General features: G+C 34.8%; 2 protein-coding genes and 1 long non-coding RNA gene across 9 annotated transcripts; all 3 read right to left on the bottom strand.

Moving 5' to 3' along the window:
• Window positions 1-1,639: 1,639 nt before the first annotated feature.
• On the bottom strand, window positions 1,640-3,427 carry LOC110007508 (uncharacterized). The gene is made up of 2 exons (XR_002281388.2): window positions 3,084-3,427; window positions 1,640-2,976 (listed from the first exon to the last, which is right to left on the bottom strand). It is a non-coding gene; the product is annotated as an uncharacterized LOC110007508 (long non-coding RNA).
• A 2,099-nt stretch (window positions 3,428-5,526) lies between these two features.
• Window positions 5,527-19,581, bottom strand: LOC18436877 (uncharacterized). 2 transcript variants are annotated; one of them, XM_020668940.2, is made up of 11 exons: window positions 19,331-19,581; window positions 15,241-15,318; window positions 12,149-12,229; window positions 11,731-11,993; window positions 8,427-8,544; window positions 8,259-8,333; window positions 8,047-8,170; window positions 7,413-7,939; window positions 6,790-6,923; window positions 6,577-6,666; window positions 5,527-5,876 (listed from the first exon to the last, which is right to left on the bottom strand). In XM_020668940.2, the coding sequence occupies exons 3-11, from the start codon at window positions 12,167-12,169 to the stop codon at window positions 5,762-5,764; spliced, it is 1,467 nt and encodes a 488-aa protein (XP_020524599.1). In that variant the 5' UTR covers window positions 12,170-12,229; window positions 15,241-15,318; window positions 19,331-19,581; the 3' UTR covers window positions 5,527-5,761. The 2 variants fall into 2 exon arrangements, with proteins under 2 accessions (XP_020524599.1, XP_006847162.1); XM_006847099.4 differs by lacking the exon at window positions 15,241-15,318.
• A 6,803-nt stretch (window positions 19,582-26,384) lies between these two features.
• LOC18436880 (Glutathione S-transferase family protein) lies at window positions 26,385-36,984 on the bottom strand. 6 transcript variants are annotated; one of them, XM_006847102.4, is made up of 3 exons: window positions 36,833-36,984; window positions 27,477-27,699; window positions 26,385-27,188 (listed from the first exon to the last, which is right to left on the bottom strand). In XM_006847102.4, exons 2-3 carry the CDS (start codon window positions 27,683-27,685, stop codon window positions 26,597-26,599), a joined length of 801 nt encoding a protein of 266 aa, XP_006847165.1. In that variant the 5' UTR covers window positions 27,686-27,699; window positions 36,833-36,984; the 3' UTR covers window positions 26,385-26,596. The 6 variants fall into 6 exon arrangements, with proteins under 6 accessions (XP_006847165.1, XP_020524540.1, XP_088707602.1 ...); XM_020668881.2 differs by having other exon boundaries at window positions 27,477-27,713; XM_088851476.1 differs by having other exon boundaries at window positions 27,477-27,719.
• Between the last annotated feature and the right edge of the window lie 35,105 nt (window positions 36,985-72,089).

A 72,089-nucleotide genomic window follows, 5' to 3' on the forward strand; every position in this document is an offset into this window, starting at 1 on the left:
TTCTGACTTGAAGAGGATCAGCATCACATAAAATTAGAGTATCTTCTGCATAATGCAAATGAAAGATTACAATGTAAGAGTCCGCAAGTTTGAATCCCTCAAACTGACACACTCTCTCCACCTTGCTTAACATCAAAATGATACATTCAGCATAAATAGTAAATAAGAAAGGAGAAAGCGGGTTCCCTTGTTGAAGACCTCTAGAGGCTTTGAAAAACCCAATTGGGCTGCCCTTAAAAAGCATCGAGAAATGAGTAGATGAAGGGCAACTTTAGATCCAACTCCTCCATCGCTCTCCGAAACCAATAACTTTCATAATTTCTAACAAAATCCCTCATTCAACTCGATCATATGCCTTTTCTATATTTAGCTTCAACAAAATGCCCTGCTTCTTACTCAAGACTTTAGAATGGATGCATTCTTGTGCTACAAGTACACTGTTTGTAATTGGCGATCCTGGATAAAAGCAAATTGGGTACTAAAAATAAAGAGGGCCAGGACAATCTTCAATATTTCGATCAAAACTTTCGCAATAAATTTTTAGAGACTTGTGAGTAAACTTATCGGTCTACTGACAGACAAATTAAAAATCACATATTTCTTGGGAATTAGGGCCAAAAATGTAGAATTCACCCATTTAAAAATATCCCCCCAAGAAGTTTACCTTTCACCAAATTTCAATAGTTATGGAAGAATGTTAAAGGGAAACCATCAAGCCCTGGTGCTTTATCTCCAGAAAGTGCAAACACTGTCTTATACACCTCCTCCATAAAAACCTCTTTCTCCAACGTATTCATCATCTCCATAGGCAGAACTTTAAATGGGACTCTGACAAAATACGGTGAAAACTTAACCTCTTTGGGAAAAGCCTTCTTAAAATGACTAATAACTGCCTCTTCAATAGTAGAATCATCATCTGAGTCAATCCCAGGGATAGACAATCTAGAAAGATCATTCTGCCTCCTTCTAGCATTAGCAATCGCATGGAATTAAAATTTAACATCTCAATTTCAGATAGGACTTCATCAAGTTTGGCTTTAATATCAAACTTATTATCTCTCTTCCAAGCAATTAGTTTGTGTTTGATATTTAAAAGCTTTCTATGTAATTAGAAGTCCAAAGTACTCTCCACAACAATATTTACCCAGGCTCCTCTAATCAATTCAACGGCATCTTTTTCCTCCAATCATCCCATATCTAGTCTAAAAGGTTTCAGACCACCTTTTAGGTGACCAGTGTTCAACAAAATAGGACAATGATCGGAAGAAATTCTGGGCAGAACCTTGACAGAAGCTAAGGGGGATTTCCTCATCCACTCCATTGATATAAAAAATTTATCAAGTTTGGACATTGATAGGTTAATAATACTATTATTAGACCACGTAAACTTATAACCAATAATAGGAGAATCCAAGAAGGAATTAGTCTCAATAACCTATTAAACATTCTCATCAAAGTACTAATAGGTGTACCAGCTAAACATTCATCCGGCCACCATATAAGGTTAAAGTCCCCTCCAACCACCACAAGATAAGAACAGGACTGAATTAATTAGTTAAGAAAACCTTATTTAAGAGCAAAAATAGTGGTTCCATAGATATTCAAAAAAACCCAAGAAAACCCACCTTTGGACCATTGAAACCCAAAAGCAAAAAACAATCCCTTTTAATAACTTCAAAGTTTAGCATAACCAACGGGTCCCATAGGACCCATAACCCCACCCCCGATGCACAATTAGCATCAATACCACAAAAACTAACAACAATAGTTCCCCAAATTTCTCGAGCCCCAGACACATTGGGACTGGAGAGCTTTGTTTCTTGTAAAATCAAATCAACTGGCATATACTTAGAGAGACCAGCAATATAACATCATTTTTCCTACTAGGATGGCCTATGCCCCGAACATTTCATGATAAGAAATTCATTAAAAAATAGGAAGAGAGGGGTTAGAGGAGGAATCTGGTCCATCAGGACCATAACCGAAGTACATCTCCTCTAGCATAAGTGCCTCATCGAGCTCATCATCTCCGGAGGAAGAAATCGAGGAAGGGTCCACATCCACCATTGTCGGGTCGAAGAAGGCAATTGCAGTCACTAACGAACCACCTTTAGGAATACCACGAGCTTGTAGTCGTACTGAAGAGCGAACTCCCTTCATAACAGTCTTGCTCTTTTTGAACGAACTCCCTTCATAAGGGTCTTGCTCTTTTTGCCAGCGGCAAGCCCTTTAGCAGGAGTCTTGTCAAGTGAACCTGACTCCACTAAAGAGACCTTCCTAGTTTTCTTCCCTCTTACCTTATCCTATTCAACAACCAGTCTAGTCCTCCTACGCTCCCTGATTTCCAACATCACCATACTCCGAAGAACATCATCCATACCCATATCATCCATCATTTTGCCTACTAATGATGGCTCATTCAAGGCATCTCCTCAATCACCGGTCCAGAAATACGTGAAGGGATAATCTCTTCCTGCAGTAGGACATCTAGGAGAACCTCCGCAAAGGACTCCGATAGGATCAAATCTAAGGCAGGATCAACTTCGGCAGCATCAACAACAGATTCATTAGCAAGGAGTAGAGGAATTTGAGGACCATCATCATCTTCAACAACCATAATAGCTAGAGGGATGATCAAGAGAGGATCGAATGATTTCTTTGTTGAAGCCTTAGTAGCAGCAAGATGAAAGGGAAGAGGATACATCTTAGATTTTCCATGCGAAAAACAGTAGCAGGCTTGACAGCCTTTGATGGAAGCACAACACGGACAGCTTGTTCTTAGCCCGAAGAAGAAGCAAAAAGAGAAGAACCAGCAAGGTTGAGAGAGTTTTCCTTTTCAACTCCACTTCCTTCCAAAGAGAGGAAGGAGGAAAACAATATTTTAATCCAAGAGAGTAGGCCTCCCACGAAGTTACTGCCCGACATCGCTATCGATAATCTTGGAAGCAAGCGTGGTCTTTTTGGGAATCGGCTTCGCTGCCAAAGCAAGATTTTTAGATCCAAACTTTTGAGCGAGGGCAGGTGTACCTGCAAACCTTTTCATAGCCAATTTCATGAAAAAGAAAATTCTACAACAAAATTACCTCTTTTTGGAGAACATTTTGAGGTCTGCTTTGATTGTTTAAGGTTGACAGGTTGTGCAATCCCCACCCATATATAAAACATCCCTTCTCCAATTCTACGTGCTATCCTGCCAAGCGTCAATCCATATAGGATTAGATTAAAAATTATTGCTATAAAATCGACTAAAAGCATATTGGTTAAAGAATAAAATAAAAATATAGCTTTTATGTGTTTGAAACCCTGATTCTATCTCTTTGGTACTAATGAATTTACAAAAATAATCATAGTCCATTATCCAATATAATGAACGGTGGAGATCTTGGAGCATAGTTTGGAATTAAAATTGGAAAACTTGAAGCCCCCATTCCTCTTTCCTATATTCTTCCTTTATTGATATATAAAATATACATTGTTTTATATAATTTATAAATATAATATTTAATATTACTGCAGGATGTTATATGTTATAGAGTTTTATAATACATTTATTTGGGTGAGATCAGTTCAACCTAGACCCGGACCCCGACTGTGGAATTGCTTGGATCCACGCTTGTGGACTCGGCCCAATGTTGGAGGTGCAAAAGTTGGACTCAAACCCAAGCTGAGGTCAATGCAATCCAACCCAACCAAAACCTTCTCTCGAAAGAGAATCACGATTATCTCCACATGGTGCACTCAAGGAGATTGTAACCATGCATTGCCTCCATCCGACAAGTTGCAAATCTGCAAGGGACTGCTAGGTCCAACCAATCATATCATTGTTGCTTTGACGGTCTAAAACACAAATCAAATTTAATAAAAAAAACTAATCAAAATCATTATTTAACTAATTTGGACTGGTTAGACCTACCCAATTCTATGTGTCGTGTGTCAGAGCGTCTAGACATGTGTTCAACACCCTAACCATATGTATCGAGTTGTTTCAGAGGAAATTAGTATGTATCGACATCTTTTGTATAAGCAAGGTTTTAAAAAATGGATCGGCCACCTTAAAGATCATTTCAGATCAGTCGATCGGCGATCCGGACTGAAGAATCGATTGGATTGGCTGGCCTTGGCCTCAAAATTTTTTAAAAAATCACTATAATTTCTCAAAAATGTAGTTCTTTGGGTTTCTAAAAACAATAGTGGCAATTGCAAATGGCTTTTCATTTTTGTGTCACGAATATGTAAATCCTATGTTCTGGGTGTTTATTATCTATTAAATTCATTTGATAGTCAAAATGAATTCTAAAATGCAATTCATGGCAATAAATGGATCTCTATTAACTCATTTTCTTTTTGTAATATTTTGTATTAACTTAAAAGTTTAGACTTTTTAAATAAAATATATAAAACAGATATTAGAATACGTTGTTAGGGGGGGAGAGAGAGAGAGATCACACCATATGTAAACGAACGAACCACGTAGTATGTATATTCTTTTTTTTTTCTTCCAAAAAAGTTGGAACGAATTTCGCCAAACTACAAACTTAAAATAAAGGGCAATTAACCCGTAATTTCACCATACATCGAACATAAAACAGAGGCAATCAACCCCATAATTTCACCAAACAATAAACTTAAAATAAAAGGCAGTCAACCCATACAGGTCATTCTTCAATCCTACAATGCACATCCAGACAGAGATTTGTCCCACATCGAAAGTGGAGAGGCACGTCTATAAATTCCACTCTCCCCATTCAAATGTCACGCTTAGCAAATGTGCACGACGAAATAAAATTGTACTTTGTTGGGGATAGGCCCGTGGATACAAGTATTGGAGAGTTTTGAAAATTTCAATTCCGTAAAAGGTGTAGTATTAGGCCCTAAATTCTCTAAATTTTAGAGAATTCAAATAAATAACTAAATAATGTGTTTAAAAAATTAAACAAAAAAATGTTTCCAAAGCACAGTATACTCACTTGGTTAGTGAATTGCCGATCCGGATCACCTTGAAACAGGTTTCGTTGAGAGGATAATCTGGATCCCTCAATATGTTTTCCAGTCAAGATCGGGCAAATCCGGATCGCCTATTTTTTTAACCTTGGTATAAAGCGTCGTCATATGCTTTAACTTGAAAGAATCATGTCCACAGAGTAGACCTTGCTTTCACTTTAAATGGTATATACGGACATATCAGGGGGGGTTTTTCTGCCAAAGTACTAGACACATACTAGACACAACACCTATGTCCTTGTTCGCGTCCGAGTCCATGCAACAATGGGTAACGCATGCCTAGACTGTCTTAGTATTTATATATTCGAACAAGTGAATAAATAAATACAACTGCAATTCCTAATATACATAGTCATGCACTAAAAAAAACAAGGATTAGGTTTCAAAGTTTGGTGGTCAAATCAAGTGTGTACATCACCCGATGATATATGGGGCAATCAAGGAAAGAAGAATGCATAAAGCTAATTTCTCATGAGAAACAGGGAGAGCTCTGTACATATTATCATCATTATTGCTGCATACAAATGGGGATAAACTGAAACCATGTAATTTCAAACTAGAAATATCCACTACAAGAAAGGACTTTCTCAGCTCTTACAGACAGCCCATCCATTTTTCCCGTAGGGAATTCCCACATTGATAGAAAAGCTGACCAAGAATAGGTAATTCTCAATGCGGTGGAGATATGAGAAAAGAAGCCAATGGATAGACAATTAATTGAAACAAAACCAAGAGAAAAAAATTAATATGACACCCCATGTCACCGCTGATTATGCTTTAGTTTGAGCCGCTTCACCTTCCTCTCCCTCTCTCTTCTTTCTTCTTCTTCAATTAGTGCCAGCTCTCTCTCATCTTCCTCTTTAGCAATCTTTGCACTACAGGATCACACAAGATATAAAATCACTTAATGCTCAGCAGCCAAAGAAGTAATGCATTTTCTATAATAAAACTCCAAGTGAAAGAAAACAAATGGAGAAATAAAACTAGAGTAATAACTATAGTTTTATTTCTACAAGTCCACAAAGAAATGAGTCCCTTCTTAAAAATATATTTTGAGATGGAGTTTTTAACCCAATTTTTAAGGATATATAATCTCTAACATGGAGATCATGAATATGAAAAAATAACTAAAGTTTAAAAATTAAAAATAATGATTTTATGAAAAAAACATTCGGAACATTAGTTTCAACTGTTTTTAGATGGACCACTCATTTGCAATCCATCATTAAGATGGATGCTTTATAACTCGGGAGACGCAAATGTAGAAATGCATACCCCGACTCATGGAACAATTTTCCATAACTATAATATATTATATTGGAAGCACTAGTAGACATGATTGCTAATTTTCATCACGAAATTATATGCTTTAAATAAGTTCCATAAATTTTTGAATTACTTTTAAGCCGTTGAATTGCTCATCTGAAATAATCTATCATAATAGATCTCATAATTTATCCTAGTTTATGTCAATTATCCATCACATGTGGAAGTAATAAAGCAGCTGTGAATTCCTTTGGTGCCTCAGAGAACTTCAAAATCATCCCATACTTATTTCTCGTGAAAAGGACTTACCTCCTCCGCTCTTCTGCCTGGATACGGTTAAAGTCAACCTCCATGTCACTGTCATCATCATCGATACCTTTATATTTACTAGGATCATACCTGCAAACATGAAATTTTCATAAATAAACCAATTACATTGAACACAAATGACCACAAGGCATTATGAGCATGTAAAGTATGAGTACTTGAAGTATTGGTATTACTAAGGAAAGGAAAGCATACCGAAACATCTGTCTAATGAGACGAAGAGCATCCTCACCATCACCTTCATCTTCATCTGAATAACTATCTAGAGGCCTCTTCTTAGGGCGCGCTTGATGCGTAGGATGTGATGAAATGTTATTTACAGACTTTGCCTGTAAAAATAAAAGATATCAACAATATATTGTAGGAAAATGTTTACAAAAAATATCTTCGAAAGATGTTTGCGTAGGTACAGACATCCCAAAGAAATTTCATAAATATTAGAGTTACCAACGTGGAAATGATGTTCCAGATATCACTAATAAGTAACAACAAGAAATCAAATGAGTAACAAAAAGAACACACAAGATTTCATAAAAAAAATTAGGTGAAATTTGGACATAAATGAGGTTCTTCAATGTAAATCCCCATCAAGTTGCCCTATTAGGTTATCTCACTGTACATTTCAGTTTCTTATAGTTTAGCCAAAAACAAAATTTTACTTCTTGCTCGTGAATCACCAAAATCATTAATCAAAAGATGAAAAAAACTTCAACAAATCCAAGCTAGAGACAAGGCATCAATCACCACCTTATGCTGTAAATCACCAAAAGGTACTCAATGGAAGAAAAAACAAATCCAAACCAAGTATCAAGCATCACCTTATGTTGAGATGACATCGATGATGGCTTTGGTACCACCTTAGCAGAAGGCTTGTCCAGTCCGTGAGGAGACTTCTTAACAAGCTTTTCGACAGATGAGAGCTTCTTCAATAAGGGGGCCTTTTGTATGGCTCCACTGTTGCTGGGGCCCATAGAAGACTTCTTCTTCTCGGCTGCTGGAGCTGAAGGAGCCTTTGTTACCACCAGAGCTTTTGTTGCCACCGGAGCCTTAGGAGGCAATTTCACACCATTAGGTTGAGGCACCTTCCCACCATTAGAAGAAGGCAACTTTGTACCATTAGGAGGCAACTTTGCACCATTAGGAGGCAACTTGGAAACAAGAGGCCGGCCTGGCCCACTTCCTGCATTCTTACTGGGACGTTTCATTGGGTCAGAAGAGGAAGACTTCAAACCAGGATCCACTTTTGGAGGCCGAGCCTTAGCCTGCCTTTGTTGGTTCACAGAGACCATCTTCTTCTTCCTGTTGTCAGGGTTGCTCCTTGGAGGTGATTGTTTCGATTGAGCATCTTTCAAATTAGCATAGACCTTTATAAGCCTTCTCCCCATAAAAAAAAAAACAATAAAGGGATGCAATCAAGAAAGAGAGAAACTTGAGATAAATGCAAGGACATACCAGAAGAAGGCACTCGAACATTTCGGGGCTCATGCTCTTTTGGAGGGGAAGGAAGCTCTGCATCTCCTGACATTAGAAATGAGTAGTCTCTTGCGTCCTTTAGCTTCTGCACTTTAAGTTTCATCTAGAAAATCCAACCAAGAAAGTATTAGATTGTTATCAATGATCAATGGTCCCACAATAAAGGAAAGTGACAAAAGAAAAAGACATACCTCATTAACAACCTTCGGACGCCGATCACGCTCAGATTTTCTCTCTGATGTGGCAGAGGAAAGAGACTTTTTATTCTAATCAGAAGTAGGTGATAATCAGAACATCTTAAAAGGTGAACAATAGTAAAGAAACCAACAGTCAAGTAATTAATTATGATGGCTCATTACCACTGAAGAGGCTTTTGGAAGCTTAGCTGCCATTTGTTCTGCCTCAAGCTTTGCACGGTTTTCTTCAATTACTCTACGAGCAATAACTGGCTTAGATGGCCCAAAGAAGGATCCAAAACTGCACAAAAAAGATTTCTTATTAGAAGGTTGAATAATCTCACTTCTTGGAATTATGAAGATGGAAGGCACGCAAAGATGCAGACATGCATTAAAAATTTGCACCAGTGGATTTGCTTTCTTGTGCATATATACATAGAGAGAAGATTCACTAACAAGCAAGGTACTTGTCCATTGGCCAAGGCGAGTACGAGTAACTCGCCTAAGTCCAGCCCGAGTTAAAAAATAAAAAGAAAACAAAAACGATAAGTTATATACATATAACATACTTTAAGAAATAAGAGTCAAATGGTGCACCGGCTAGGTGGCGTGGGTCCTCAACAAGAGGTTGAGGGATCAAATCCCACAGATGGATATCATTTTTTAACCCCATAACCCCTCTACTTCAGATGACCGCTTATTTTTTAAATAAAGAACCCGTTATTTTTTAATAAAAATATTCATCAGTGACTCTAGGGATTGGAACCTTGAACTTGAGACCTATAGACTGTACGTACTAGCCAAAAATCCATTTAGGTGCTGTTTGTAATAAAATGGGCATGCTTACTATTTATATATGTGTACACCCTACTAGGCCTCACCCTTAGGGAAAGTCCAGGCAACTCGCCCAAGCCAAGTCGACTCGGGCAAGTCACCGAACACTGCTAACCAAAAACACTCAACGGTCTCTCCAACACCTCCAACACAGTTGAGGGAAATCCAATTAAGATCCACCTAGCATTTTTTAATAATATTAGGGTTTTTCTATGCTTCGTATGGGCCAACAGTCTCTTCTAAAGTTCTCCATGTCAAGTCAAATGGCCAACTAGGTCGGGAAATTGGGGCAGCATCAACAAGTAATTTCCTTCTACAGTAGTCTTCCATTTATATACAGAGCAAGGTAAAAACAAAATTAGAAAAATACCCATCAATTGTACCACAACCCAAAGTTCCTTTTTTTCCATATTTCAGTTCCATTGTTGAAAAAAATGGATTAGGACTGAAAGCATTTTTAAACATGGAATAAAATGAAAAGCAAATTCTGTATATGGCACACATACTTCTCATTAAAGCACAAAATATTTTTAGAAAGGAGGGATGAAAAGTAGGACACGTATAATCATAATACTAGGGAATTAAAAGCAGGACTCATTCATCAGAATTTGATAATAAAGGAAACTTATAGAGAAGTATCATTAAGCCAATAATAGGTAATATTATGTAACATATAAAAAACTTACTAAAGATCACACTAATATATTCATAAAATCACTAAACTTATTTTTTATGACTAGTTGAATTTGATGAAAAATTAAATTGAGTTATAAAGATATAAGACAATCTAGATCTACAACACCAAATAAGAGAAGTGTTCCTAAATGGTCCAAACAGGTCTTGCCATGATTGCCTAGCATTAGATTGGTAAGTAGGGTGATCAACATCATCAACTAAGCAGGCATCAATAAATTGCTCCAATCATTGACAATGCAGATGAACCTGCTCAGCAATACAATCATTGATTAGTACCGCAACCTAATCAATGCCTTACCAAATAATCACCAATTGACAACTCAAGGCTTATATGCCAATTTACCATCCACTGAAGTCAGCATTGAGTGAACGCAATCTATCATAATTCCCATTAAATCGGGAAGCCTTCATTTTACAAAGTACAATAAAGAGAAGCCAAGTGCAGTAGCAGTAATTGTCATTCAAGTAATTTCTACTTATTTAGTGGTTCTCTGACGCCCGACTGGTAGACTTGCAGTGGAAATTGCCCTCATATTGTAAATATTTAAGACATTGGAGGATCTTTTTTTTTTGTTGGGGGGGGTGTGGTTGGGGGCAAAGAATTAACCAAATTGAAAATAAACACGTACACACAAAAAGTATTACATCACAAAATGCATATTTTTATACATTATTGCCACCAGGAACTCCAGGCACCAACCTCACCACACTCAACACCTAGGCAGAGCCAAGAGTTCTGGATGACGTTGGCGAATAACTTTGAGAAACATTATACTCTACAAACATATCTAGCTCCTTTTGTAAAATAGATAAGCCAGTTTTGTGAGGGATGACCATTATATATCAGAGCTCTCTGATTAGGCGTTTGCTACACAAGATCACTGATAGAAGTCCTACCACATTTTAAAAAGTAGACTATCATATAAAGGTAATGGTTTTCCTACTCATGAAAGAGCCTGAATGTTATATCCATTAAACTCCTGGGTATATTTTAGATTACGTGGATAAAAAAATTACATACACTTGAAAACCAAGTCTTTACAAGTAATATTAAACCTGGGTCTTGAGAGAGAAAAAGCTTCTTAAACAGACTTTTCTCTAGAGGACCTGGTTTTTATAAAAACACGTAAAATTTTACCCAGGATCCAAAAAAAGTATAGGATTATGTGGATTTCTTACTCATCATCATTCGAGCCTTATCGCAACTATTTGGTGTAGGCTACATGAGTTTAGTTCTGTCATTTTCCTTTATCAACAGCCCTATCTTTAATAAGACCATAAGTCACCATATGCTTTCTCACTATTTTCATCCATATCTTTTTTGGGTCTTTCCTTGCCCATTTAGAGCCTTCCACTTGAACCAAATTGCACCTCCTAACCAATGCTATATTAGACCGTCCATTTCAAGATTTTCATATATTTATAGATTTTCTTGATTTTAACCATTTTTGGATTTTAAAATTTTATAATGAGATATGAAAATAGATGTTCAAATAATCCTAAGAATATTTTACACCAAAATTACATGTTATAATAAAATTTGGAGGTGCGCCTTAATTGGATAGTTTAAGATTGCAACCTTATAGAAACCACACCCATTATCATATGCCTTAAGTTTAGCCTTTACTAGTTTGTTAGCATTTTTCTACTTCTAAGTTTGATCATTTTTAGTACATTGCCAAGGTTTATAGCATGATTGATGTGGAGTTCTAAATAATTGCAATAAATATGACACTATTAGAATCATTTAAAATACAAAGGCATATATACAATCATAGAAATGCTAATGTGTTCTCTGCCTTTTAGGCTAACCAATTTCCTTCGAACAACTTTTCCTGGAAATTGTACAACCATTTCTTTCCTCTTGATTTGTTATTATATTAATACACAATAAGTTGATCATAACAGGGAGTCAACGAACAAAGTAATTAGAATTAAGTGAAGAGATGAAGCTCACTTGTCTTTAGGGAGGGTGATCTTCTTCTCTTGTGAAAGGCCAAGAGTGGCATTTGTTTCCTTCTTCATTTGTTGCCGAATCATTTCCTTTAACTTTTCCCTCCTCTCAATGTATTCCATTTGTTCCTTGGCTATTTGAGGATCTTCTTCCTCTTCTTCCTGAGCTGCATCCTCATATTCGGTCTGTTCATCCTCTTGGTCCTCCTCATCATCTTCGTATTCATCGAGATCTCTGGAGTAGTTTCCATGGTTCTTGTGTGAATCCTACAAAAGGAATGAATTTAAGATCCAAAACACAAGAATGAAAAAAATAATCAATCAAAGTTAAAAATGCAATCTTGCTGTCAAAAACACAAATAATTCACATTGCAAAAGAAAAACAAAAAGTATATTTGAGTATATTTCTGTAGAATACTTACAATCCGATCGTGTCCCCGCATTGTCAATAAATGTCTTTGAAGCTTGCCAAATTAGATTGTGAAACAAAATAAATGATAGACCTGAAAGTTCCCATGCAAAAAGTCTTTCAAAAGGGATCCAAACCAAAATAAAAAGCAATGGTCCATACTGAACTATGTAAGAATCCAATGAAGTTCATTAACAATGGTCCACACTATCAACAATTGAAGTTCATTAACAAATATTAACAACTCACTTTAAAATAAAGCACACATTACATTGTCATACTTGACAAAGATAAGCTACATGATATTTCTCTTTTCTGGTAAATAATGGTCTAAATTATAAACTAGAAGGCATCAGTCGAAAGGAAGAAAGAACAAATGGGCCTAAAATTCATCGCACTTTCCTGGATAAAATTCCACATTCAGATAACAAATATAAAAATAAACTCTATTACTTGCCTACATTGATAAGAAGTTTTATTATATGAATATCTACCCTATCAACATGAACCTTGTTTCTTTTGTTCCAACTAAAACTCAATGAATAATTCACAAATGATATCATATACATCTCAATTTCCAGACAATAAATCAAAACAATAGTGGTTTGAGAAAAAAACTAGAGTAGAAACTTCATCAGTATTTAACATCAAAACGAAAGATGCTTAAATATTCCAACAGAGGCAAACCATATGGCTAAGAAGAATTAAATACAAAATGCAAGCTTCGGGTAAAGAGTAACTCAATATCATGATTAATCCAGATAAAATTTATTAGTCATGCTACTACTCAAAAACACAAATAGAAACTAATAACTGATGATGTTTTAAAATAGTTTATCATGCCTTAGATAATGTAGAATATCCCTATCATCTATTTGAATTCGAAACACAAATTTAGAACCAGCAACTGGATATTAGTTCATAAAATTAATTCAACCCATTGAGAAGGATTAAACCCTATATATTTTCAAGAATCATTGTCACAGTTCGGCTACACCCAACATATATCGAAGACCCAAAATTCAACAGTTATTTGCATCAAATTGCATAGGAAAGAATCACTACTTTCACAGTCAGTAGGAAAATAAAATTCAAAACAATAAAAAATAAACAAAAAGGAGATTAGATGGAATTTATTTAAAGATAAAACTGAAGAGGAAAATAGAAAAATCCTACTTCAAAAAAAAAAGACGAGGAAAATAGAAAAATCCCTAATTTTAATTCAAATAAAGGAAAGCCTGAGTCTTTCTCTTGAATGCACACCCTAACTAAAACAATTCTCTCTAATTTTCATTCAAATAAAGGAAACCCTAATTCGTCATCTTGAATGTGCAAAACCCTACCTAGAAATAAATCAACACCAAGCTTCGTCAGAACAATACTCATCAAATCATGATCCAACCAACAAATAATAATCAAATAAGAAATATGAGAAAGCAAAAGAACATTGACAAATTCACCCTACACATAAACATGCATCCAACTCCCAAACTTATCAGAGCACACAAAAGTTCTGAATTTTCCGACCAATTTTTCTCCTCCTACATTCACATCAAATTGGAAATAACAGGACAGCAGACAAAACTTAGTTAAAAAAAAAAAAACTCAAAAAGGCATTAAGGTTCAAGAGAAAATCTAAAAGAAGTGAATACCTTCACTCCTCGAAGGGGTATAACTTTGGTCAAAGGCAAGACAACGGTAATCAGATAGCATAGATCGAATCTTAGTGGCAAAGGAAACAAGGAATTGATAAGAGACAATAGCCGCTAGACAATGAAGGGTTCCAAAAAGCTTGGTCAAGGAGGAAAATTGGAGCTTTTATATTCATACAATTACTAAAATGCCCTCCAAAGTTCCTCTAACAGTGTAAAAGAAGAAGTGCCTCTAACAACTAGTGTCCCAGGAGTTGACGCAGCATGTACAGGAGGAACGCACCAAAAGCTTTTGGCTAGAGGGTAGCATCCTCTATGCCAAAGGCAGACGCATGTGTGTCTCGATGGGGAGAACTTAGAAAGGAGCTGATGAGGGAATGCCATGACACAGAGGGCCACCCTATTCAGGATAGGACCCTAGCCCTCTTATCCAACACCTTCTACTGGCCTCAGATGGAGGAGGATGTCAAGCACTATGTCCAAACTTGCTTGGTGTGTCAGCAAGATAAGACAAATCGACAGAAGCAAGCCAGACTACGAGAACCCCTTCCTATCACTAATGGCTTATAGTTTAGCCTCTCGATGAACTTCATCGATGGCTTACCTAAGGTGGATGGAATGACTCAAATCATAGTTGTGGTTGATCGCTTCTCCAAGTATAAAACCTTCATTGCAGCTCTTGATCATTGCACTACAGAGGTAGCAGCGAAGATCGAATCTTGGCAGCAAAGAAACAAGGAATTGATAAGAGAGAATAGCAGCCTAAAGAAATACAGGAGTTGGGTGATAGAGTAGGGTTTCAGAAAGTCTGGTTTAATAGGAAAATTTGACCTTTAGTATACGTACAATTACTAAAATGCCTTCCAAAAACTAAAGAAGAAGTGCATGTAATAGTATAATGCATAGTTATTGAAGGCGGGAGCGGGATTGGTTCAGGGAATGCCCAACCGCCATAAGGTGGAAGCTCCCTGGGGTTAGGATCGACTTTCATACTTTCAACAAGTCAATGAGCTAGCAGTGTTTTAAAATGCGGGATGCGGCTCTGATGTGGTGGGGGGCCAATGCGGCCCTGATGTGGTGGGGGGCCGATGCGGCTCGATGCGGCCCTGATGTGGGTGCATCGCGATGATGCAGTCAATAAACGTTAAAAAATTCTAAAAAGCCTAAAAAAATAAGTTGATGCATAGAAAAAAATATGAAGGTGATATATGTGATAGTAGTAGGTATTTTAGTTTAATGATTAACTTCAAAACTATTAGCTGTCGGAGATTCTATATCCAGTTATCCACCTAGTATTTCCATAGAGCAAGCATATCACAACATTTCTATCTTTGGGATTTTTTAGTTTAGCATATTTTCAAGCCGGATCGTTATTACTAGAAGATTGAGAAGAAGACATTGCCCCAAAAATATGTATAATAGTAATATTGTACAAGAAGGAAAAAAAATTTACCAACTCTGTGAAGCACTGATCGAGCCAAGTCAGAGAACACTGTTATTACCAATGCCATAGGAATGGTACTCCAATTTACTACAAAAATACAATTTACAATATCGTAAATAAGCTTACTATGATATTAAATTGTAGTTTTTTAATATCATATTTCTAGCATACCATGATGTGATATGCATCATAGTTTAACATATTCTAAAGAAACAAATCTATAATACAAAGGAGCAATAGTTTAGTTAATAGTATAGCTCCTCTCCTTGGAGAGTACAAGAATATAGATCGAGATCCCATTTTATAGGGAGCAAGATCCCTACTTGTCTAAACCTAGCTCCCTCTAAGATCTCTTAAAAGAACCGTAGGGTCGAGTTCCCAAGGTGGGACTGTGGCCATTCCCAAGGTCCCCGCAACTATGCTCTAACGGCTCTAAATCTCTTTCTATTATATGTAAAATTACTAGAATACCCTTGAAGAACCCAAAACTGGACCTTTTAGTTATGGAAAAGTGCATTGGGGGACGCAGTTCGAGAGCTGCCTCAGCAAATTTCCATCTTAAAGACACATGGGGTAAAATTGTGGCTCCATCAAAATCCAAAATAGATGGTGTAAGAAATATGCCCAAAAAGAAATATGCCCAAAAAATACTTTCTTTATTTTTAATATGGAGATATATGAAATGACACTATTTATTTTTGATATCGGGAGATCAGAATCATTATTGACTTTTAAATATAAAATTGAGTGGCTGGGGATGCTTCATTGACTAGGCACGAAGTCCAAAATATAACTTCTTGAATATTATAACACATTTCAATCCCTTAAATTTCACATCCAATAGGTACGAATGATTGTGACTCCTTATACAATCCCTTTTAATATTTATTTTCGTTTTTATTATTCATGTTAGCTATGGCAGACATTATGGACACCAAAAATTTTTTTATCCAAAATCCATCTCTCAAATGGATTTTAGAGGGAGGACTCATCTAAATAGATGAGTAAGCAAACTCCCCATAACCTTATCCTTTAATAAACATTTAGAGAGAGAGAGAGAGAGATTACAGGGTCTCAGAGATTAGGGGTTTCACAGGGATTTGCAGAGATTGGGAAGCCAAGGAAATTGGGGTTTTTGCAGGGATTTGCATAGAGAGAAAGACAGAGAGAAGTGGAACTAGGAGAGAGGAAAAAATTTGTTAGTAGTGAGGCTAAAATTGATGCTCTGAAGATCAAGCAATTGAAAGTATTCAACCAGTTGTTAGAAACTTCGATAAGTTGAAACACAACAGACAACATTGGTCAAGAAATTATCAATTAGAACACAACAAACCCAAGTTTTCCATGAATCCAGAGCTTTTAACAAATTAAGACTACAAGATCGTAACCCACAACCTAGAAAGGGCGAAAACTAATAAGTTCTACAGATCATAACACCGCAACAATAGAAAATGTGTAAATCACCTTCCTCTAACACCTAGCTTGTATGCCATTTCAAATGGTTAGCATATATATATATATATATATATATATGAGCAATGATTTCATGCAACGGTTGTATAGTAGTATAATGCAACAACCTTCAAAAACCATGTTATGGCCATTTGTTTGATCCAAATTTTGAAATATACACTCTTTTCATTCTAATGAACAATCACAAAAAAGAAAACACAACCTAGAAAGTATTTTTTCATCCCAATTAACATAGGCCATTCATTTTAGTGAGATGCTTAGATCTAGGCCTTAGAAGGATTTTTCATTTCCAATTTTTTTGGATGGCTTATTATCATTAGATGAATAATGTTAAAAAAGAAAAAAATGATTTTAAGTTTATAAAGGCTAAGATCTTGAAATTCACCAAATGAATGGTCTAGATACGTTTTTGGAAGGGACTCATCTTGACTATATCTAGGGTTCAAATTGAACTTCTTTTTTTTTTGAGATTGATTATTGAGATGAAAAGAGTGTGTCTGCAAAATTTTGGGTCATACATACCACAAACATGGTTTTCTAGAAGTGTCGTTGCATTATACTATGATACAACCGTTGCATTGCATCATTGCTTTATATATATATATATATATATATATATATATATATATATATATATATATATATATATATATATATATATATATATATATATATATATATATATTAGTGATATAATCTGACATATCAGTTTATACACCATACATACACTGATATTCAATGTATATATTAGCAAGAAATTAATCATACACTGATATCTTGGTAATATATGTTGATAATTCTGTGGGTGCACCATATAGACAAACATATCAGTGATATAAATTGGTATATCAATTTCCACACCATATATTTACCATGACAAAAGGTGTCCATTGCCAAGGACAACCAACTATACCTGAAATATTGAGCAATGTAATTGTACAAAGTGAGATCTAACAATGCAATTCTACGTGTTGAGTTCCTATCAAGGATGCTAGAAAGACCTTAAATCTCTCACAAAAATGTGCCCCCTCATTCTTATCTTCACCATAACACATGATAAGGTGATAAAACCTCTTCACCAACCTTGGATCTCTTCCATGATATTAAGTATCTAGACTCCATAGGAATTCTATTTGTTGCATTTGCATGTTTAACATGTGAAGCCTATAATTGCAACAGGATGCTCATAAACAGTGCAAAAGCATAACATATGTAAAAACTAATAGTATTACCTGTTGGCACATTTACATACAAATAAACATTCCATAAAAAGAAAAACATTTGTTTAGTATTTCCAACATGATCTACATCAGGAATTAAAATTTTGGTACAAGCCCATTCTTCAACTGAACTACAAATAAGTATGTGCTCCCGTTTTGAACAAGTAATGTACATACCTGAAGAAAATAGAGGTCAAAACATGAAAACCCCAAATCAAAGAATCTTGGTGGTTTTTATGTATTGAAGGTACAGCAGAGTATTGTAAGAAATTGTCGCTAAAAGAACAATGGCCATTGAAAAAATAATACTTATCATCTTTGTCCATTTTGGTCTATAATTTTGTCATAAGTTTTATTAGATATTTATTTATTGATTGACAAAAAAGTACCTGAAAAAATCTGTTTCATTCACATTGTTTTATTTGTTTTGCAGAGTTATTGTTTTAGCAACAAATCAATCAAGAAAAAAATTATTATTATTAAGAAATAATATTGAAGTTCCAAAGGAGGACCACCCAGAGCACCCAGCCTAGGTACTTGGGTTGGGTTCTTTTACAAAAATAAAAGAGGAAAATAGTAAGTTTTAGGTTCATTTCAATCCCCTTCGAGTAAAACATCAAGAAACTAGATTTTTGTGAATTCCATGTGATTTCCCTGGATTCCTTGGATTTTAGGTTATTTTACTGGGCTGCCTAGGTTATGGGCGCCTGCCCACCTAGGAGCTGGGCTGCTGTGACACCCGGCATTTTTTGGAATGCTAATATTCTATATATGATTCACGAAATGATACAATCACAAAATTAATAGATGATCTCTCTTGAAAAATTAGTATTACCATTAGATCACATACTTATCTTTCACTGTGATTTACTGAAATCACCAATTTTCTCCGAAACCACAGAATATTTTTTGACGCACATATATATTTTTTCTTAGCCTTTACTGTGGTTTTCACTTTTTACTAACCATTTTTGGATTTAATGAGGCATTGTTGGGTAATTTAAAACAAAGATACTGTTTTCTAGGCACCGATTTGATGCCTGGCACTGTAAACCATGGGGTTTTATTCACAAATTTCGATTTGCAGTCTATTCACAAATTTGATTTAACCATCAAAGAAGAACGTACAATTTAATGTTGGAGTTTATTAACCATTCATGAGTTGGGTTTTAGCCAACTCATGAATCGTTAATAAATTCACAAATAAATATATGGTTAGGGTTGAAGCAATATTGTGATTTACTGAATGTAAATTAGCCAAATACGGTTGAATTTTTCTGTTAAAGAACTGAATTCAGCAGGATTATTTTTTGTTTTGCTCAGAGAATAAAGTTTCCAATTCGAATTTAGGGTTTTTCTGGTGATCTACAGACTATAAATTAAAAACAAAAGATTTTGTTACTCACCAATTTCGTCGCCCTATCGCTGAAAAATGAGTCCTCTGGGTTTCTCTCACACTGAAATTTAGTGGTTGCGAGAGGCCGAGCGATGGCAACCACAGGCAGCAGGCAGCAGGCAGCAGGCAGAAGGAGTGAATGGAGAGGGATTCTTCGCAGAAAAGTGAGGGATTGATATGGAAAGGGAGAGAGATGAACAAGGCTCCTGGGAAAAGGAAGGGGTCGAGAGAGAAAGAGGGAAAGAGGAGACAGGTAGGGAGCGTCTCTGAAAATTTAACAAGAAAAGAGAATAAATGCGACGAGAGAGAGAGGATAAAGACGGGTAGCGAGAGGGAGTTTAGAGGGAAAGAGAACGTCTGAAAATCTCTCCCTTTCATTTTTTTTTTTTTTTATTTTTCCTTGTTAATAATGAAAACCCTTTATCTATGCCGTCCATCTCGTCCAAATTAAATGGACGGCCTATGCAATTACCGTACAATTTCGTTAGTCGGCGTCGCAAAGGTTCCTATACATACAGAGGGAAGTATCATGCAGTAGTTTTATGGCCTGCAATAGCTTTATCGCAACACAACCGAGCAAACCTTAAAAAAAAAAAAACCAAGACTACCATTTCCATGTGAATACACTTTCTATGCAAATATCCGTAACTAATAAAATTAAAACAAATTCCTAAATTATTCTCTTTTACTTTTACCTTATTCATGCCTATTTTTTATGTGTAAGTGCATTTCGATACGGTGTAAATGCGCTCCAGCAATGCAACAATCTAGAGTCACAGCGCTCCAGCACTGTTTATGTGTGTTTCGACAGTGAATCATACGCTCTGATACTGTGTAAATGTGTTTCGACAGCGGCACTATGTGTGTGCTCTAGCAGTAGATGTGCACTCCGACACTGTGTAAGTGCTCTCCAACAGCACAACACTATGGAGTCACAGCACTCTGGCACTCTCTATGTGTGCTCCGGCAGTGGATCATGCACTCTGGCACTGTGCAAGTGCGCTATGACAGTGGAATTTGGAGTCAACGCCTCGACACTGTGTATGTGCGCTCCGATAGTAAATGATGCGCTCCTACACTGTATAAGTGCGCTCCAGCAGTGCAATACTATGGAGTCACAGCACTCCAACACTGTCTATGTACGCTTCGACAGTGGATCATATGCTGCGGCACTATGTAAATACGCTTCGGCAATATAACACTCTGGAGTCGCAACATTCCAATACTGTGCATGTGTGCTCTAGCAATGGACCATGCGCTTTGACACTGCAGTGGTTCGCTTTTGCAATGAACGCTGAAAGTCAAGGTCAAATATGGCCAAATTGATTTATATGGACAAGAAGGATACTTTTGCTTAAAAAATTTCTCTTGGAGGGTATTTGTATAGAAAGTGACTTTTTGAAAAAAAAGTGAGAGAAAAACTTAAGTTGGAACCAAGTTGTATAGAGAGAATGATCTCGGAGGTTTTTTGTGATTTTCCCTTAAAAACTATGTTTATGTCATTTGGATCCCAAATTTTAAATATTTATTTTGTTATTTTAATAAATAATTATATTTATACTAAAAAATGTAGACAAAGAACTCGATCCTCGATTTGATTTTTTAAACCCTATTATGACCGATTCCAGATCCTAATCGCCGATTCGAATCGGTTTTTTGGGAGCCCGATCCGAGTCTCCTGTCCGTTTTTTAAACCATTGCCTTCGAGCCTATTGGCTGGCATCACCTACACTTGATTGAGAATCCAAAAATGCCTCGACAAATGGCAACAATATTTGCCCTGCAACTAACCAAATTCAGGAACACTATTTGCCCTGCAAGCTGTGAATATGTCCACGAACCAGGGGGATTTCTAGGGCGAGAGGGTTTTCTAGGCTGGAGTATGGAGTATCCGTTAAAGCAACAGTCACAGGGAGAAGACCATGGCTTATCTGCCGCTATCCTTCATTAATTCCCATAAACTTAGCTACTCAAGTAAAGGCCCCTAAACCAACAAAACCCATCTCCAAAAGGTCTTACATCAAAACTCCCCAAAAGAAGAGCTTACCCTTACAATCCCTCTAGGACTCAGATGATGGATCCCTCCTAAACTTCTTCGTGGAATACAAGGCCCGAGCAAAGAGCTCCGCGACATGTTGTTGAGACACAAGAACCATCTCTACATGGGTCCATGGATCAGGAGGTTTTCTAGGGCGAAGAGAGAGAGGGCTCCGGCTCTGCGTCTCCTTCGGGTAACGAGGAGGAGGAGGTGGGAGCCGCGAGAGCCATGGGTAGAGAGAGAAGACAGAGAGAAGGGTTGGTTCGAGAGAGAAGACGGAGACTAGGGTTGGGTAGAGAGAGAAAGCCATGGGCAGAGAGAAGGTTTGGTTAGAGAGAGAAGATGTAGGGTTGGGTAGATAGAGAAAGAGGGAGGCGAGCTTTCGTTTTTATTAGAAATTAGCCGCTGAAGGCGTGATAGATTTTTTAGCCCTCCCGGTGTGTAATGGTTTTATGACTCTTATCACTTTTATGGGATTTTGGAAAATCTCGAAAATTTTATTTTTATTTTTTTATTATTAAAATGTACCTATAAATTTTATATTTTTTGTAATTTGTTTTTATGTAATAGATTTACATGTATTCAAACGCCCCTCTGATATGTTCTCATTTAATAGATTTATAGGTGCCCAAACGTCTCCTAAATAAAGATTTACACCTACCCAAAGGGCCCCTAGATTTACACCTACACAAACGGCCCCTAAGTAAACAATAAATGAGATTTAAAGAAAGCTAGTGTACCGAAAAGCTGATGAATACCATTAATCAAACCCAAATTGGGAGGGTTTCAATGAAGGGTTTTAAGATGGAATGAAACTAAAAGATGTAATAAATGAAACTTAAAGAGAGCTCATAAAATGTGTTTTGACAGTGTAATAGTTTGGGTTAAAAGTTCAGTTTTGGGTTGGGTGGAGTTTAGATAAGGTCTACGTTCGATCGGATAGAGCTTGCACACTTAAATGTCCAAATAAATGGTCTAGATTTATTATTAGAAGGGATTCTTTTTCACTATATTTGAAGTGCAAATTGAATTTTAGTTTTTTGGGATTCATTATCAGGATGAATAAAGTGTGTGCAATATTTGAGATCCATCAAATACCATCAACATGGTTTTTTTGAAGTGGTTTTGTTATAGGACAGTTTATAGGAGTCCATGTAGAAATGACCTCCCTCTTAAAAATTTATTTTTGAAATGGATTTTTTGACTAATTTTTAATGACATATTATATCTAACATGAAGATTGTGAATACGAAAAAATAAATAGATTTTATAAATGAAAATAGTAATTTTATAAATAAAAATTGGGCTGTGAGGTTCAACTATTTTAAAATTAAAATAGTAATTTTATAAATAAAAAAATTATACCATGAGTTTCAACTATTTTTAGATGGACCGCCTATTTGCATCCACCAAAATACCAAATAGTTTCTGTTATTACTGGAATGTCCGTTATTTTCACTTCATAGCAAATTTTTTTAAAAAAAGTCTGCTTTACCCATTTTTGGTTTTTGAATGATCGAATTTGTTGGATTTTTGGTTGTTCAAAAACAGAAAATTTTAAATTTTTGGCTTTTGAAGAGCCAAAAATTTAGAATTCTAGATTTTTGAATAACCGATAATTTCCTCGCGAAAACACTAAAGATATGAGCATAAAAGAGCTTTTTTATATATATATTAGGGTTATAAAAAAATTGTGTCCCCCATTATAGTATCCTACACACTTTTCTGTCCCCCAATACAGTATCTCACAAAGTCAAAGAGATTGGCTCTCGTTTGGTTGTGATTGGTACCTCTCTTACTGTTGCCTTATACTATTGATTAATTTTATTACAATTAATGCAATATTATATTTGTGTATTACTATTTGTTGTGTATTGTTGATTAATAAATAATATTTGAAAAATATTGTTGAATTTGTTTATTTGTATAATGTTTTGTTATTCACATTAATATTTGTTGTTTGTATTAATATTTGTTGTTTGTATTAATATTTGTTGTTTGTATTAATATTTGTTGTTTGTATTAATAATGATGTATTAATATATATAGTACTACACTATATTGTATTTGTTGTTTTGGCTAAATATTGTTCAACTTGTTTGTTTGTGTTAATATTTATTGTTTATTTTGTGTTTATTTTAATATTTATTGCTTTTTGTTGTTTATTGATTAATTGACTTTTTTAGTAGTACACTATGAAACAATGCTAAGTCACACAGATTAAACCTCCAAATAAGTTATCACAAGTTTACATATCGAATGAGCTCTCAAATAAATCTAATCACGAATTATTCTATCCAAAACATTGAAGCATGTATGCATAAAGCTATTTATTTCCTATGTACTCCTAAAACCACAAGCATTTGCAAAATGTTAAACGTAAATCTGTACTTGAATCATAAATCACGTACAAACTTTCATTTTTAAGCTACTCAATCTATCAGCAAGATAAATCAACCCTTTCCTAAGATATCACTAAATCTATCACAAATTTGTACTTAAAATTATCTAAGAGTATCAAAGTTAACACAATACAATATAATGTAAAATCTGCCAAGCATTCAATACAAAGCAACACATCAAATTTAGAGTTCTAAAAACAAAGCATTCAATCACAGTTCTGTGAATGTTCTCACAGTCACTAAAAAAAAGTAATCACCTCAATACAACCTCTTGTAAAATTTTCGCGTTCTAGAAAACCTCCCAAATTTGTAGTTCTCAAAAACCCCAAAATTTTAAATTCTTATACAAAAAAAAAAAAAAAACTTAACTCAATAACTAATGTATAAATTTCAAAGTTCTAAAAATAACCCCAAATTTACTGTTCTTAAAAACCCCCAAAATTTACACATCTTAAAAACCCCAAATGTCACTCAAACAAATTGATGTACTTATGGAATTGTGAAATCCATCAAATAAACCCTAAATCGACCTCTTCTACTCAAGTATGAAACCCTAAATCATAATCTTATACAATGTAAACTTATAAAATCAAAAAACAAATCATTTTATGCATACCTTCACTACAGATTTGAAATCCATCAAATGAAGTTATAATCCATCGAAAATCTTGTAACCAAATCTAAGGAATAGGTTTTCTTGTGAGAGAGGTAAGAGAGAGAGAGAGAGAAATTCACAGAGAAGAGAAGGTGGACCAGTGGATCACCAAAAGATGAAACCTGAAGTTTAAACAAGCCCTGCCTATTTTCGATTGTTCAAAAATTGAAATTAGCTTCTTTATCGGTTTTTGAACAACCAAATAACTAGGGTGGAAGTTAGTGAAAACGCTCTCTCTATTTAACCCATCTCTCTCTAATCCAACTCTTTCTCTCTCTATCGCCTCTCTCTCTCTCTCATGTGAAAATTTTGAACATTTCAGTTTTTGAAAAATAAAAAATAGGCAATTCAATTTTTTTAAAAGGTGAGAGAAAATATATATATATTTGAATTTTTAAAATCCAAAAATTATTAATTTTCAGTTTTTGAAAAACTAAAATTTTGAACACGTCGGTTTTTTAAAGTGTGATGATGTTGAAAAAACACCGCTATAGATGCATAACAAAAACTTTGAGGTAATCCCATAATAACGATAAATATAACAGATATACATTATTTTTTCAATTTAAATAACCAAATTACTCCTAAAATGAAAATTTTAAATGGAAAAAAGTTTATATACAATCAAGTTAGAGCCCACCTAAAAAATTTCAATAGAAGAGGTTGTTTTGATGCCCAAATATCCTCAAATTGATTATCTCAGCATCAAGATGGTTGGACATGAGAAAAAAAATGGATTTCAAGTTTTGGAAATAGTGTTTCTTGTAACACATTTTTTTACCGTCAATTTTCAAGATTTACAAATTTTCATAGATTTGCTCGATCTACACTATTTTTGAAACATTAAATTTTATAATTCAAGATGAAAATAGATTTTAAAGCTATCACAATGATTTCTAATATTGAAACCACATTTCTCGATACTATTTAAATGTGCGCTTTCCTTTGATTGTTTAGAGCTTCGGCTCAACACAAACCGCACCCTTTTAAATAATGGGGAAATTTTTTTATATGATGCGCAATAATATTAAATATAGAGTAATAATCCTATAAGACCCTCCCCTATCTACGTGTGTAGGACTTCAAAATATCACCATTAAAGTTGACACACATCTTTAGAAAAGTTATCATATAGATGTGAGACTTGATTTTTTTTAAAATATGTACCAACTTTAACGATGATCCTTCAAAAATCCTACATACATGGGTGGCAGAGGGTCCTATAGAATCATTTCTCTTAAATATATACAACTAAAATTTGAACTTAAAACAATTTGTAGAAAAAAGACTATCGTCCATTATAGCTTCGACAGTTAGAAAGAACCTCTATTATTGTCCATTACAGCTTTATCCTTGTATCAAACTTAGAGGTCTTATCGTACGGGCCCTTTGTATAAAGCTGAGGCTCCAGACAATCAAAAAGTAGAGGTCTTACGGTAGAGCACACTTTGTATAAGGCCGAGGCTCTAAACTATCAAAGTAAAGCACACCTTCATTGAGAAATGTGATTTTTATACTTGAAATCTTTGTGAGATAGCCTGAAGATATAGCACTTTCAACAAAGGAAATGCAATGATGGCTCTAAAATAAATTTTCTGCACCGAAAACAAAATTTGAAACTAAAACAATAATATAGATCTTGAAACTAAAACAATAATATAGATCTTGCGGATCCATAAACACTTATCTTTAGGGCGAAATGGTCAATCTAAAAAATTTATTAAAATATACACTCTTTTTAAAGTTTAAACTCCTACAACCATAATGTTCAAAATATACACTATTTTTTAAAGCTTGAAATCCTACAACCATGATCTTCAAAGCGGCGATGATCGATGTTAAGGTTTTCCAATGCTTGACTTACTTAGACTTACTTAGCTAGGGCTGCAGCCTTATCCATCCATTTTTCATATACATATATAGAGGGAGGGAAAGAGAGAGACAGAGGAACCTACTATTGCCCATCCACTTCAAAACACTGCCTTCCTAGAAAGAATGCATTCAACGTTTATTTAGTTTACAGTCACAATCTCATACTACATTATTACATCGGACATGGGCAGCATCTTCCCACGAGAGCCTCACTGTACACTCTTTTGCACAGCATCTCACTGCTCTCCACATTCAACAACCATTCAAACATTATGCTTGAATACGGATTGCATTCGGGCCGAATCCAAATCAATACCTTTTCAGCACATTCCTTATGAACACAATGCTGAAGGTACTGAACAGGGTTTTATACTTCCTCCACCCTGAGAAGAACTTACCAATTACCACCCTATAACTATGCCTCGACTTGACTACCTTCCAGTACTCCTCAATCCCGGGCCTGCAACTGATATACTTTTCTCCAAGGCCCAAGAGCTCTATGCGTGCAAGCACAGGAACAAACATAGCATCAGCCATCGAGAACGCATCCCCACAAAGAAAATGTGTCTCTCTCAGCTGCCTCTCAACCTCATCGAGAAGATGGTCAAGCTGCTCCTCGCTCCTTCTCACAAGAGCAGCATCCTTGAGCTTCTCCTCAGTCTCGTAAGCCTCACGAAGCTTCATGTGGTAGAGGCTCGCGAGATCAGGAGATTCGGCCATTCGCGCAATTACCACCCTTCGCGTGAACCTTGACACAAATAGCCTGTGTTTGTCAGGGATGTGGGCCAGGGTGAATGTTTTGGCACTCCAAGCTTGTATTTTTTTCATCCATTCCTCAACTTTTTCTTGATTCGAGTCCTCACAGAAGCCTTGAGTGGACTCCACAATCCTCTCGATGTACCTAAGCAAACACAGAACACTCCTGCCTTCAATGACTCTAGCAGGGAAAAGGAAACTATAAGGGAAAAGTACATTCTAACCCATTGGAAAATTAAGGAAACATACTCCATTGGGTATCAGCATCATCAATTCAAAACGATGATGGGTGAATAAGAGTGAGACCCACCAGAATAGGACACGACCATAATGGTGGATCATCCTTTCATCCTCCATCATTTGAATAGACAAGGATGAACAAGTACACTTTTCGTAACTGTAAATTTATAAAAGCAAGGCTGTTGAGATGTACCGGATTATCTCGAGGGTTTCATAGATGACACATTCACCATTCCTGAAAACTGGAAGTTTTGCTGATGGGTTCAAGCGGAAAAATGTGGCATCCATATTTCTGGCTTTGAGAGGATTAACCTGATACGAAGTGTAGTCTATGCCTCTCTCCTCCAATGCCAGCCGCACTTTTTGACTGTCCAGAGAGTAAGGGTGGTGGTAGAGCTGCATTATTTCCTCAACATCTGCATGTGCAAGACTGGGACTTCTGGATGAGAAAGCTCAATGTTTCACAGTGAATAATGAATATCCCAGTCCTCAAACTTCTGGGGCAGTGAAGAAATATTCAACAAAAATAAATAATATCCAATTCCTAAAACGCAACCATGTATATATATTTCAAGAGACATGAATTTGTGTGCGTATACTTTTGTTTTCCTTCCCAGGCAGCGCCATACATTTTACAACACAAAACTTGTGAATGTGTCTGAAATTGCATGAAATGCAAAACCATGATTTAGATATCTTTCCATAATTACCAGTTGAATAACTGGGATCCACATCCGGAGAATAAATTATTATTTACATGATGATGTAATCCAGATGGCTGAATGAAGAGATTCATCTTTGTAAGCACAAAAAGAGATTATGAATTGACATCATGAAATACTCAAAACTGACACATGAACTTACAACACCTGTCTCCTCATCTGGTCGATTAACATTGCTTAACATTTGCTAGTTCTCTAACATAATCGTAGAACTCACCAGGCAGCACTAGTGTTCCATCCCTCTCAAAGAACATAGCAAACATCAGCAACGAATTCGAAGTCTCTTGATGCAAGGTGGGAGAAAAAAAAAATAATCAGAAAAAGAAAGAAGGGTGAGAGAATATGCCCTCTCTCAAGGCCTCAAAGGTAGTCTAAACCCTCCCCCAAGAAAAAGGTCCCTTGATGAGACTAAAATTACTCAACTTCTTCTCCCCTTTTGCACTGTGAAAAACCTCATATTTATGAAAAACCGAAGACAAGCCTCTAATCCCAACCATCGGCCCCCATCTCATGTTATACCCAAAAAGACTACAAACTTTTCCCAAAAAGACTACAAACTTTACCTCTTTCCATCGAAAGAAAATAACTAATAGAGTAAAGGATAGGCACTGCATCCTACTTTCTAACCAACCTAATCCTAGCAGATAAGTATATAGATCCTGCAAAAAAGAATATCATTTGCATGGTGTCGTCTGTCCCACACCCACTAGTGCTCTAACCTGATGATAGAGCTCAAAATTTCAGAGATTCATACATCCTTTGGAGACCTTTAAAATTTTCATGGGTTTTCTCGAGGCAGTTCAAACCAGCTCTTATTTCACAAAAGAAATGAGGGCTCATTTCATCCTTCCAACAAAGACACCACATAAGAAGTCAAACATCAAGGGGCCCTCTGAAAAGGTTCGTACTGCAACCCTAACACTTTTAATTCATGCTTAGTTGGAGTGAGACTTGGTCTAGCTGGAGTGAATAATTTTTACCTTCAAAAAGAAGAAAATCATGCAGTTTCATTTTAAAGGGAGTTATGTGAAGCAATTTAAGAATCGGAAGTGAGGAAACATGAGAACCTAGACGATTGCTACGGGAGGAAGCGTCGTTCGTACAATGCATATCTCAAAAGCCAATAGCCAACTCTTTGAGGATCAAGATCCCAACCTTTTGGGAATCGTGCCCCCAATCATTTGGGTCTGTGCTAGAAATTACTGAGGAACAGGTTTCTTATGACAAGGTTCTATAATATCCTTAACCAAGAATCCCTTAAGACTGGAATCAATGTATTGGGTGCCCTTAACTAGGGTCCCTACTTTTAGAATCGAGGCCCTCAAGTGCCCTAAACAAGGGCTCTCCAAGTCAGTATTCCCTTAGCATTGGAATCAAGGCCTTGTCTGCCCTAAACAAGGGTTCCCCTAGCATTGAAATCTATGTATTGAGTGCCCTTTATCAAGGCTCCCCACTAGTATTTGAATCAAGGTCCTCGTGTGCCCATAACAGGCCTAAGTATTAGAATAAAGAAAGTACAATTACTTTCATTGAATAAAGAAAGTACAATTACTTGATTAAACGATAATAAATTTTTAAAAATAATTTTATTTTGGGTTCTCCAATTAGAATCCAGCTTGCCGATCGATACTTATCTGCAAAAGACAATAGTATGGTACTATGTTAATAACTTAATAACTCTAGACATTTGCATCGGAATATCGATTCCATGTTATAGAAGTTTTGATCTCTATGCTGGTCAAATCATGGTTCGGTGCCTAGGGCTTGACACTATGAAATATGGATTCCAAATAACTTGGGAATCAAGATTCCTAAATACTGGGGACCTAGAATCTTAAATTACAGAAATGACATTTGATGAAGATACCTTGTACAGATCACCAAAGCAAGATTCCAGAGCAGAATCACCACTTGGGGTGGAAGATTCCAGTAATCATGGGGAGTACAACCTATTTCTCTAGCATGCAAACATTCTACGAGTATTTAGGTGATTCGTCAATGGTTAAGGAAACTGTTATAAACCGTATATAAGGTATTGGGCAAATCAATATATTATCTTCCAATCCCTCTTAAACAACTAAAGAAAACTAATCTCCAAATTACACCAATGGAGCTTAATAGCAACAGGTCAGCTAGGGTTTTGGTTCAACTGGTGACAATGCATTAAGTTCACATCTCTCTTGTGCTAACCAAGTTCACCTTCCTTCCCTCAACCCCTTGCCCACCTACCAATACAGAAGAAAAACAAAATAAATAAATAAATAAACAAAGGATCTGAATGCCAACCACTTTTTTGCTTGATCCCAGTTGGTCATGATGTTCTCGAGAAGAAAAATTAAACTAGGTTGTGTAGATGAGAAAATTGCAAAGCAAACAACAAATACAATTCAAGCCCTGAAAATGGGAGATATGCACCCTATGGGCTTATGTTTTGTTTTTTCAGTTTCATCAAGCAATTCAGCTTTATTGTTCCTAAGAAAAGAGAAATTTAAGATACACTTAAATCAATTTTACTCACAGAATAAGAAACATCACAAGGATTTATGGGCTTCCCAATGAAATTGTTCCCACCATAAGCAAAAAGCAACCATTCTCTACAAGAATAATAATATTCAGCCCGCCACCACCAGCACCACTATTAGTGATAATAATAATAATAATTATTTATTATTAGTATTAGTAGTAGTAGTACTACTACTACTACAACTAATCACCACCACCACAACTATCATCATCATCATAATAATAATAATAATAATAATAATAATAATAATAATAATAATAATAATAAGAATAATCATCACAATAATTATAAAGTTAAAAGTTGAACTATTTAAGCGGCTGAATGATCCATTGGAATTGGGGATGGGTGTAGGTCAGTGATGTTTTCTCTCTTTGTAGGAGAGGGTAGCTTGTAGTGGGGCAAAAATTCATTTCCTTTCACTTGAACTTCTATTCCTAGTCTGGTTTGAGACTAATGCGGAGTTCAACTGTCTTGTTTGCTCCAAGTTTCCATCTTTGCGTACTCAACACAATGAGATCAAATAGATTGAATAGTGCCTCAACTCATCTCACACTCCCCTCAAGGATGAATACAACTATTACTAGACATATTTATCAAATCACACCTAAAAGTTGAACTATTAAACATTTGATCACAGGTATGATTTGATAAATTTCAGAACCAATAATGATGTTTCATTTGATGGCTATTTGAAATTTGATCAAAATAATGATAGGCTATTTTTAATTGCAACAAAAAACAAGGATGCGATATTAAATTATTCAACTCCTAGGTGTGATTTGATAAATTTCTATAGTAAAAAAATAGGTTCATCCCTAAGAGGAATGTCAGATGAGTTGAGGCACTGTTCAATCCATTTCATCTCATTGCATCGATATCCAGAGATGAAAGCTCATGGAATAAACAAGACAATGTAACTCCTTATGGGTCTCAAACTAGACTATGGATAGTTCAAGCGAAAGGAAATTAATATTTTTAGCCCCAATACAAACTACACTCTCCTACAAAGGGAAACAACACCACTGGAATACAGCCATTCCCAGTTCCAACGGATCATTTGGTCCCTTGTACAGTCAACGAAGAGATACAAGTGACCATCACAATTGCAGCCAATATCATGAAATTTGCTTGACCTAAATAGACCCACTGGTTTGTGCATGGCTGTGAGAGCACTCAACCAAGCATATCCTCTAGAGCCTATGTGGCATCTGCTTGAGGAAATCCAATTTAAGGTCCAGCTTATAAGAGTTTTCAAGAGCTGCACAAATGTTTGGACGACCATGGAGGAATCTCAACAAATTATTTAGGGACTACAAAGCATGAAAACTAAGCCTTCCAACTTCTCCTTTTATATGCTTTTGGAACGAGGACTGTTAAGCTTGTAAGAATCTGTCTCTAATCTCTCTCTTAGACTCCATATATATTTCACCCTAAATAATCTTGTCAACAACAGTAATTTTTCCTAGCCTTCTGATTAGTTTTCCATCAAATTGCCTTGTCAGTGGTCTGTACCTGTCTTCAGCAGTATAAAGTTCAAACCCCATATGGCAAGTAAGATTTCAAATTCCTCCTTCGCCAACTTTCTTGAACGAGGGAGTTTAGCCTTATTGATGGACTTCTCTTCAGTCTCTAATTCTCCACGGTTTCGTGGTGGTCAGGATACTTTGTGGTGGGGGTAATCAACTTGAAGGGCTGTGCCCACCTTTTCTTTGCTGCGGGAAAGGATCTAATGCCACCAGATACACTGCAGATGCTCGTCTTCTGCATCCATAAGAGCTAAACTTTAATATGATAAGTGGCTAGACAGAGGCCCCACCCAAGACTTAATCGAGGTCTGAAACATTACTCATTTCAGACTTGTGGATATCATATAGCCTCCACCTAAGTTTGTTGCTAAATGCTACTAAAGGTTAAACTGGTAAATGTTAGTCCTACAATGAGGGTGATGAGAAAAATTAGTCACCCTCAAAGCTTAATGATGAATGTCTGATCTGGGAATCAAAAACAAGTAGCACTTTCTCTATGCAATCAGCATGAAGGCAGTGAGAGGTCAGGTAAAATCATGAAGCATAGAAGCTGGTTCCCAAGAAAGACCTATGTTGTTAACTGGTGCCTACTAATGAAGTGCTTTGATACTAGGTAATGAGGATTTGTTTGCAAGTTGTGAACTAGCACTGGATGCATGGACTGGTCATTCTAATTTATTTCACAAATGCTCAATTCACTTTTAACTGAAGTATTATCAAGTTCGAGGAAAGCAATCATGGTATGAAGACTCGATCTTTTTATAAGGCTGACAAAGTTTCTTCATTTATGAACTTTGAACTATGTGCCCATAACCATTCGAGAAACAAGAACTGTGACATCAAAGCCAAATCATTTAATACTGATAGGGAAAAGCTGTCACAATCTAAAAGACCTATGCTACATTTTTTTTTAAGGAATATGTTGACTTATATCATATATAGGCTAAAGAATTGCATAAAAGACCTATGTTACATCATCATCATCATAGCCTTTCCCAATTAATTGGAGTCGGCTACACAAATCTTGGTTCGCCATTCTGCTCTATTAAACGTCATACCCTCAGTGAGGCCATAAGTCCCCATATCTTTTCAGACTACTTGCAACCACGTCCTCTTGGGCCTACCCCTTGCCCTTTTTAGTCCTTCTACTTAAAGTAACTCACACCTCCTAATGGGTGATGTACTTGGTCGGTGCCACACATGGCCAGCCCACCTAAATCTACTCTCTCTCATCTTCTTGCCTATTGGTGTCACACCTAAATTCTCTCAAATGGATTCATTTTGAATTTTATTCCTTCTTGTCTTGCCGCTCATCCATCTCAACATCCTCATCTCCTCTACACTCATTCTATGGGTATATTGTTTTTTATCCGCCCAACATTCTGCCCTATAGAGCAAAGCTGGTCTCACAGCTGTCCTATAGAACTTGCCCTTCAACTTCATTGGTATGTCGTGATCACATTAAATTTCAGTTGCAAATCTCCACTTCGCCCACCCAGCTCTAATTCTGTGTGCAACATCTTCCTCAATCTCTCCATTTTCCTCGATTATCAACTCAAGATATTGAAAGTATGGTCTTTTTTATATTTTATACTTCCTAGCCATCAATCTTAACTGCTTCCTTGTCTCTACTCCTTTTATTACTAAACTTGCATCCCATATAGTATGTCTTAGTCCGGCTAATTTTAAAACCTTTGGATTCTAGAGCATCCCTCCAAATTTCTAACTTTGTGTTGACGTCGTTTCCAGTCTCATTGATCAAAACCATGTCAATATGACCTGGATTCTAGACCTATGCTACATATTTACCTTAAATTTGAGTAGCACTCTAGTGTAGTGGCAAATTACTAACAGACAACGATGTCAATATGGCATGCAAGGGAAGGGTCATCGAATTACAGAGATATATTTTCCAAATTTTTATAGTTCCCCTATGAGCACGATTGCTAGCTCGGTGCCTTTGTTGATTATTTTCACATGTGTGAACCGCAGCGCACTAATAGTCTCTTACTCTGTTTATCAGCGTGATTCAGCAATAAAATGGTTTTGTTGGTTTTGCAACTAAGAATAAATATATTATGTTGAAACTATTGGCCTGGTAGTTTACTTTGTGGGATTCAATTGTGATGGGCGATGCAGCATGCCTTTATAAAAGTAAACACAATAAGCTGACTCCTTGATTCAAGTCTCCCACCTTCTTACATCCCAAATCTGTGCAGGAAATTTAACCATATTGTAGAGCCGTTTGGCAAGGGCATTGATCTCTATGTCCCATGGTGATTGGTTTTCTAGGACACCTTTATTGCTCTAGACATGTCATCAACCTGGCTAGCTTATTTGTGTTTTTCATGTCTCATTGGAGGATATATCCTTCACGGGAGTGTAAATTCTCTTTGATTAAATCAAATTTACTTAATGATTGAAAGAAAGGCATCCACTGTAGGATGGAAAGACCAGCATACCACTACCAACTTGCTTTCTTTCGAGTTGATAGGATATTGCCAAAAATGAATGATGCACTTATGACAAGTCAGTTGATGTAAGACCAAGGGGGCTAGGCTACACAAGTGGGAAATGCGAGATGGCACACAAAATATGAAGGCAACTGACTGTTGGGGGTATTAACATTTCCTAATTCGAATAGATTGAGGAATTTACAGTTTAATAGAGTAGGATTGAAGGCAAACTGATATGGAAGAGCTAGGTATGATCAAGGTGAAAATTATGGTCAGGTTTGGACGGCATTAAGGGAATGAGGCAAATTAGGGCTACTTTAGGGGATGAGTTTAGGGGTACAGGTGATAGGTTCGGGCAGGAGGTGGGCATGTTAATAAGGCTTGGCCATGGAGCAGAAATGGGGTGATGAATTTGGTTGAGGATATCATGGGCTTGGCCAGGATTGAGGAGGATGCAGCACCATATAGAAAGTTTATAGTTCGATTGAAAGCTCCCATGATGGACATAAGAAAGCTAAAGTGAGACTCAGCATTCATACCATTAGTGCCTGTAGTGCTTAAAAATATGATTCTAGGCTACACCCACACAAGGTAACATAAGCTCTAATCAAGTTTCTAGTAAATTAAATTTATCTTATGTAGCTAGCTGAAGCCCGAATATTTCAATTTCCACATTTAGATATCAGAAATCCACAATCTGGTGAACAAGCTACTTATGTGACGTAAAACATAGAGCTTCAAAATCTTGTCTGACCATGTCGTAACAATACCTGATTAGGTATCAAGCTGAGCATATAAGATCCTAATGGCTTCTTAATGACTAATGTGTAGTGTTTTCTTGTATTGGAGGAATAATGTGGAAAAGGAGGAAGTTTACATCGAAAAGGATGAGAATATTTTTTTATTGTAACTAGGAATGGAAGGATGATGGATGAAAAGGACTTAAATTCAATCTCAAAGTCAGGTGTTTGAACTATGTATCATACGAAAAATGCCTTGCATATACCATTAACAGAACTAGGGCAACCTCATCAAAGGATGGGATGCATGTCGATTAGGATTCAAAATTTCCAGGCAAAAAGCACAATCCCCATCACACTGCCATTCACCTAGTGAAACAACTATAATGAAAAGAAATGGAAAATAAATGGCGAAATGAGTTAGGAGTAGCTGTTAAACTTCAAATAAGTACATTCCAATTTTTCAAATAATGATAACCATCATAAGTATTTTTTGCAGCAATTTGCTAGTTGTTTCAGAGAATCCAAAATAATATTCTCATAAAAGCAAGATTCGAACTGGTGTTACGGGACTCACCCCAGTCCGAGTGAGTAACTCCGGCTCGCCCTATGAGTTGTGTGTACAACTCAGGGTACATAAAAGAATTTAAAATATCCAAAAAAATTGTAAAAAGTATGGGCATGTTGAATAAATTTTTTGTAGATATAATGGATATTTTTCATATAGATTGGTGAGTAATTTTTTGGAATAATCCCTATAATTTCTTTTTTTGGATTTTTTATTTTTGAAATGTCCCCAACTATAAATCATTTTTTTAAAGCAAATTTTTTTTTTATACTATTTTAAGCATATTTGGACTTTTTAAGGTTGCTTTTGAGTTTATTTTACTTATGATGTCTTTATATTGTTTTTTTATTTTTTATTTTTCTAGGGCTTTTTGGCCTTGTACAGGACTCGGTCAAGTCCACGCAGTAACGTGCCGAGGCGATCTTCTAAACACTGATTACAACAAACAAGCAACTAAAAAGTTAGATGGGCCATCACTTTGATTACATCTTCTTGAGACAACTAATCAGAAAAACAAAATACAAAAAAAAATTACAAGAAATAAACACAAAATACAAAAAATTGAGGATCTGATAAGGCTTGTTACAGTGTTGAGACCCCCTATCCACTATCGGCACCGCTCAACATGCAGAGCCCATGTTCGCAGACACTTTTTTCATATTTCATCTCCACAAAAATCAGTAAAATTAATGTAAAAGATTATCAAAAGATAAAAGGTAAAGGACACGAAGAAAGAATCCATATTCCAAGAAACATGGCTTTCAACCTACAAACACATCTACAATCACGAAGCCACAATGATAACACAGGAACCAGGGTTTCCTTCATCTGTATAAATTTAATTTGCAGAATTATATCTGTTGGCCTTCATGAAGAAACCACCAAAAGGTCATGCATAGACAAAAATTATACATTTCATTCAAGAAATCGGGCCATTATTCAGTAATAACTCGATCAAAAACTACACTTTAAGAGAGTGAGAGAGAGGGGCAATTGGGTGCAGGGGGTCGTACCAGAATTTAGATGGAGAGATTCAAAGGAAGGAGAGGGAAAGCTCTCTCCCTTACTTCGAAAAAAAGGTAGAATTTCAATGGCAGTCTTCTCCTTGCTTCCTTTCTTCTTTCCTGTTCCCTTACTTTGCAGTGAAAGGTGAACGAGAGATTTCAGAGACCTCACGATCGGAAATCTTTCTCTCTCTTCTCCTCACACTCTCTCTCTTCTTCGCTCTCTCCTCACTCTTTCCCTCTCTATCAATCAATCAATCAACTGCACCGGCCTCTCTCTCTCTCCACCGAAAGGTCGCTGTTTGCCAGCCAAAGAGGTGACCTCTACAACGGGCCGCACGTCCTCCACAATGACCATTGCTGTTGCAATAAAATATCGTAAGTACCCTTAGTGATGAGTTAAGAGGATGAGGTTTCTATAAGGCCTAGGCTTTATAAATACAAAATAAAGTTTCACCTCGAATCCTCGTCCAAAAATCACTTTCAAAAAATGAAATATTCATGATGCCTCTAAAATTATTTTCGAGCGCCAGCAGTATAATTTGAAATTAAAAAAATGGTACAGGATGTATGGATATGCTTACTTATTTTTAGGACGAAATGAACGGTCTAGATAATTTGTATAATATACATTATTTTTAGAACTTGAAATCTTAATTTTTTTTCACATCCATAATATTCAAGTCGAGATGATCGATGTAAAGGTTTTCCAATGCTTGAAATTGTAATTTTTTATAAATTATGAGGTGGGGCTTTACTTACTTTGAGAGGGTTGCCGCCCTGTCAAACCATTTCCTAAAAAATCAAGATAATTTTATGTTTGCAATATATGGTCCAAAAATAAATAAAATGTTAAAATAAGGCTGAGGCCCTACGAGAAAAAAGTAAGGCACGTTTCAATCTCACCGGAAATTGTATTTGTGGTGTTGAAAAACCATCGAGTTGACATCGAACATTATGAATGTGAAAAAAGAATTTCAATACCTAAATGCATATTGTAACGTATTATCTAGAGTGTCTATTTTCAAGAGCTCATAAATTCCCAAATTGCAACATTTTTTTATCAGTAATTTCAAAGAAAATAAATTTTAAAGCCATCGTCTCCTCTCCCATGTAGAAAGAGTATTTTAGATAAGGTTTTGAAACAAGGTTTTTTTTTCATAAAGCCTATATCAAAAAAATAAAGGTAAAAGTTTATATAAGGTTGACACCATATACTATAGAATTAAGTTGCATTTCAAAAGTTATTAAGAAAAGGTTATTTTGATGTTGGAAAACCATATAATTGCAACATCGAGATATATGATTATGGAAGCAAAAAAAATAAAAATAAATTCAAGTACCAAAAATAATACATCTTACAACACATTATTTGGACGGTCTATTCTCAAGATTTTCATGCGTGTTTATAGATCTACTTGATTTGACCCTTTTTTTAGTTTAAAATTTTATAATTAGATATGAAAATAGATTCTTAGGCCATTCTAAAACATTTTGACACCAAAATTATATCTTATGACAAAGTTTGGAGGTGTGCCTTACTTTGATTATTTAAAGTGACGCCCAAAAAAAAATACCTAGTTCATAGGGAGAGAGAGTGAATGTGATAGACCTTTTATTTTATGATGGATGCAAAGAATCAATTGATATAATTTGTTAAATTATTTTGTTTATTAACATTTTTTTTAAATAAAAACAAAATTACACAACTTAACTGATTCAACCTATCGAGAGCTAGGTGGACAGGTTTGCAAAATATAGATTTTTGGAAAAGTATAGCAATAGACCTTGCACCTTTTATATAAGGAGATTACAATTAATATTGGTTATTGGATATATTATGCGACACACGTCAAGCTATTAAATTTTACATGTGACAACTATGGGTGATTGTAACTTTTTAATACAAATAGTACATGTTATGTAGCCTAAGATATGCCTAAAAATAGATGAGTCTAGCCAGATTTGTTTTGCATAATGAGTTTACATACCATAGAAAAATGTGTGAGTTCTTCATATTTTTAAAATAGGAAAATGTTTTGATAGGGTTGCATCCCTATCAAAACAAGTCTCATACCAAAACTCAGCAAAAATTGTAGTTTTGACATTGAAAGAACCTTCAAATCAATCATCTCAACCTTGACCATTAAAAACATAGGATTTCAAGGCCTGCAAATAGTATATATTATAACACATTATTTAGACCATCCATTTTGCCCTAGAAATAAGTGCTCACAGATCTGTAAGATCTATACAATTTTTTAGGCTTCATATTTCAATGGTAGTGTTGAAATTTGATTTTAGAGTCATTATAGAGGTTTTCGATACCCAAAATATTTTCCGAACAAGGATTTGAAGTAAGACTTTACTTTAAGCATTATAGATATTGTATCCTTGTACTTGCGATGGGGACCATTTTTCATACACTAGGTGATGTATGGTAGGCATGCACAGTATGGACACCAGAGTAAATGGTACATGTCTTGTGTAAACAGTTTGCAATTTTTAATTATGAAAAATTATTTCATGTGGCTTGGACCGCATTTCTACAATATGCGGTCCAGACGTGTAAAGCATTCGTCTTAAAGATGGATGCAAATAGGTGGTCCATCTAAAAACGAGTATAACTTACCGTCCATATGTTTTTTTAATATAATTATTATTTTAAATTTTATTTTATTTTTCATATTCATGATTTTTATGTTGGATATTATATATTTTTAAAAATTAAAATCAAATTATATTTAAAAAATATATTTATAATCAAACCCGCATTTCTACAATATGCGGGCTGGCCGCATCGAAACTGGATCCTTTGCCATGTGGTCAAAAGGTGAGATGAATTTTTCCTCTTTCCTATTGCCATGTGTTCAAAAAGAGGAAAGTTGAGGTTCCATGTAGTATAGAATCTACGTGCTAAATATATCTAAGAATAAACCCTTTAGAAAAGGCCAAAAAAGATTATATGGGTGCATAGTCCTTGGATAAAAGCCTATCTAATATTAGGCGTTTAAGCGGGCCGGCTTGGCCTATTAAGCTACCAGGCCTGGACTGACTTGCCCAATGAGCGGGCCCGGGACTTAGCCCATGACGAAAAGGTCTAACCCGTTTATTCCATTTTGAATAAAAAATTAAATCCTATAATTAGGGTGGGCTGGACCTTATACTAAGGTCCAAGCCATGCGCTTTAAGCTAGCACACCTTAAACTAAAGCCCAGCAAGGCTTGACGGACCCTATGACGGGGCTTGGACTCGGCTAGGCCCAGCCGAGGTGCACCCTTATCTTGTAGTATATTTAAAAATATTTTTAAAATCCCAAAATTAAGGGATGTAACTTTTTCAACCTAGCAATCAACCTCAAAAACAAAAATGTTGATATGCATTTTATATACGTTTAGAACGGTAGCATCTGAAAATTGAACCGAGGTTTTCTGATTCTTGGATGGTCCGATCTAAATGTTTAGAAACTCACAACCCAATTTTGTTATTCTAAAAATGCTCTTATGGTGATTTTAAATTGCATCCTAAGTATTCTCATGAAGAGACAAAAAAACCTTCAAAATTTTTCCTATTAACAAATATAATTCGGGAAACAATTATGATTTTCACCTACCATGTTATTTGGCTAATGCTCCTCTATACGTTCCTCCATTATTGCACTACTCCATTCTATATGGGATAAGTAGGCAAGTATCATTTACTTTTTAGGACAATAGTCACAATCATTATTAATCATAAGATGTAAAATTAGATAATTGGTGATGTGCTATATTGAGAAGGTACAAAGTCCCAAATAATTCTCTAACTTTGTGACACTCCCAGTGCTGCCAAATTTTTCACCCAATAACTAAGTGCGACCTTGACCTTTCTTTACCAAAACTAAATGCTCTATAGCATTGTGACTTCTTTGTAATAATGGTAAATAGTCTTGTAGGATACAATTCCAATAAGGAAAAATAAACAAAGAAACAATTTGTTTTTAGCACAACGGGTCACAATCACTCTTGTTATTTAAATTCTAAATCAAGTGGTTATAAGCGTGTCCTTGACTAGACTCAATATTTAAAAAAAAAAAAAAAAAAGATCTCAAACTTTGTGACACACCTCAAGCTATCTAATTTTATATCTAATAACTAGAAGTGAATGTGACCTCCTTGTAACAATGATAAATGGTCTCACAGGATACAATCCCTAAAATTACTCACGAAAACATAGAAATCAATCAGCTTTGAGAATATAATGTCACCTCAATTTAAGTATACTTATATCAAATCTTTGTAAATAAGGATGTGGCATGGGTAATTTGAAAGCAAAGACTTCATTGCTAGAAATCCTCTTGAATTTAATTGTACAAGTATAAAATCTTTGTAAAGAAGCATAAGACATTAGTAATTTGAAAGCCAAGACTTCATTGCTAGATATCCTTGTAAAGAAGAGAAATGAGGTCGAAGTAGTAAAAACACTCAAAAACATGTGGTATTTTCACAGTACAATGTTGGCCAACTTTTAGAAAAATAATGGGTGCCAATGAAAAAGATAATCCATTCAAGGGCCCACCATAACCATAGGTGCTTGGATGGAAGTAAAAAGCCTGTACATACAGCCTCTACAATGGAAAAGGTTCCCCCATAAATTATTGGGCTTCAATGTGTAGAATAATAGATTCGCTTGCATAGTTGCTTTACTATCAATTCTGTCTTTTGGTTTGCCTATGGGACCATCCCTTGAAAAGGCATCCTGACAAAATTTATTAGTCTTTTATTTTTTATTTTCTTCTAAGATAAAGGTTCCTCCAATTATCAAGAAATGGTGGTGGTGCTTTGTTTTGGCTTGATGAGAAGTCAAGGACCCGACCCGATTCATTTTACATGGACCTAGACCAGGACCCAGACCCGACCAAGGTCAAAATTTTAAAAATAAAAAATTTAATTATATATTGTATAGAATATATTTTTTATATATTTTATATTGGGTTGGGTTGGGTCAACCGGGAGCAATAACCGACACAACCTAATAGGGTCCATGCGAGACCCAACCCGCCAGGTCCAAACATGGACCCGGACCTAGACCGGGGTCGGGTCAACCTGCCGAGCCCCTAGTCAAGATGGCAATAGTTTTTTTTTGGATAAATAGATGCCAATAGTTCGTTTTGTTTGTTCATGGTGCCTGTCTGCCCTTTGCCGGTGATGTGATTCCTTGTGATTGATAATAGAGTTGTCAATCAGATTGTTACTAGGAATGGGGGTAAATAGGATTGCCAAGATTAGCAACTCATATGAGGTAGATGAGGAAAATATGGATTAAATACTACCCAATATAGAGGAAGGTTGAAGTTTTTTCCATCTTGGGATCTATCTCATGGATCTTTAACTCTTGGATCGGCAGCTATCTGGCTGGCATGCACCATATGCATGCCAACCAGTCGGCCGGCTAGACAGGCCATTGTAAAACCTAGTTTAGGTCCTGATGTAACCCACTTGATGATCATGCTGGCTAGGCATGACCCATCATCAAACCTAGTGTGGTTAAGTCACCGACCAACTAGGCTGCTTTTTGTTGTTTTGGCCTAACCATGCCCCCATATTTGCTTAAGTTCTTTGTTTTGTTTTTTTTTTTTTTTTCTTTTTCGGGTGAATCAGTGGGGATGTTGGGCCCTACCCGTTTTATTAAGAACTAAAAAAATATATGTTGCATGGAAAGCCCTATGTAACATTGAGATGACACTTTGGCCACACCCATCATTAGCTAACATAGTTTCCCAAAAAAACGAGCTAGCCTAGCTATCGCATGTACGTTAGTTGGTAGAACCCAAGACCCAACCATGACTAGGACCAAGGTCTTGTTCATGTACATAGATGGCCCTCAATAGGAGTTCACATGCATGCACATGAAGATTATGTTCTTGAAAACTTCTTGAACTTCCAATTTAAGTTCAAATGGTTGAGGTCCTTTCAAGGCTACCTTACCTAGAGATATCTTTTCCTATGGTTTGTCACACTAGTGCCCCTTGGTTTTTTTTCCGGTAATTTAGTGGGGATGACGAGCCTCTACTCATTTTTTGAAATCATTAGTGGTTTTTTAATGCTTTAGGTGAGAATGGAAGCCTAGACCCCACCTTAGGGCTCCGCAATAATCTACTGCCAATGCCCCGAGCTATTTTCGAAAAAAAAGGGTAAGTCAATGGAGAATTTAAGCCCCTACTCTTTTGGCGAGAATGGAGGTAGAGACTTCATCATAGAACTCGTTGGTAAGCCCCAGCCCATTCTCCTAATGCCTCTTGGCTTGCTTTGTGCATTATACCAACTTTGACTCGGACTTTTAGTGTCTTCTTGATTTTGATTTTCTTTGAGATATTGGACACCATTTTCTTGTCTTTTAGGAAATTTTGAGCGTCTTCGGTTTTGTTTTGGATTTTGTATGCCTCCTTTTCTTTGGGATTGTCTTTCTTGGGGGTGGCGACTGGATTTTGCTTTGTATACTTTGGATGCATTTTTTTTTTCCTTTTTTTCTTTTTTTTTGCTCGGGTTTCTTTTTTCCTTTTTTTTTTTTCTCCACCGCATGAAATGCTTTTAATGGGTGGATGAGACTTGAAACTTGGCAGCTCTTCTTTAAATTTGGAATACTTTCGGGGTTTGGATGGGATCTTCTTTTGACTTGCGTCTTGTTTTGAAGATTGATGGTGCTTATTTATAACACCTTGCCCTAGACCCAGTGAGGAAGTCCTCATATTCCTTTAGGAATGTGATCCTCTTTCACATTCTCCAAACACTCTTCAAATGGCATAGATCACCCTTACTCTTGGATTGGAACCTAAAATCTCTTTGACAATGTTGACAAATATCCCTTGAACTTTCTCTTTTGAACTACTCCACTCGAACTTTGAATTTTTAGATTGAGAATCACTCTCGGTTTTCAAGTCCTTCTATCCTTGCTCAGGTGGCTAGGTTCATTAGGTTTTCCTTTAAAAAGGTTTGAATTGTAGATTAACTTTCTTAATGTGTTTTAAGCATATTTTTGATGGATTAGGGTTTGAACAAAATTTTACATTTAAATTGTCCCAGTGTAGGGGTGTTGGACATGAGGTATGGCATTATAGTTGAGGAGTCAGTAAGGTGGATTTAGGAGAATGTATCATTCACACAAATGATGAGACAAGGTTTAAACATAAGAGCTCTTAAGGACCCAAAGCTGGGGGGCTCCATCTCGAGTTGAGGTTATGCAGTGTTTCTAGCTGGCCCATTTTAATACTACCTTCATCCTTTAGTGCTGCATTTATTAGAATCTATTGTAATCGCATGTGGCTATGTCATGTCATAGGCAGTGATTTCATTTTTTTAGCCCAATTAACATAGGCCGTCCATATTGATAAGATGCTTAGATCTAGGCCTTAGAATGATTTTTTCTTTTCCACTTTTTTAGATGGCTTTATTATCATTAGATGAACAATGTTAAAAAATAAAAAAATGATTTTGAGTTTGTAAAGGCTAAGATCTTGAAATTCACCAAATGAATGATCTAGATTCGTTGTTGGAGGGGGATTCATTTTGACCGTATCTAGGGTTCAAATAAAACCTTTTTTTTTTGGGGATTCATTATTGGAGGGGGATTCATTATACTATGATACAACCGTTGCATGAAATCACTGCCCGTCATTGTATATGTATTCAAGGACATGGTGTATCTATGGTTTTGTTCATTCATTTAACTCTTTTTTAGCTTCTTTGCATATGAATATTAACATCGATTGAAAAATCCAAATAATTTACATGCATTTATAAAACAAAAATCTATATCTACTACATTATTAAGCGAAGGTTTAGAAAAGTTATCTACTTGGCAAATGTCAAAAAAAAAATTAGAAAAGGATATACGGCTCGAGATGTCAAGGACAGCCGACATGGTTATGAATATCACAAAGATACCTTTCCACCAAAAGTATGTCATTTGCTCGATTAATATGTTTTCATATGTATTGAGTACTGGGAGCGATAATTTAGGAAAGAGAAAGAAATATGGGGGACAGATTTTAGGAAAGAGGGAGAGACAATAAATCACTGTAGGGAGGAAGAGAGTAGGAGAGAGAAGAGAGATTGAGGGAGACAATAGAATAGAGATTTTAGGAGCATACTTTTTCAAATTTGAACGTCATATTTTAAAAAGGTGTGTATGTAAATAATAGTCGTCTTCCCATAACTACCGCTAATAATATAAAACATAGTATATAGATATTGTTAACTCTCATTTATTTTCTCTTTTTCCTCATTCTTTATACTACATTATTTTTTACCCCAACGACTCTCTTTTTGTATTATAATTAAAATCTTTATAATATTCTCTCTTGACTCTCACTACATAGCACAATCTCTGAAAAATCATTATACTATATTTTGAATTCAGTAAACTTTATGGTATTCTCTTTTAACTCTCATCACAAAGCACAATCTCTGAAAAATCATTTTTTCACTCGCATTAAAATCGTTTATGGTATTCTCTTTTGATTCTCATTATAGAGCATAATCTCTGAAAAATCATTATACTCTCTTTTCACTCTCATTAAAATCGTCTATTAGGAAAAGCAAGTAAAAAAATGTATGCCTTTACCCTTTTCCTTCTTTGCATAATTTACTAGTGTTTTTTTTAACCCCTTTAGAGAATCTCTGATATTTTATTTTTTAATCTTGTAAAGTTGATATTTCGACAATATTAATATTGGAATTCATCTCTGGAAAATCGTTGAAAGGGAAAAAAATTATCTCTGAAAAGTCGTTGTATAGGAAAAGCAAGTGAAAAAATGTATGCATTTATACCTCTCCTAAAGCTTTATTCTTCAATTCTGTAAAAGTTCATGTTTCTATAGTATGAATCCTAGAAAGTTGTAGTCATCATGAATGCATAATTTTCTATACTCAAAATTTTCTAATTAATGGGATATCTATAGCTTCAACTATTTTGATTACGCTGGTATAAGAGAACATAATAATACTAGACTTTGGTATAAGAGAACATAATAATACTAGACTTACATTTTTATGCCCCAATAAATACTACAAAACTTCTGAATCATCCTCCTTTAGTACTTAGTAGAATAACTCAAATATGGAATTTGTGTTTGGGCTTGATTGCTTATTTAAATATGAAATTCATGCTTGGGCTTGATTGTTTATGAACTTAACAATTGTAGCAGTACATGTAAAATTCGAAACCTACCATTGAAATACACACCAAATAAAACTAAAGTTGAAATACATACTAAATATAAAAAATTAATATTTAAGTAAAACCCAGATTATGAATGTGAATTCGTGCTACATTAAGAAAAACATTAACCTGTAAAAAACAAGTACGAGGATACTCTTATCTGGAAATCCCGAATTAACTATCCACTGATGGAGAATCAATAAGATGACTGAATTTCTCTCTCACTATTTAACATGCAAATTTTTTATTGAATTGATGATTTCCGAACAATAAATTTAAAAATAATTTATTGGAAAACTAAATGCTATTTAAAATTTTGATTTTCTATATTATTCTCTCACATAAAATTGCGTGTTATTTATTTAAATAAAATATTAAAAAATATTTATTCTCTTTTTGCACTGTAAAGTTAAACCTTTGCTTTCACTAATTATTGACAAAAAAATTTAATATAATTCATTGAAATAATTTATAAGAAAAAATAAATGATATTTAAATTTTTTATTTTCTAACATATTTTGAGTTACTTATTTTTCCTTTATTATTCTCTCCCATAAAATTGTGTTGACTTATTTATTTAATTAAAATATTAAAAGATTATATTCTGTTTTTTGAATTGTAAAGTTAAATCTTCGGTTTCACTCTTTATTGTAATGAGCTAAGAAACAAAAAATTACAATAAGAGGTGAATTTTTCAATAAATTGCAGTTCTTTATTTGTTTTCAGTAATTAATAAATATTTGTCAATATTTCATTCATGTAACTTAAAACCCCAGATTTTACCTCTCTTACTGTTTAACTTACATATTTTTTCCTGAATAGATGATTTCGGACATTTTAAAATACTTTATTGAAATAATTTTTTGGAAAAGTAAATACTATTTAAATTTTTGATTTTCAATGTAATAACATATTTTGAGTTCTTATTTTTCTTCTATTTTTCTCTCACATAAAATAAACAAAATTTTTAAAATAGAGATGAATTTCTCAATAAATTGCCATTCTCTATTTATTTTCAATAAATAATTAGTAAAATTTTCAATGTAATCACATATTTTTTTTGTTCTTATTTTTCTTTTATTACTCTCACATAAAATAAACAAAAAAATAAAATAGATTGAATTTCTCAATAAATTACCATTAAATTGAAACCATTGTTTTCTCTCTCTCACTATTTAACTTGCAAAATTTCTACTATATTGATGATTTCAGCCAATAAATTTTAAAATATTTTATTGAAATAATATTTTAGAAAACTAAAAGCTATTTAATTGTATGTTCTCTAATTTCAATACCCTCTTTGCTCATGTTTATCGTACTTTATTGAAATAAGGTTTTAGAAAAGTAAATGCCATTTAAATTTTCGATTTTAATTCTACATTCTCTAATTTCAATACCCTAATAATCTAAATTAAAATTCTTAGATGTCGCTACCCTTAAATTGAGAATAGATAGAGAATGTGATATTTGTTTTTTTTTAATTATTTAAATTTTGATGAATCACTTCAATTTAAAATAGAGAAAATTGCAAAAAAGTCCCCAATAAAAGGAAATGTTGGACCGCATTGTACAACGCCGGACTGCTTGTTTCAAAACGCCGTGACTTTAAAATATCGTATTGCCCTTCAAAATTCGCCACTTCAAAACACCGAACTCTCCCCTTCAAAATGCTGGACGTGTTTTTCAAAATGTTGGAATGCCTATTTATGCAATAGCAAAATGCTCGAACTGCCACAATCAAATGCTGAACCACCCATTCCAGCAAAATAATCGTCGGACCTCTTCTTCCAAACGCCTGACCGCCCTCTCCAGCGAAAATGATTTGTTAGGTAAAGAAAGGGTATTTTTTTCAAAAATAATAAAAATAATAAAAATAAAAATAAAAACAAATAAACTTTTTGTATTGGGGTATTTGCTAAGAAACATGTTTTTTTTGGGAGTTGCTATAACAAATTAGGTGGGATAAATTGATTAGAAATTGCGTTTTGGGGGGTTTTATATAATTTTTCCTTTAAAATATTATAATATTAATTAATATTGTATAAAGTAAAAAAACTACTCAAAAGCAATATACATCTTTAGTCTCTTCCAATGTCATAATATATTTTATCCTCTATTCTAATCACAAGCTTTGTTTGCTAAATAAACTTATTTTCATCTGTTAGTTTTTTAGGGTTAACATCATGAATTATGTGGAAGTTATATAGAAAAATGCTTGAATGGCTTATAAAAAAAAAAAAAGGTGCGGTTTGTATAGAGCCGAGGTTCTAAACAATCAAATTAGAGCCCACCTTTAAATATTGTCGAGAAATATAATTCCAATATTGTAAAGTTTTGTGATAGCCTTCAAATATATTTTCATTTTTAGTTATAAAATTTAAAGCTAGATCAAGCAGATCATGTCCAAGCATTTTGATGTCGAGATGATCAATTTGTTGATATTTGGGCATCAAAACAACCTCTTCTAGTGAAAGCTCTAATTTGATTGTTTAGAGCCTAGGCTCCATATAAACTTTTCCCCAAAAAAAACACTTATCAAAACAAAAGCATATTATTCTAAAACATGTCATATTAAAAGCATGAGATTCCAAATATAGAATCTATGTTTTTTGGAAAATAAGTAATCACACCAAATCACAATTTAATCTCACAAAAAAGTAAAGTATTACCGTTTTTTATTTTTTTTGTCATTTTGCCGAAAACAAATTGAAATAAAGTTTAAAAGTTCAATTGCCCAAATGTATTTCTATTTTTTCTTTTTAAATTTCTATTGTGATATTTTACTTTGGTTCCTTGAAAAATCAAAGAAATATAGCTAATAAAAATTAGAATAATTTAAAAGAAAAAATATTAACAATGATATTTCTATTTTTAAGTTGTTGAATTTTCCAGAATTGATTTTTTTTTTAGCAAATTTTACATGTTTTGAGTTACATGACTAACACTTTAGCATAATTTTATCGAATGTAAAATAGCAAGAGATTTAGAGAAAGATAAGAGGTTTAGCGGGTAGAAATGGGTCTAACCAGTGTTTAAAAAAACGCTGAGTCGAACCGGACTCGCCCGGTTCGACTCGGGGATCGCCATAGACGGCTCGAACCGCTAAAAAAATCGGGAATCGTCTGGTTCTAGAGAGAACCGGACGATTCTGCACAGTGACTCGCCGATTCACTGTGCGGAATCGACGAGTCCCGTAAAAAACACGGGCTGCACAGTGTTCTTCACGGGATTCTTCAAAATTTGTCATTTTTTGATCATTTTTCTTGTTTTTTTTGGCATGTGATATAATTTGCAAGCTTTGAACAGCTTTATTCAGCTTTTACACGGATTAAATGGTTGAGAAATTTTGTGTTTTTGGATCACGAAACTTGCATTTTTAGGGTTTCCGCCTTTCCTTGTATTTCATGCCAAATAGGGCATGAATCTTTCAAAATTTGTAGGCATTTTGATCCTAAAGTTGTTCATCAAAATCTTCTATTACTAATTTGTGATAATCGTTGAGAAAATCAGAATTTTTTGGAGATTGAAGGCTTCGGTTCACAAAACCAGGTAAGAAGTTTGGGTTTTTTTTTTTTCCGCCATATGATGAATTTCATTGCATATTTTAAAGATAATGAGTTCAATTTGTAGGGTTTTTAATCTTTATTGTGTCTATTATGATTTAACATATTCAATTTTATGTAATTTGGTCAATTACAACATGAATTTTTAGATGAACACAGAGATGTCTGTGGAATCAAATTTCTGCTGTTTTTTTTTTTTTTTTCCGCCTTTTGATTTTTTGTTCATGATATATTAGAAATAATGTGTTCAAAATTTAGGGTTTTGATTTCTTATATTGTTGTTTATCAGAAAATGTACTCAATTGGATGTAATTTATTCGCTTAGAGGTGGATTTTTGAGTTAAAATGGCTTATGTAAGATGGCTCTGTGAATAACAGAATTTTTTATTTTTTTTTATTTTTTATTTGTAATCCATGATCGAATTTTTTGTAATATTTGATCGATTTTTTTGTAATCCATGATCGAATTTTTTTTTTTTTTTTTTTGTAATCCATGATCGAATTTTTTGTTTTTTGTTTTTTTTTATAACCCATGATATAATTTTTTGAAATCCATGATCAAATTTTTTGTAATCCATGATCGAAATGTTTTTTTTTTTTTCTTGTAATCCATGATTGAATTTTTTGTTTTTTTTTTGTTTTTTTTTTTGTAACCCATGATAGAAATTTTTGTAATCCATGATCGAAATGTTTGTTTTTTTTTTTGTAATCCATGATCGAAATGTTTTTTTTTTTTTTTTTGTAATCCATGATTGAATTTTTTGTTTTTTGTTTTTTTTGTAACCCATGATAGAGTTTTTTGTAATCCATGATTGATTTTTTTGTAATCCATGATCGAATTGTTTTTTTCTTTTTTTGTAATCCACGATCAAATTTTTTGTTTTTTTTTGTTTTTGTTTTTTTTTGTTTTTTTTTTTGTTTTTTGTAATCCATGATCGAATTTTTTGAAAATTCGTGATTTTTTTTTTTTAATCCATGATCGAATTTTTTTAAAATTTGCTGTACTTTTTTTTTTTTTTTTTCTTTTTATTCATGATCAAATTTTTTGAAAAATGATGATTTTCCGAAAAGATGTGAAAATCGTGATAGGTTTTGATTATCATGATGTATTAAACCCAATTTTTAATTTTTATTGTTTGATTTTGCTGTACTTTTTTTTTTTTTTTTTCCATGATCGAATTTTTTGAAAAATGATGATTTTTCGAAAAGATGTGAAAATCGTGACAAGGTTTTAATTATCATGAGGAATTAAACCATATTTGAAATTTTTATTGTTAAAGTTTTTGTTAAAAAAATTGTATGTTGATAGATTATTTATGCAAAAAAATGCATGTTATTATATTTTTAATGCAAAACTGTAATTTTTTTTATCTGTTGTTAATGCATTTTTTAGTTGGAATGGCTGATGTTAGCTGGCTCTGTGAAGAATTGTTTTTATTATTAATTTTTTAATGCAAAAAATGTATGTCCTTGATAATTGAGTTGTAGCCATATTTGGAACTTGCATTTTGTATTATATTATCCTGAATGTTTGTAATTGATATGTATGAAAATATTATTGTCAATAGAGGTATTTTGCAATAACAAATAACAACAAATATGACTACATAAGCTACCCCAACATATTATCACTACACATGATGATTATTTTTCTTGTTGAACTGTCAGGTTAATTTTATACTTTTTACATCTTAAAAAAGTTGAATCATGTCAAGATCTGCAGAAGACCCTGTATGGCAACATAGGGTCAGACCTCATCCCAACAAAAAAAGACAAAATTATTTGTAATTACTGTCAAAGAGTGATAAGTAGTGGGGTATATAGGTTCAAACAACACTTGGCAGGGGTTAAGGGAGAAGTTTCTGTATCCACTAGTGTCCCTGGTAATGTAAAAAAACAGATGGCGGCAATTCTTAATGCTAACAAAGGTAAAAAAATTGCCAAACATAGGATGAATGAGGAGATAGCTAGTTTATATACGCCATCAAGCATGAATGACACAGAAGAGCAATATAATAATGACCTAGAAGAGCAATATAATAATGAGCTGGACATGACCACAAGATTGAGATTACATGAACAATATCAGAGGGAATGTGGGTTTAGAATGCCCGGTGGGTCTAGCTCAGACATGCATGGTGGGCCTAGCTCAGATATGCATGGCGGGCCCAACTCGAGCATGTATGGCTAGCTCAGCTCAAATATGTATGGAGGGGTTGGTGGCAATATGTATCAAGGAGAATCAGATGTTGAATAAATTGTTTCTAGGTTACCTAGGAGTGCCAGTATTGCAGGTCATGGTCGTAAAGACCCATTTCTCTCAAAGCCTAAGTCACAATAGATGACCTTAAAAGATATGGTTAAAAGTACAAGAAACATGTTGGGGAGATATGTTAGTAAATGGTTCTACGATAAATGGATTTCCTTTTATGCAACCAATAGCCCATATTTTCTACCTATGATCAGTGCAATCCAGAGAGTCGGGCCCGGGGTAAAACCCCCAACGACATATGAGCTCAGTGGACCAATATTAGATGAAGAGGTGGAGGAAGTTAAAACGTGGATTGAATAATATAAATAGAATTGGCCAAGGACAGGCATTACTCGCATGAGTGATGGTTGGTTGAATAAAGTTAGCAAAAAAGAGTTTTTAAACTTCTTGCCTATTCCTAAAAAGGTACAGCTTTTTTGTCTAGCAAAGACGTATCAGGGACAAAGAAGGATGCAAACTTCTACGTACGACTATATGATCAGATAGTGGAGGAGGTGGGAGATAAGCATGTAGTCCAGTTTATTACGGACAATGCGCGTGCATGTGGTTCTGTAGGCAGCAAGTTGATGGATAAGAGGAAGCATCTAGTATGGACCCCATGTACTGCACACAGTATCGATCTGATGTTAGAGGAGATCGGTGAGATCAAAATTGTGAAGGAGACTCTAGAGGAAGCAAGGTTGGTGTCAAGATTTATATACAACCACTCTAAAATTTTATTTCTGTTTAGAGAACACTCTAAGAAAAAAGAGATAATCAGGCCTGCCATAACCAGCTTTGCGACCGATTACTTAGCTGTGGACTCCATTCGAGAATCTGAAGGTGCATTAAAGAAATTGTTTACCTGTGAAGAGTGGTTAAATGACCGCCTCTCGAAGTCCAGTACCGGTATAAAAGTGGACAACATAGTCTCAAATAGGCGGTTATAGTCTCGATGTTCCTGTGTTGTAGAGGCCACTGCCCTTTTGGTCACGATGTTAAGAATGGTAGATGCTGACAAGAAAGCTACCAGGGGTATCCTTTATGAAGGTATTGAGAGGGCGAAATTAGCTATTAGGGATAAGTGTAATTTTGTTAGTAAAGTGATCTAAATTATAGAAAGGAGGTGGAACACCAAATTTGGACGTCCAATTCATTATGCTGGTAAATATATATTAATATCATTACAACGTTTCATTTTAAATTATTTTTTTATGAAATTGTAAATGACATTTTTCTACCTATATATTTTGTAGGTTACTACTTCAACCCAAAATTTTTCTATTTGACACCTGAACATCCCCACAAGATTATGGAAGAGGTCAGATACATTATTGCAAGGTTGAAGAGAAGCCATCGAAACCAAGTAGCAGCAATACAAGAGGTATTATTTAATGTTTGGGTAAGAACTTCATTGAGTTGTTATATTTGTGAGGAATAATGCACTAAAACGTAATATATTTGTTTTAGCTTGCTATGTATAGGGATGCTATAGGATCCTTCGGAACTAAACTTGCCAGGAATTCTTGAACTATGATGGATCCAAGTTATCCCCTCGTTAATATTTTGTTCATTCATATATTTAATCTTATGAATTGTTCTTGCCCTTACAATGCTTTTTGCATTATAATCCAGCTGAATGGTGGGAGATATATGGTACTGATGCACCTCACCTAAAGATGATAGCAATCAAGGTGCTCTCCCAGACATGTTCTGCTACTGGCTGTGAGCGTAACTGGAGTACGTTCCAATGGTTGCACACTACTAGGAGGAATCGACTCGCTTCTGAGAAGCTTTATAAACTAGTCTACGTTCATTATAATTTAAACCTTCGAGAGCGACAAATAAGAAGGAAGCTTGAAGACTATGGGCCGATAAACTTAGACACAATATTTGTCACAGACACAGCAGACCAATGGGTAGTAGAAGAGGAGGAGCCAGTGTTGTACAAGAGAGGTTCCTTGAGGCTATCGGTGATGAAGATCTTGAAGAAAGTGATGAGCAGCATGAAAGAGAAAGCAGTCAGCCAACGTATCCACAATTCGTCGGAGATGTCGGTGATATTACACCTAATGAGGGAGAGTGGGAAGGGGGTCTAAGAGAAAATGAGAGAGATGATGATTTTGAGGCCACCCTATCCCAGCCATATTATTCACATATCGAGTCTCAACAGCAACAGTGTAGGGATGAGCGCGATAGTGCAGGTGAGCATGAAGGATGGACAAGCTTTAGGGATTTTTTATTGGAAACACAACAAAACACTAACACTCAGGGATTTGGGAATAGTCAGACGCTTGCTAATATCGATGATTCGTTTTTAGACCGAATCAATGAATTGTCAAACGAATTCAATCAATGGCACCAGCGTGACCAAGAAGAACAACAACATCGTCTATCATTTTATTTTTAGATCGTATGTTACTAATTTTATGTTTTATTGTAGTCCATGTATGTTGATATACTTGTTCCATGATAATTCTATGTTTATCCTTTTGTGTGATGTAAATTAAATCCTGAATAGTAGTTCATGCAGAGAAAGAACATATCAATATTCGCATATTCATGCAAAAACATGAAAATTCTTAATGGAATACTCTCATTTCTTATTGAATTCCTAAAAAACAATATTTATAATGAATTTTAATAATTTTTTCTGATTTTTTTGAAGCTTTATTCTGACCGATTCACCCGATTGTCGATCCGGATCGTCGATTCGCCGATCCGGATCGGTTTTTCGGGTGCCCGATCCGGGTCACCAATCCACTTTTTAAACCATTGGGTCTAACTAAAAAAAGCATATGAAGCTAGAGATGGGTTTAATTAAAAAAGCATGTATGCTCTATTGCATATTTACGTGATCATTTACTTGATCGATTGCTTTATTTATGTGATCATTTACATAATCGATTGATTTATTTTTACGTGCAACGCACGTAATCCCACTAGTTTATTAGAAAAGGAGACATTGTACTCAGAGACAAGATGTTAGATTTTCGGTGGGAGATAAAATCTCTCATCGATTAGTCATTGTCATAAGCAGCCACCTCTTATGTAATTAGCACTTTAGAAATGTTTTGAAAGGTTCCACATGTTTATAACAAAGAATAAAGAGTGAACGACTTGAAACTGTCTCCACTATGATTTTCACCTAAACAAGATCAACTAAATTCAAAATGGTAAAGATAAGGGCTCCTTCAAATTATGGACCATTGAAAATGGGCCCGTTGGCTTCCTTCTCATAGTCCACTAACCATACTGGCTAGAGATTCACCGATGTTAATGGAACATAGTTTTCCTAAATCACATTTGATTGAAATAAAGTTAAAATAGTGTGCATTATAACAAAACATAAAAAAAATTAACATGAATGGCTTATTTGATTAAGCCAAACTATAGGTCATGCATTGGGAGTTGGGGCCTATATCAAATTTGAGGGGTGGGAATTAGTTGTTCTCCTCAGTCCTTTGAAACAATTTGAATGAGAGAATTCTCTTGGTAGAAATATCCTAAACTTGAGTGGGGTTTAAAGAGGGTCCCTAAGGTGAAACCTAACATTGTTTAGGATTCATGACAAGGAACTAACTTGATTAGCTTTCTTGAGGATTTTGGCTCACTTTTTTAGAAAGCTTTGGTAAGACTTGCTGGAGTTTTAGGGATCCTAAGGTTCAAGTCTCAGGTCATAAGTTTTAGGGTTTCTTAGGATTGAGGGCAAGTAGTCAAATTCTCAAGGATTTAAAAAGTTACAGTTTAAACACTAAAACAAAAGTTTGAAAGGGTATTTATAGTGTGGGGGACCTGTAACTATCATCCGTAAGTGACAACCAAATCAAGGTTGTTTATTGCATAATGTCGTGTTCTACTTCGTTGGATATTTTTTATTTAATTGGCATTAGATGAGACATTTCAAGCTGTTTTCTAGATTTTTATCACCCAACAATGCATATTGTATCATCAATAGCTCGTACCGCAATATAGATGGATCAAAATATAATTTCAAGCTGTCAAATTTGTTTTGGTCAAGACTTTCGAACTATAGTTTGATTTGAGTTATTCTTGGAACATTGAAAAGCTTAAGATGTATACCATAAGCTAGAAGCAACTTGAATCCATTTGGATGAGGTTTAGATGGGTTACGGTGTTTAGACTCTAAAGAATTGGTTTAAGGCTTCCTATGTAGGTTTAACTAATGGGATTGTCTATAAAGATACCATTTATCTTTATTACAAAGAGGTCACAACTATTCTCGATCATTAAATATCAAATTGGATGGTTTTCAATGAGTCACGAAGTTTGCGATTTTTTTTTTTTTTTTTTGAACTTTGCTTCTATTCAATGACATTTTTTTATTTTTTTATTTTTTTATTTTACCAAAATTCAAGTCTTCTATTGATAAACTAAAAAGAAATTACATTGTTTGAAATAGTAAAAGAAGCAAAAGAAACACCACCCCTGGCAAAGGCATCAGCAACGTCGTTAGCTTCACGATCGACATGGGAAAAAGAAACTGATATAGACACAATTGCATCCATAACCTGTAATTATAAAGATCGAAGTTCCCACAGCTCCTTCTTGCACCATCTAATGACATTCAAAGAGTCTCCTTCAATCAGACAGCTAGTACCCAAATTCCGCTAAATGAAAATTTTCACACCCCTAAGCAATGCACTTAATTCCGTGAAATTAGCGGTAGCAATACCAATCGGTCCCGCAAAAGATAAAATAATACTTTCAAAACAATCGCGTATAACACCACCAATATCAACTGGGCCAGGATTCCCTAGAGAACTCTCATCAAAATTTATCTTAAGACAACCCATACGTGAAACAAACCACAACCCCTTAGGCCGACATCTACTCACACCAAGAGAAAATAGGTTACAGAGGTTGATCAAAACATCTACCTTTGAAATCCCCTAACCCTCCTTGGAAACTGATAGGCACGACTAGATAGATAGTTTGATTAAATATGTAACATTGTCAAACGACAGAGTCGTCCCCTCAAAGGTTCTCTTATTTCTCTCCTTCCACACTTCCCAAAGGATCATTCCTTTTGCAATCTTCCAAATCACACATCCAACTTTAGGCAAGAAGGGGAGAGTAAAATGAGAAACAATTCTAACCACACTCTGAGGCAGCACCAAGGAAACTCCTATCATGCTCATCAACCAATGCCAAATTCTTAAAGTAAAAGAGCAATGAATCAAAAGATATGCAACTGATTTCCCATATTGTTTACACAACAAACAAATATTTGGCAAAATCTTGCCCCTTTTCAGAAGATTATCAATAGTCAAGATTTTATCTTGTGCAGCCAGCCAAATAAAAACTTGAACTTTATGGGGAATTGGCCATTTTCAAATTTGCACAATATTAGGGCAGGACCATCTCCACTTATCATGGAAAAACAAGTTTTAATAGGATTTAACAGAGAATATGCCATCACTTTCAATCTCCCATACTAACACATCTTCTGCGTCTTGTGAGATATACACTTTATCCAAGAGTTTCATCAGCGAACACCATTGAAACAACAACAAATTATTTAAACGCCTGTATATGAGAGATATATTCCAAGAAAACAACTGGCCTCTCCTTTCCACAACATCACAAATCAAAAGATTTGGATTAGATACCACACGAAAAATCCACAATCCATTTGTGATGCCAGAACATAACCTGCTTACCACTTCCAACATTCCACCTAAAGTAATCAGTGATCATTGGCTTGCAGTTGGAAATAGCCTGCCACTTATAAGACATCTCCCTACCTCTACCACCACCAAGCCACAAATCATAACTATCCCATATTTAGATACCAAAACTTGATACCAAAGATGATCATTCAAATTGACACTTCGCCACCACCACCATTTGCATATCAAAGCTTGATTAAACTTTCTGACATTCTGGATACCCAAATTACTTTTGCACTTAGGGGTGCCGACTCTATCCCACCTTAACAAATGAAATTTTCTACTCTCACCACACGAACCCCACAGGAAATCTCTAATCATCTTCTCAATTATTTTCCCTATTGAGGCTAGAATTTGGATCACAGACATCTGGTACACAAGAAGATTAGCCAAATACGATCTTAACAGCATCACCCTGCCCCCTAGGGATAAATATTTATGCTTTCATAGATCAAGCTTGACTTGCACCCTCTCAATAACCCTATCCCAAACTGCAATCGATAATTTAGAATTTGAAATAGGTCGACTAAGATAGGTGATGGGGAAAGAACCCACTTTACACCCCATTACAAATGCCAGGTTATTCACCACCGACCCTGCACAATTTATGCCCACCAAGGATGACTTATGAAAATTAACTTTAATCCTCAGAGTCACTTCGCAAATTTCCAAAAATCTAGTGACATTTCTCAATTGTACTGCCTCCGCATCACAAAAAATAAGTGTATAATCAGCATATTGTAAATGAGAGACAGTAATACTAGAATTTGCAATTTTGAAACCCGTAAAAGCTCCCACACTCTCAACCCTAGTCAACATCAAGCTAAAACACTCGGCATAAATGGTACATAAGAAGGGAGAGAGTGGATCACCTTGACGAAGTCCTCTAGAAGCATTGAAAAAACCAATAGGGCTACTTTTGAAAAGTATAGAGAAATGGGCAGAAGAAAGACAACTATAAATCCAACTCCTTCATTTAACTCCAAAACCCATAAACTTCATAATCTCTAACAACACCCCCCTCTCCACTCTATCATATGCCTTTTCCATATCTAATTTCAGCAAAACACCCACCTTCTTACTCAACACACGAGAATGTATACATTCTTGTGCCACCAAAACACTGTCAGTAATTTAGCGGTTCTGAATAAAAGCATACTGTGAGGTGGAGACTAGGAATGGAAGGACATATTTGAGGCGCTCAGCTAAAACTTTAGCAATGATTTTATAAACACTTGTAAGAAAACTGATAGGCTTGATATCAGAAAGCTCACTAATCACTGATTTTTTAGGAATCAATGCAATAAAGGTTGAATTGATGCCTTAAAAATATGATTCCAAAATATGCCTTAAAAAACTCTCTCACCCACATCAACAATTCATCCTTTATAAGATTCCAAAATTTATGGAAGAAAAGTAACGAGAAGCCATTCGGACTTGGCGCTTTATCATTGGGCATTGCAAATACAACATTTTTTAATTCATCGATGGTGATATCCCTCTCCAAAAGACTTTTACGCTCTACATCCAGCATCTTAAAAGGAACATTAGCAAAATTTGGGGTCAAAGTCACCTCTTTAGTAAAGGCAACCTTTAAATGATAAATAACACCCACTTCCATGGCAACACTATCCTCGGAATTAGGCCCAAAATATCATTTTGTCTTCTTCTAGTACTAGCAATTATGTGGAATACTTAGTGTTGAGATCTCCTTCCTTCAACCACTTGTTTCTAGATCTTTGTTTCCAATAAAGTTTCTCAGGTCTCTGTAACTCCTTTAACTTCTTAAGTTTCACACTACGCTCAATCACCGATTACTCAGTTAGAATTCCATTCACTTGAGTGTTAAGATTTAACAACTCAATCTCAGCTAGAATCCTGTCGATCTTAGCCTTTAAGTCAACCTTGTTATCTTTCTTCTATTAACTTATGTTTAACATTCAACAATTTTTTGTGAAGTTGAAAATCCATGGTACCTACAACCTCAGTGTTTAACCAGGTCTTTTTAATAAAGTCGACCACCTCTTTATCCTCCAGTCAGCTCACCTCAAAACTGAAAGGTTTTGGCCCACATCTGAGGCTCCCCGTATTTAGTAAAATAGGTAGGTGATCAGAGGATAATTGCGCTAAAGATTTCACAGAAACAAGAGGGAAATCCTCCACACAGTCCACAACAATCAAAAACCTATTCAATACACTCTTACAACCATCGATTTTGAAATTTAAAGGACAAGAATAATTGTGATCTCCTTGTACAGAAGATAAATGGTCCTTTTGTAGACAATCCCTTAACTAATTAGGATGGTCTTTAGCTTGATTGAGTATGTTTTCCTAAAGCATTAGTATAATTTCGAAGATTTATGCTAGCTAAGTAAGTTTATGGTTGGTAATTTAGGTTTTCCTAGTTATGGGGCATTTATGGCACTTCCAAGTTGTTGCTAATAGTGTATGGAGTATGAGGATATATATGCTACGAACTATTTAGCCTATCTTATTCTCTAGCATAGCGTAGGGTAGGGTTACAAGGCTTAGATGGAATTTAGGTTTATGGCAGCTTGAAGAATATGACTAGATATGTACCATATGGTTGTACCTGGGACTTCCCTTAGGTAGAGTGGGATGTTTACACCACAAATTTCCGTATTTGATGTAGTATGCTTCTTACACAAAATCCGATGCCTATTAATTACAATATGTACAAGGTATTGTTTAAGTACGAAAGTTTTGACAGAGCAATTGTAACATCTGCATCGTTTTCGAGCTTAAACTCATCGAAATAGTGGTAGATCAAGGGTCAAAGAGTCATATCAAATAGTAACCCAGGCGGGAGACTGGCTACAAGACTTCCCCATGCATGCTACCGGCAATGTCGGCTCGTAAAATATCAAAACTGGAAACTCGTATGAAGGTTTTAAAAGGGTTTTCCTAGAAAAGAGGGGGAAATTGAGAAAACATTTTACAAATAGATGTAGAAAGAAATGGAAAGGAAAGAGAAGGGAGGGGCATACCTCAAGCCAGGCCCCTAGGCCCAACACTCGAGGTTAGTGTCAGTTTAGGATTTGTTTGATGCACTTACTTCCTCCAATCCTTCTGAGGTAAGCTAGGTGAAGTGATCAATGTCGAAAGTAGTTTAGGCTTTTGATGTTATGGACAAATATACCCCTTAAACAATGCCCCAAATTCGTGATTGAATCTGGGCCGTCCCTTTTCAACACTATTGATGGCCACGTTGACATTGCTACTAACGATGTCCACCTTTGGCGCCATGAAAATATTTAAAGATTGAGATGTAGGTACGGTATGATTACGGGTTACGTAATACACAACCCTTCATTTACGATTGACATGATTTTGGGTGGTGGAGTGTCAGATGGCTGACGACACCACTGGCAACGTCAGGCGTTGTCACTGGCAGCTCCCATTCAAAATTGGTCTGGGCATGGCCGGTTATATCACCAACGGCGGCATCCCCATCATCAAAACAATGATGGTTACTTTCTATCGCAATCCAAGCTTTCCAAGACTTGATGTTTGCCAGCAGTTTGGGCCAATGAGAATCTGACATTGTTGGTCATGACATCCAATATTGCCACCCCCTAGGCAATCATGGTTACTTTACCTTGCAATTTGGGCATTTTGAGGTCTGACGAGTGGTGGCAATTTGAGGCAATGGGAACAAGACATTACTGGTCGTGGCGTCTGACGCTGCTACCCCTAGTCGGAGTAATCATGAGCCTTTGTAACTGCATTTCGAGGGTGTCAGGCTTGTAACTTGAGCCACAGTTTTCTGAACATTGCCCCTCATGTCACTGATGTTGGGACCCCCAGCACTGTGGCATAGCCACCCCTGGCATTGGCGTTGCTGGTAATATGTTGATCTCCGGCAGCCGGTTGAGCTATCTCAAACAGTTTCTTCAATATTTTTTTGGTGCTTTAGGGTTATTCTTTATTTGTTGCCTTTTTTGAAGTCTCAAGCTTGGTCTCGAAACCTCATGCCAAATCATAGGGTGGTCTATGTATTATGGTGCTGATCTTTTAGGGCTTTAGGTAGTCCTAGGGTCCATAGTGGTTGTTCTGAGGTCCGTCGATTTCTCAAGATTCTCTCAACAACGTATGTAAGATTATGTACAACACGTGTTGCATCTGATACTAAATGGAATTTCTGAATATGCTCAGTAAATCAATTGTAACTTTCAAACGATATATTAGATTGATGGAGGAATAGGACCATTGAAAATCTTATTCAATTATCTACAAATGACATAGGTTTCAAGTTGTTCGGGTAAATTTGATATGCGTGAAGTTTTTGTCTATGTTTTAGGTTTCTTACGGGCATTTTTACAATTTGACGCTCTAAGGTGTCTAAAAACGCTTTTACATGTGGTCTAATGACTATTTGTCATTTGAGATAGAGATTCCATGATTAAGATTGAGAGCCAATCAGATTTCAGGTTTCTATAGTTGCCTTTCTTTGATGTTCATTGAATACCATTGAGTACTATGAGCTAAATGATTATCAATAAATAGATACCAACAGGGTAGAATATGAGGTATATAAAATACAATACATGATATATATATATATATAAAGAAACCTTCCAGAGCCTAGGCAAATTGTCCAGGCGTGATATTTGGAGTATTGGGTTGATATGAATTCCAACATTTGAAAAGATCAGTTGGTCAAAAGGACCTCATTGGATGGAATGGGCTGCTAATTAGCAAGTGAAATAGACCTATATAGCATGAAACGGGCCACAATTAGAAAATAAGCAAAGACCTTATGGCATCAAGTACATCACACCAGCAAGTGAATAAGAATGAAGATGCAAATCGTGAAGAAATTTGAGTGAATCCAATATTATAAACAATGAATCTTTATTGGAAATTAGGATGGGTCTCCCTATAGGTGGGCTTGCCTAGGTTTCCTATTGGTAGTTTCAGCACATTCATACCCATCACATCTTATCAAATCGGATTTGGTCGAATAAAGAGACAAATTCTTTCATCACATCTCTCTAAATAATCACTCGATTTTAGAAAATTATCAAAAGCAAGTTTGAAAGGTATCCTATATTTAAATTAACTCTATATTTACTTGAGGTTTCATCCTTGATTAAAAATCAGTCCCTTACGATCAAGTAAAATCTTTCTATTTTCAAGGCTAAAAGGTCTCCTATATACCTCAAAAAAGAAAAAATAAAGCTTAAAGATATACTTTGTTGGTCATATATTTTTATCTTTTATTTTCTATAAAACTACAAAAATAGGCTTATTGTTTTACTTCTTTTTTTTTTGTAATGTTGAACGAAAGGAGACCGAGAGGCAGGCTTTATTGAAGTTTCAGTATTTGTATCTTTACTAATTCTCAATATGAATTCTTATTTTGAATTATCCAAGCCATACTATTTTTATTTTAAATCAATTCTGATAAATTTTACTAATTTGTCTCATTGCTGAATGGTTTTTTTTTTTAAGTTTTTACTTGACAATTGAGTGTTTTATAAAATGTGACGGTTTCCATTCTTAGATTACAATTAGTGAATAGGAAGTGTTCTTTTTTTAATTCAGTTCTTTTTTAACTATTCGTTCTCTTTGGCATCTAGATTAGTTTGGATTTTTTAAGTATTTGATAAAACATTCGTGTTTATTTTTGGATTTATTAGTTTAACTTTTGTTAATTGTTAAGTGTTTCGATAAATATGTAGAGTGCATCAAGTCGGTGAAAATGTATGCATTGATTTTATTTTCTAAATTCCTATTCATGTAATTGTAAATGGACCGCGAGGTAAGATAGCTTTGTATTTTCAAATATTAGTGTTTTCTGTAATACTTTGCTATAAATTTTTAATTATTTTTTAATTTAGTTTTTTAGGTTATTTATTTTGACCTATTTATTCTGTTTGAAATTAGAATTAAATTTGCTTTCTTTGGATGATATGAGGCATAGCTTAGTATTTTCACATGTTGGTATTTTCTCTAATAATTTCTTATCAATTTTTTATTGTGAATCATCTAAAATTTTAATTGAATTTTATAAAAATTCTAATTAATAATAATTATTTTGTTCTAAAAATGTGAGTACTTTATAAGGTTTTGAAGTTAGAAATGTGTAAATTCGAATATTATTTTGTCCAATTGTATACTACATTTTCATTTCAATATTACTTATATTTCATGGGACTTCAAATAATTGCTGTTTTAATTATAAATTTTAACTTAATAAGAATTATTCATAATCAATATTTTTAAATTATACTCTCATCTATCATAAGGTCTTCTAGAAAAAGTTTATGTAGGGATGCAACCTTATAACGTAGAACTACGGATACACCTCAAAAATCCATCAGAAAAGGTAATTTTAATGTTGAAATCATCTTGACATCGAGATGTATGATCATGAAAAATAAGAAGATTTTAAGTCTTAGAAATAATGAATTTTACAACATATTATCTACACCGCCCATTTTTAAGATTTTCATATGTTTATAGATCTACTTGATTTTAACCATTTTTAAAATTTAAAATTTTATAATTAGATATAAAAATAGATTTTGAGATAATCCTAAAAACATTTTACATCAAAATTATATACCATGATAAAATTTGAAGGTGCTCCTTACCTCTACAATTACGGATGCATCCTTATGCCAACTGCACCCTTAAACAAAAAAAGGGTCAGTAACAAATCGTGTGAAGAATATTTTTGAGATTCTAGAGCATCCTATGGCTTTTCTTTGAAACTTCATGCATAAAGATGGAGAGAATCTAAGCATCATTAAAGGGAAGAACTGAAAAGAAGGAAGATGGTGTATAAATTGTATTGTCTTCACTTTTTAATATAATTTCCTTTTTTGCATTGTAAATTCTAGAGAAATAAAGATATTTACTTTGAGGTGTAATTAACAAGGGATCATTTGATGCCTCGGAAGGATTCATCCATAATCATCAATTCTAAATCCCAAAAGAAGAGAGGATTTTGTTGCAAATTTTCTATCATTCTAGATATTTTTTAAACAATCCTTACAAATATTCGTGTACTAATCTTTGTCGACTTTACTAGATACTAACTCGTTTGTTCGAGTGATGCATCCAGGAAAATGGCAATCCTCACAACCAAAGTTTTAAAAGCTTCATCTTGTACATGATTTGCTATAGCACTTGCTCTTTTTATGGCCTTGAAGGCGGAAAGAGCCCCCATCGCCTTCCCCTTACAATTCTTATATGGTCCACCATGGAACAAGCAATATCCACTTTTTAACCTTAAATATAAAGCAAGTGGCTACCACAATATCCACTTTATTGTAAAACTTCCCTATTATTAAACATGTAAGTGCTACAATACTAGAAGATACATTTCTAGAAATCAAATTCTACCTTTAGGTTTCTATTCCTCCTATCGCCACCGGAGCGAGCATTTGCAATCTGACACCTTCTTGTGCCAATTTGGCGGTCTCCAAGGCCAATATTAATTTTTTGGATGTGTTATGACTTAAATATTACTAGAAGACCCTAATTTCCTCCTTAAGAAAGGGCACAAAATCATCTACAAAGGCAGGAGTTATTGCTAATATCTTTTTTGGATCTTAACGATCTTTGTTGCATTACAAGAACTCGATACTTGTATACATGGCACAAATTCTTGAGTTGTGGGCTTCAGGGACACTTGCACCCAAGCCAAAGAGAGAGCATCAAGGGTTTTAGACACTCCCAATTAACAAAAGGCAAAGCTTTCTAAGCCTCCCTTATGCATAAAACGTATATACTCCCCCTATCTAACTGTGCATTTTGAATAGACAGTTGAGATGACCCCAATCACAATGTCACGTCTCTACACTATTTTATTTTATTTTTTTATAAAATATTTTGACATCAAATTTTAGGCATCCACTCCTCTTTTAATATCATATATAAAAAATTTATTATCAATAAAATAAAACCCCTAAGAGTTTCAAGGGGTATTTTGATAATTATATTTATAAAAAAATATTTTTAATATTTTTTGTTGGTGAGACCCATCAAACTGTCAATAGCTCACTTAATCTAAATTGGATGGCTGGATGGGGGAAGCACATCTTCAATGCAGTAGGAGAAGTATAAAAACTTTTCCCTTAACAAAAACTCTTAGTTTCCTAATGATAAGGAAACTTCCCATCTTCTCTAATTTGGATCGGACATGAATTTAGATTGTCGTTGTCCTTTTCGAATTAAAAGAGGATTTGGTGTAGATTTGTCTTGTCCAAAATTATAATTAGATTAGGATTTTAGAAATCTTTATCATACTCTCTGCCTCTCTGATGGGTTGCAAATCTTAGCAATCCTAAATTCATTATTTAAAATTAGGAAAAATCACATGGATCAAAAAAAGATTTCAGTAAAACCGAATGGTTCGATAGTCTCCAAATTTACGCGGATGTCCTTTATCGTTTTTCTTTTTTTATTCCATCTTTGCCACCACTCCGATAGTTGCAACATCATAACAATTTTTATTTTATTTTTTTATTCTTATAATTTTTGAGGTAGTTTGATGCTCAGAATATCAAATGAACCAATATCCTAGGCGGTCTGATGTTAGAAACATCTGATTGCTATATCGCCCACGTAGTGGGTCTGAATGAGGTGCTTGATGCCTTAAAGATCAGACCGTTTAAATAATTAAATGTTTATCATTTTAATTTTTAATTTTTAACATTTTTAAGGAAGTTTGATGCCGAGAATATTGGTCGGATCGATTTATGAGGCAATCTGATATTTGAAACATCGGATCGCCCTATCGCCCGTATAGTAGTATAAATGTAGCACTTTGATGTTTTAAAGATTGGACCGCTTTAAGTTATATATATATATATAATATCTTTGCACACCATTTTTTTAAGTTTCATTTCTCAACAGACCCAAGGTTTCAAAACATATCATACAGTATTGAAATCTCATGTATTATATTTTCTAATCCCTTAGACAAATTTTACCCCATATTTTTAGTCCAAACAAAAGTTCAAAATACATAATTTTTTTCTACTCCTTTCTAAACCATCTTCTCTCTCTCTCCTCTCTTTTCTTCTGCTCTCCTTTTTTTTAATATTGAAAAAGATATGTTTTAAAAAAATATATTTTGTTTTTATATTGAAAAAAAGGGAGAGAGGTTTGGGGATAAACACGGGAAGAGAGAGAGAAGGGGGTTCAAAAAGGAGTTACAAAAAGATGTCTTTTGAAATTTTGTTTGGGCTAATAACATGGGATAAGGTTGGTCTCGGGCATATGCCGTAGATACCATGGGTCTGTTGATAAATGAAACTTAAAAAGATAGTGTACGGAGATATTTTTCTAAAAAACAAAATGGGCAGTCTGTTGTTTCTAATATCAAACTGCCTAAACGTCGAACCGATAGCCAAACTAGAATTAAAAAAGAAAAAAAAAAAAAAACAAAAAAGGATCCCACATAAATTTGAAAAAAATCTGAATCATTTCCTAATACCGGAATTGTTTTTTAGTAAAATTATCTTCACTTTCTCTTGCATCCAACCTAGTTATCAACTCCCATCACCACAAAGGATCACACCACTAACAAAGGGGCAGACAACCCTTACAAACCAATAACTTAATTTGGAGTCTTAGATTCCAATATATGGCTAAGACACCCCTTGTTGCAAAAATATTATTCACATTCAAATTACCCATGTTACCCAACATAAAAAAACTCTTAATGGCTCGTTGTTTTACATTGAGTGCATTCGTGCCACCTATTTGGATGAGATATTATGGGATCCCAAATTTAGAGCTTTATTTCCTATGCCTCAGCGGGCCAAACATAGAGGCATGCCTCAAAATATCATCTCCAAGGTCTATACATGACTGCTGATTTCTCATTTATTAAATTGTTTAACTTATTAAGTTTTGTTCTCTACAACAGTAATTACAACATGCACCACAATATCACCCTTATATGTGAATTTGTACTTTTCTTAATATGTGAAATAAGTAACAAGGTTCTAACCTCAAAGCATGAATAAGTAGCTTACTCCCATCAATGTAATGTGTTGAATATCAACTTTTGGATTTAAAAATAATTAATCCTTTTTTGTGTACTTGCTTAAGTAAGGTGATCTATGCCATGTTGAGTTTGGATTCTAGGAAATGTACCTGAAATCTTTCTACCAAAAAAATGATGACCATCCAACCTGGCACACCCTTAGATCAATGACTAGATGGCCCAAGATACAATATGGTCAAACTTCAGCCAAATCTACTTAAAATCCCAGTCTTCCAAATTTTAATGTGAGATTCCATAAAGCCATCCCCCAAATTTCAGCTCAAACTTATCCCAAATGATAAAGATATGGATCTAGCAAGTCAAAGAACCTAGATGAGATGCCCTAAAATGGCCCTACAACTACAATGGAACCCTATGAAAGTTGTATGATAATGGTCTAATATTTTTATAAAAAGGTAGTAACCATGGTGAAAAGCTCAAATCTCAAATCTCAATTTTAAGGCTGATCGACTTTTGGGTCATCGAGATACGTATCTGACAAGTTTAGTATTTCAAGCAGGACTGACAAAAAAAAGAGTCAGGGCTTAATTGGTTCGCGTTTGACAATTTGCAGCGCTACATCCTAGGCTCAATTCTTATAAAGTGTAAGGGCCTCTCCTTACTGACTCATCCAAACAAAAAAAACGGGACCAACACATTTTACAAAGGGGCCGCAATAAATATAGATCCAAATGCCCTAAAATTATTATGGAATGAAGGATATGTTATGAAATAGCAATGTTCCAAGTTCATACTCGATCCAAGGTCAAATTAATGAAATATGGCTAATACAGCCATATAAAACTCAGTGGGGGTGCACACTATTCGGCTTGTTTTACAAAGAATCCTTGAGAAATCAACAGCCAAGTTAGCTAGAAATTTTATGGAAGAAAATGTAAATAAAAAAACCATATCCTCCAAATTTCAGCTTGATCTAGTGTCCAAAAGTACATGTTTTAAGGTTCTCTTGGCCAGACCACAAATAGACCACCAAACATTTCTTGAAAAGGCCATAGTAAGCTACATGGTCCATCAGGGGATGGGAGTTGCAACATCCACAAAAATTTGGGCAAATTGATGGGCCAATATCCCACATATGACATGACCAAATGGGTTCAAAATTCAGTAAGTTGTTCAAATGGTATACATATCAAGGTGATTATTTGACTAAATCATTGCTATTTCAAAGGCAAAAAAAAAGGTGATTGAAGTGAAAAACTTGCAGCCCCTATGACCTCCGATCATTCCCAGATTAATATCTCATGATCTGAGAAGTATTTTGGATCAAAATGCGGAAGTAGATTCTTGACTTGTGTCGCTCGTATCAATATACAAACATTTGAAGATAAAAGTCAAATTGATAGGGAAATTATAGAGAGAAATTGTTTAAATATTTTGGCATCCAATTTTCAAAAATAGAAAGAAGAAAAATAGCCATATCTCTCCAATCCGGCATCATCTTGGTCGAAATCTTTGCCAAACATCAGTCTCGGCGTCTTCTATGAGAATCTATAATATGATTATCAAATAACAACCAAATTTGAGCATAATGACGAGGTATAGAAATGTGTATGCAATTTTTCTAAAAATAAAAAACCCAAACTTAAATGGTTAAAATTTGTCTATTGATAATAAACTATGGCCTGTTTATTTGGATTATAAAAGCTTTAAAATATGTCGAGGAATAACCATTAAGTTAGGATGGGGTGGAGTTTCATTCTTATCACTAAACTACGAAAAAAATAAAGCTATAAATGTGACAAATTTTCAACCTACTACTCATCAACTAGAACCATTACCCTACTAAGTTTGGATCTTAGAATTAACAGCAAAAGCATGTTGGATGCAAATTGAGACGTTAAATTGCAATTGTCAACACCATCTATTTTGGGTTTCATAAGTTATAAATACCAGCCATTTTTCAACCTTATCCGCTACATTACTGCCTTACTGAGTTAGGATCTCAACAATAAAAGGGAGAAAGGGGGGTGGGTTTGCGGTGGTAGCACCCCCTATGCCCTAAACACACGTCGTGCTCTTCAATCCTACTAATTGTTTATAAAACCTAACCATTTAAACAACGGGTAGGGCCTGTATTACCCATTGAATTACCCAAAAAAAAGATAATAATAGCAAAAGCATGCCCAAATTAGTCATTCCAAGAATCACCCCGGTTTATTTTTTCTTTTGATGGGTTAGTGGGAGGATTTAAACTTAAGATATGTTATGAGACTATTTATTTTTGTTATACGGTGGTCACAATTACTATTGGCTATTAGATGTCAAATTAGATGGCTTGGCGACACAAAGTTTGGAAAATTTTTTTTGAACATTGAGATTTTAGTCAATGACACGCTCACATCTACCTGATTTGAAACTGATGGGCAAGAGTGTGATCTCCTTGTATTAAAAGTAAAGAATTTCTTACAAATATATCATTTACCTTTTGTATAAGGCGGTCACAATCATTCTTGTTCCTTTGAATTCAAAATGGGTGGTTGTAAGCGTATTATTGATTAGATGCAATGTTCTAAAAAAAAATCTTAGACTTCATGTCTCACCCCAAGCCATCCAATTTGACATCTAACTAATGGAAATAATTGTAACTTATTTGTATAACAGATAAACGGTACGGTTTGTATAAAGTAGAGGCTATAAAACAATCAAGGTAAATGTCACCTTCAAATAGCATCGAGAAATGTGATTTCTAAACTAGAAATTTTTGTGATAGGCTTAAAAAATATTTTCATCTCTAATTATACAATTTAAAGCTTCAAAAATAGTGTAGATCAAGCAAATCTATGAAAACTTAAAAATCTTGAAAATTGATGGTCCAAAAATGTATTACAAGATGCACTATTTTCAAAACTTTAAATCCATTTTTTTTCTCATGTCAATGCATCTTGAGGTCGAGATGATCAATTTGATGATATTTGAGCATCAAAACAACATCTTCTAGTGAAAATTTTCAGGTATGCCCTAATTTGATTATTTAGAGCATCACACTTATATAATTTTTTTTCAAATATAAAAGGTTTCTTTATAGACAAATCCATAAAACTATAAAGCATCCCTATTAAAGATGGATGCCAATAGGTGTTCCATCTAAAAACAATGGAAACCAACAGTCCAAATGTTTTTTTACTAGAATTATTATTTCTAGTTTTTTAAATTTACTTATTTTTTCATATTCATGATCTGCATGTTAGATATTATATGTCCTTAAAAATTAAATCCAAAAATTCATCTCAAAAATAGATTTATTAATAGGCCGACATTGCTACACATGCGGGCTTGGCCGCATAGAAACCGTTCCCTTATAATAAGAGGGCAATTATTAGTAGCACAAAATCTAATAAGGTATCAAACTCCAGAAAATAAGGGTAAGGTTAACTTTGTTTGGCTTTTTCGGATATGCTTCAAAGACCTTTGAATCCTTTTACATTATGATCTCCATCAAAGAAAGACCTATGTGATCTCTTACCGGAGAATGATAGATATATATATATATATATATCACCTCTTTTGTTTTGGCAAAAGAACACTTACAGGTGGTCTTATTATAACAACATATATTTCAAAATAAAATCAACATGGCAATAAAACCAAGATCTTAAAACTTGATATCATTGAAATAAATATGCATTATACTTGATAATAAAAAAATAAAATTGTGTGTCGGAGATTACTTCAACCGAGCTTATTACACCCTACACCGAGTCACCACCATCCAATGGCGCGAGATCGACGATCTTGCTTTAATTTTAAACCGAGAAAGCAAATTTAGATCAAGCCACACCAATGGAACATGAACCCCTTTGATCACAAACTCGAACCCTAGGTGAATTCCCTTAATAACCTAGTTTGAGAGATATGGATTCTCTCTTTGTGAAACCCTAAAACCCTTAGCCATAAATCCATAGTTGAGATATATAAGAGAGAAGAACTCCATAACTTAAACCCTTAGGTTCTTTCACAATGGAGGGAGATAAACTTTTCTTAAGAGAGACCCTTAGGTTCTTTTACAATGGAGGGAGAGAAATTTTTCTTAAGAGAGACCCTTAGGTTCTTTCACAATGTGGGAGAGAGAGAAACTTTTATTGGGAGAGAGAAAGAGAAATTCTAAATGGGATATGAGAGAGAAATATGAAATTAGGTGCAAGAAATTAGATGTAGATATTTTTTGGTAGAGACAATCCTTTTTTATAGGCTTTGAGCAATATTAAGGTTTCTTAGGGTTTTTCTTGGTTTGTCTCTTCTTGTGAGATTGAACATGGGCCGTAGATCAATGATGACTTGTGGGGTGAGAGATCTTAGTCATCCATTCCATAGATGAGCTATTAACATTATGAAAGGTGCATGAACTCTTATCCCCTTTTTTTAAACCATGTTCCTATCAATAGAAAATAAGTTAAATTAATTTTAATTAAATATTGTGAATTCCATAAAATAGCACATCTCTACATATATTTTCCATAAAATCTATCAAGTCAATATCTACCTCCATATTAAGTCAATATATGGTCAATACATA

Source organism: Amborella trichopoda, chromosome 11, assembly GCF_054954075.1.
Source record: "Amborella trichopoda isolate Santa Cruz 75 chromosome 11, AtrichopodaSantaCruz75HAP2 v2.0, whole genome shotgun sequence".
Taxonomy (NCBI): Eukaryota; Viridiplantae; Streptophyta; class Magnoliopsida; order Amborellales; family Amborellaceae; genus Amborella; species Amborella trichopoda.

Coding starts and splice junctions, on each gene's coding strand:
- LOC18436877 (XM_006847099.4), bottom strand. CDS start 12,169: ATGCGGGGACACGATCGGATT. Junction 8,545..11,730: donor ATCACCCTCCCTAAAGACAA/GTGAGCTTCATC, acceptor TTTTTTGTGCAG/TTTTGGATCCTTCTTTGGGC. Junction 5,877..6,576: donor CAGGCAGAAGAGCGGAGGAG/GTAAGTCCTTTT, acceptor GTGATCCTGTAG/TGCAAAGATTGCTAAAGAGG.
- LOC18436880 (XM_088851474.1), bottom strand. CDS start 35,934: ATGCCCATACTTTTTACAATTTTTTTGGATATTTTAAATTCTTTTATG. Junction 27,700..35,828: donor AGTTACTCACTCGGACTGGG/GTGAGTCCCGTA, acceptor TTGCACATGCAG/ATGTTGAGGAAATAATGCAG. Junction 27,189..27,476: donor GAAACCCTCGAGATAATCCG/GTACATCTCAAC, acceptor GTGTTTGCTTAG/GTACATCGAGAGGATTGTGG.